The sequence below is a fragment of the Triticum urartu genome, chromosome 6 (genome assembly GCF_003073215.2).
Source record: "Triticum urartu cultivar G1812 chromosome 6, Tu2.1, whole genome shotgun sequence".
Classification (NCBI taxonomy): Eukaryota; Viridiplantae; Streptophyta; class Magnoliopsida; order Poales; family Poaceae; genus Triticum; species Triticum urartu.
Window position 1 is genome coordinate 110435588 of NC_053027.1, and position 72089 is coordinate 110507676.

At 43.3% G+C, this 72089-nt stretch overlaps 3 protein-coding genes across 9 annotated transcripts; all 3 read right to left on the reverse strand.

Moving 5' to 3' along the window:
- Window positions 1-5496: 5496 nt before the first annotated feature.
- LOC125516130 lies at window positions 5497-7995 on the reverse strand. The gene is made up of 2 exons (XM_048681601.1): window positions 7135-7995; window positions 5497-6949 (listed from the first exon to the last, which is right to left on the reverse strand). Exon 2 carries the CDS (start codon window positions 6911-6913, stop codon window positions 5672-5674), a length of 1242 nt encoding a protein of 413 aa, XP_048537558.1. The 5' UTR covers window positions 6914-6949; window positions 7135-7995; the 3' UTR covers window positions 5497-5671.
- Window positions 7996-8137: 142 nt separating this feature from the next.
- Window positions 8138-13598, reverse strand: LOC125516129 (glutathione synthetase, chloroplastic-like). Of its 2 annotated transcripts, none has more exons than XR_007287246.1 (13): window positions 13266-13598; window positions 12308-12477; window positions 11947-12022; window positions 11686-11816; window positions 10609-10731; window positions 10432-10512; window positions 10079-10159; window positions 9932-10001; window positions 9572-9693; window positions 9249-9388; window positions 8977-9169; window positions 8666-8875; window positions 8138-8477 (listed from the first exon to the last, which is right to left on the reverse strand). XR_007287246.1 is itself a non-coding variant. In XM_048681599.1 (13 exons), the coding sequence occupies exons 1-13, from the start codon at window positions 13530-13532 to the stop codon at window positions 8475-8477; spliced, it is 1584 nt and encodes a 527-aa protein (XP_048537556.1). In that variant the 5' UTR covers window positions 13533-13597; the 3' UTR covers window positions 8138-8474. The 2 variants fall into 2 exon arrangements, 1 of the variants encoding a protein (XP_048537556.1); XM_048681599.1 differs by having other exon boundaries at window positions 8749-8875; window positions 13266-13597.
- Window positions 13599-62445: 48847 nt separating this feature from the next.
- On the reverse strand, window positions 62446-68353 carry LOC125516131 (pentatricopeptide repeat-containing protein At4g20770-like). 6 transcript variants are annotated; one of them, XM_048681606.1, is made up of 6 exons: window positions 65589-68353; window positions 64587-64988; window positions 64276-64425; window positions 63433-63925; window positions 63219-63316; window positions 62446-63139 (listed from the first exon to the last, which is right to left on the reverse strand). In XM_048681606.1, the coding sequence occupies exon 1, from the start codon at window positions 68332-68334 to the stop codon at window positions 65917-65919; it is 2418 nt and encodes an 805-aa protein (XP_048537563.1). In that variant the 5' UTR covers window positions 68335-68353; the 3' UTR covers window positions 62446-63139; window positions 63219-63316; window positions 63433-63925; window positions 64276-64425; window positions 64587-64988; window positions 65589-65916. The 6 variants fall into 6 exon arrangements, with proteins under 6 accessions (XP_048537563.1, XP_048537560.1, XP_048537562.1 ...); XM_048681603.1 differs by having other exon boundaries at window positions 63433-63928; window positions 64587-65029; XM_048681605.1 differs by having other exon boundaries at window positions 62447-63139; window positions 63270-63316; window positions 63433-63928.
- Window positions 68354-72089: the final 3736 nt, after the last annotated feature.

Genomic DNA, 72089 nt, shown 5'->3' on the forward strand with positions numbered 1-72089 from the left:
CGTTGAGATGATGCCTTATGAACTGTGGTTTGGCAAGAAACCAAAGTTGTTGTTTCTGAAAGTTTGGGGCTGCGATGCTTATGTGAAAAAGCTTCAACCTGATAAGCTCGAACCCAAATCGGAGAAATGTGTCTTCATAGGATACCCAAAGGAGACTGTTGGGTACACCTTCTATCACAGATCCGAAGGCAAGACATTCGTTGCTAAGAATGGATCCTTTCTAGAGAAGGAGTTTCTCTCGAAAGAAATGAGTGGGAGGAAAGTAGAACTTGATGAGGTAACTGTACCTGCTCCCTTATTGGAAGGTAGTACATCACAGAAACCGGTTTCTGTGACACCTATACCAATTAGTGAGGAAGCTAATGATAATGATCATGAAACTTCAGATCAAGTTACTACTGAACCTCGTAGATCAACCAGAGTAAGATCCGCACCAGAGTGGTACGGTAATCCTGTTCTGGAAGTCAAGCTACTAGATCATGATGAACCTACAAACTATGAAGAAGCGATAGTGAGCCTAGATTCCGCAAAATGGCTAGAAGCCATGAAATCTGAGATGGGATCCATGTATGAGAACAAAGTGTGGACTTTGGTTGACTTGCCCGTTGATCGGCAAGCAATTGAGAATAAATGGATCTTCAAGAAGAAGACTGACGCTGATGGTAATGTTACTGTCTACAAAGCTTGACTTGTTGCGAAAGGTTTTCGACAAGTTCAAGGGATTGACTACGATGATACCTTCTCACCCGTAGCGATGCTTAAGTCTGTCCGAAACATGTTAGCGATTGCCGCATTTTATGATTATGAAATTTGGTAGATGGATGTCAAAACTGCATTCCTGAATGGATTTCTGGAAGAAGAGTTGTATATGATGCAACCGGAAGGTTTTGTCAATCCAAAGGGAGCTAACAAAGTGTGCAAGCTCCAGCGATCCATTTATGGACTGGTGAAAGCCTCTCGGAGTTGGAATAAACGCTTTGATAGTGTGATCAAAGCATTTGGTTTTGTACAGACTTTTGGAGAAGCCTGTATTTACAAGAAAGTGAGTGGGAGCTCTGTAGCATTTCTGATATTATATGTGGATGACATATTACTGATTGGAAATGATATAGAATTTCTGGATAGCATAAAAGGATATTTGAATAAGAGTTTTTCAATGAAAGACCTCGGTGAAGCTGCTTACATATTGGGCATTAAGATCTATAGAGATAGATCAAGACGCTTAATTGGACTTTCACAAAGCACATACCTTGACAAAGTTTTGAAGAAGTTCAAAATGGATCAAGCAAAGAAAGGGTTCTTGCCTATGTTACAAGGTGTGAAGTTGAATAAGACTCAATGTCCGACCACCGCAGAAGATAGAGAGAAAATGAAAGATGTTCCCTATGCTTTAGCCATAGGCTCTATCATGTATGCAATGCTGTGTACCAGACCTGATGTGTGCCTTACTATAAGTCTAGCAGGGAGGTACCAAAGTAATCCAGGAGTGGATCACTGGACAGCGGTCAAGAACATCCTGAAGTACCTGAAAAGGACTAAGGATATGTTTCTCGTATATGGAGGTGACAAAGAGCTCATCGTAAATGGTTACGTAGATGCAAGCTTTGACACTGATCCGGACAATTCTAAATCACAAACCGGATACGTGTTTACATTAAACGGTGGAGCTGTCAGTTGGTGCAGTTCTAAACAAAGCGTCGTGGCGGGATCTACATGTGAAGCGGAGTACATAGCTGCTTCAGAAGCAGCAAATGAAGGAGTCTGGATGAAGGAGTTCATATCCGATCTAGGTGTCATACCTAGTGCATCGGGTCCAATGAAAATCTTTTGTGACAATACTGGTGCAATTGCCTTGGCGAAGGAATCCAGATTTTTCACAAGAGAACCAAGCACATCAAGAGACGCTTCAATTCCATTCGGGATTTAGTCCAAGTGGGAGACATAGAAATTTGCAAGATACATACGGATCTGAATGTTGCAGGCCCGCTGACTAAGCCTCTTCCACGAGCAAAACATGACCAGCACCAAGGCTCCATGGGTGTTAGAATCATTACTGTGTAATCTAGATTATTGACTCTAGTGCAAGTGGGAGACTAAAGGAAATATGCCCTAGAGGCAATAATAAAGTTATTGTTTATTTCCTTATATCATGATAAATGTTTATTATTCATGCTAGAATTGTATTAACCGGAAACATAATACATGTGTGAATACATAGACAAACAGAGTGTCACTAGTATGCCTCTACTTGACTAGCTCGTTAATCAAAGATGGTTATGTTTCCTAACCATAGACATGAGTTGTCATTTGATTAACGGGATCACATCATTAGGAGAATGATGTGATTGACTTGACCCATTCCGTTAGCTTAGCACTTGATCGTTTAGTTTGTTGCTATTGCTTTCTTCATAATTTATACATGTTCCTATTACTATGAGATTATGCAACTCCCATTTACCGGAGGAACACTTTGTGTGCTACCAAACGTCACAACGTAACTGGGTGATTATGAAGGTGCTCTACAGGTGTCTCCGAAGGTACTTGTTGGGTTGGCGTATTTCGAGATTAGGATTTGTCACTCTGATTGTCGGAGAGGTATCTCTAGGCCCTCTCGGTAATACACATCACTCAAGCCTTGCAAGCATTGCAACTAATAAGTTAGTTGTGGGATGATGTATTACGGAACGAGTAAAGAGACTTGCCGGTAACGAGATTGAACTAGGTATTGGAATACCGACGATCGAATCTCGGGCAAGTAACATACCGATGACAAAGGGAACAACGTATGTTGTTATGCGGTTTGACCGATAAAGATCTTCGTAGAATATGTAGGAACCAATATGAGCATCCAGGTTCCGCTATTGGTTATTGACTGGAGACGTGTCTCGGTCATGTCTACATAGTTCTCGAACCCGTAGGGTCCGCACGCTTAAAGTTCGGTGACGATCGTATTTAGGATTTTTTGTGTTTTGATGTACCGAAGGTTGTTCGGAGTCCCGGATGTGATCACGGACATGACGAGGAGTCTCGAAATGGTCGATACATAAAGATTGATATATTGGAAGCCTACATTTGGATAACGGAATCGTTCTGGGTGAAATCGGGATTTTACCGGAGTACCGGGGGGGTTACCGGAACCCCCCCGGGGGTTAATGGGCCTACATGGGCCCTAAGGAAGAAGAGGAGGGCCGGCCAGGGCAGGTCACGCGCCCCTCCCCCCTAGTCCGAATAGGACAAGGAAGGGTGGCGGCGCCCCCTTTCGTCTTTCCCCCTTCCCCTTTCCTTCTCCAACAAGGCAAGAGGGGGGAGTCCTACTCCCGGTGGGAGTAGGACTCCTCCAGGCGCACCCCTAGGGGCCGGCGACACCTCCCCCTCCCTCCTTTATATACGGGGGCAGGGGGCACCCCATGACACACAAGTTGATCTTCGTGATCGTTCCTTAGCCGTATGTGGTGCCCCCTTCCACCATATTCCACCTCGGTCATATCGTAGCGGTGCTTAGGCGAAGCCCTGCGTCGGTAGAACATCATCACCGTCATCACGCCGTCGTGCTGACGAAACTCTCCCTTAACACTCGTCTGGATCGGAGCTCGAGGGACGTCACCGAGTTGAACCTGTGCAGAACTCGGAGGTGCCGTACGTTCGGTACTTGGATCGGTCGGATGGGGAAGACGTATGACTACTTCCTCTACGTTGTGTCAACGCTTCCGTTGCCGGTCTACGAGGTTACGTAGACAACACTCTCCCCTCTCGTTGCTATGCATCACCATGATCTTGCGTGTGCGTAGGAAATTTTTTGGAATTACTACGTTCCCCAACAATATAAGCCGAGGCCAGGCTAGTTAATAGATGATTATGATATTATTCATCACACCCTTAGGTTTTAGACCAGAACATACGATCTCGAGGTAGATCAACTCTGTACTTGATACTCCATCAATATAAACAAGAGCAGGACATAGGGTTTTACCTCCATCAAGAGGGCCCGAACCCGGGTAAACTTCGTGTCCCCTGTCTCCTGTTACCCATCGATCCATGATACACAGCTTTGGACCCCTACCCGAGATCTTCCGGTTTTCACACCAACACTCATTGCCTTGCATAGTGCTCAAGGCAAACATTTGGTGATGGTTGTCGGTTTTCAAGTCCAACAAGAAGTGCAACTGTTGTGACGGTGGAACATTACTCTTCGGTTGCATTCGGTGTCGTGAGATTCCATTCGGCGGCAGTTTCCGACTCTCCAGGTCATGCATGGTGAAGTGTGATCGACTAGCCAGCGATCACGCCAAATGCATACTTTCTGTCCATTAGCTATACGCCAAACCAAACCCTTCTTCAAAAGTTTAAGACCATGGCACACAGCTATGCGCCGAGAAGTGTTCATTTAAAAGTTGAACATTCTATGCTCCATATTTGTCTAGAAAATCAGCTACATGATTTAGCCAGCAATTACGTTTTGGTGTCACAGGCAGAAGGATGGGCCTCTTGAAATCGAAGGATCTTGCCATGTTTTAATTAAGGCACCATCACCAACTCTCCATATAACACCTCGCTTAAGAAGCTCCAACCGATGCTTAATACCTTTCCACACCACCGATGAATTTCTTGTGAACGCCGTATCCAACAAATTACCATTAGGATAGTATTTTGCCCGCATCAACCTTGCACAAGACTATCTGGAGTATCCAACAATCTCCAAGCTTGTTTGACGAGGAGAGCCTGATTGAACGCTCGCATATCACGGAACCCCATACCACCCTTAGATTTTGGTAGCATCATTCTATCCCAACTCAACCACGCCATTTTTCTTTTCCCTTTCTCAACATCCCACCAGGACTTCCTACCATGCTATTAACACATAAGTTATCGTCAATGTGTGTTCAACAATTTTTCCCCAAATAGAAGTTACCATGATGTTTGACCTAAGTTATCAGGTCTGTAGTGCTTATACTACCATGATACTTACACAAAAGTAACTGAGGTTACGTCTTCAACAACCTTTTTTCCTTTGTTCAAAGTTATCACGATGTTTGTACGCAAGTTATCAGGTCTGTTGTGCGTATATTATACCATGGTATTTATACAGAAGTTATAGCGGGTGAGTCTTCAACATTTTTTTTCCAGGTAAAAATTATCGTGGTTTGTGCCTAAGCTACCAGGTAAGCTATGTGCATATTACCATGTTATTTTATCCAGAAGTTGCCAGTGTATGTTTTTGACAATTTTTCCCAAGTCAAAGTTATCGCGTTGTATGTGTCTAAGTTATCTGATCTGTTGTGCGTATATTGCCATGCTATTTATATTGAAGTCACCAAGTTGTGTATTTAACAACTTTTTTCACTGGGCAAAAAGTTATCATGATGTTTGTACCTAAATTATTCGCTAGACAGTGCATATATAACCATACTAACAGAGTAGATGAGTCATCGAGACTAGAAAAGAAAAAAAGAAAATAGAAAATGGTAAGAAAAAATCGGTGTAGAAAAAGGAAAAGAAAGAAGGTTTACTTTTCAATTAGCGTTACATACATGTACAAAACATTACCTAGCCTATTTGTAAACACGAGCTCAGTCTAGGCCATGTGGTTACCTACCACAGTTTTTTATTTTTGAGGAAGGTTACCTACCACAGTTATCTTATTTTGTCGACTAAACAAACTACACTACATTAACTAGCAATCATAGACCAAATGTCCAGGACTGAAAATGCAACCAAGGGCTGGTCCATGCACTCTAACGGCAGCACACCGCAACGTTGCAACACGTCTCAACGGGCACACCTCCGACCGCAGCACCTCCAACGGCGGCTTGCGGCAACGCGTCTCAACGGCGACCAATACAACAGCCGGCGTGACAACCTCCTCGCTCACAAACGCCCTGATTTTGTCGACGTACTTTTTAGCAATGTACCTGGCAGTAAATGTTGTAACTTGCCACTTCTTCTCGCAATTGTGCTCACCATTGAATGTCTTCACCATGATTGCATTTGTCCTATTGTCCCAAGATGCATGCAGGTACCAAGGGCATCCCTTCTCACACTTTGCACCAAGCCTCCCTCTATCGTTCTTTGGAAATGTAATATTCACCCTTTCCTTGCAAGTGTACTCTCTAATAGCCTTCCTCAAGAGCTCAACTGATGAGAACAACTGCCCAACATGGAACTTGGGGTCATGCATGTCTGATGGTGTGAAAGACTTGAAATTGAATTTTATCTCATCTTCATCTAAATCCGGAGCATCCAATGTATCATCTTCAGAGTTGCACTCTTCAATCACTTTCTTCCCTTTCTTGTCTTGCAAAGGGTGCAACTGCTCCTGTGCCAAATCATCATCCCCATCCTCTAAGTCGTAGTCACTGTCAACAATTTCTGGTATGTAATCACTGTCTGAATCACTATCACTATATTCTTCTGGCTCATCTTCTAACTTCTGTCCTCTAGGTCTCAACCTGACATGCACTTGTTCATTGCTCTGAATTTCATTGCTTTCCTCAACAACACTAGAAGATACCATGCTCTGATCTGCATTAATTAGCTTCTTGTTGGGACTGAAAACAACAGGCAAATGACATATTGGATTAGCCGTAACATCACCCCATGCTGATCCACCTCCTGAAATGTGGCCATCCAAATGATCAAGGTAAATCATATGAAATCTATGCTCTTCATTGACCTGTAGATACATCAGATCTATGTCTGCATCATTGGACAAATGCCTTGCACCATCTTCATTAAGTTGATAGCCAGGGGGCAACCAATACATATCAATTCTGCCTTCCTTCTCATAACCAATGTCCTCGATTAAAGCTTCAAACATTTTATAGTACGCAAACTCTAAGTGACAGTAGTCATAGCAGAATTTTTTTGCCATCCAAGTAGGACCTATTCTGCCCACTTCTAGAGAAAAATCCTCCATGGATGATCTCCACAGTGAAGAAATCACTATGAGCCGCTGCAAAACAGAGCACACAGAAAAAATTCAGACTTTTAGCTGGACAGAACCCAAACCCTAGCATAATGCGACCCTAATTCCGTCAAATCAATGTATCACAATGACATAATTCGTCCCAAATGTCCAAATCCAACTAGTAGTACAACAATTTGACCAAAATTGAAGTTTAATGTGACGGCACGTACTGTACGTCGGCGGGCCCCTTCATCACTGCCTCAAACCACCGTCCGGGGTCGCTGGTTCATCCCACTCCCGTCCACCACCAGCTGCACTACGATCGGAACGCTGCCGGGTCCCCGATCATCCGCCGCCACCGCTGGGGTTTCTGCTGAGGTCGGGCTGGGGTTTCTGTTCGTGGAGAATGAAAGGGATGAAGGGCACATACTAAGACTATCCACAGTGGGAGTAACATAAGTGATAACATCACACTTATCTAGGCAAAGATAGGAGATGTGGCATGTAATTAATAAAGAAAGAGAGTCATGTGGTAACATAGCTAGTTACTGTAACATCACACATATTAAAAAAAGATGAGTCTACAACACAATAAATAAAGTCATGCATGACACAACATATATGTTACTACCCACTATAACATATGCATGTTACTACTTTAAATTACTCCCCGTTGTTACTAATCTAATACCAAGTCTTTTCGATGGGGCCGAATACAAAGTTACCAGTCGTTTGACTCAGTCCGTGCTCACGTGGCAGTGGATGCATACTGGGTACGTAAGTGAGGCGTATAGCCAGGACCAATGCCACAATCTCCAGGACCGTATAGACACTGTATTTACATGTACGAGGACTGTATTGAAGCACTTTATGATTATGAGGACTATGTTAGACATCGCCTGCAAGTACCAGGACTAAACATGCAATTGTCTCGTTATCTACCATGAGGTGCGGGAGAAGCGGATCGAGAGATGGGCACCAGAAAAGAAAAACCCAGAGATGGACAGCCCGAGTAAAAAAGGGCATGGCCCACGACCTCACATCATCACGTCACGTCATCCGTGGACTAAACCGCCAACACGCGCACCATGCGATCTCAAAATGAACGGCATCCCCTACGTTCGGGTCTGTTGCGAGTTTCCGATCGTTCGGAAGATACATTTATTGTTCAGCAGTGGCGGAGCTATGTGTGCTTCTGGGGTGCTGTGGCCCCCCCAGCCTAAGCAAAAAGTGTGAAGGAATTTTTTTAGAGGGTTTAGATGAGTATAAATTTAGTATTTGGCCCCCTCAGGTATGCCAGTTTTACCATTTGCCCCCCCTAGACTTTCTTCCTAGCTCCGCCAGTGTTGTTCAGTGAAACAATTATGATGATTTGTCCCCAGACCTAGTTCCCACTTGGTACTACTAAATACATGAACATGACTAATCTATCCTATGCCTGCAGACGGAAGGGACTGGAATGCGGATATGAGAGTTCCAACATTCATCCAACTGTCTGTAACTTCAGTTCCTCATCCGATGTGTGCTGTCACCGGTGACTTGTAAGTTGTTACCCTGCCACCTTCCTATCTCACTGAAAGAAAGGCAACATGGAGGACAGATGAGATTCAAGTTTCGAAAACAAAATAAAACCAAATGCGAAGTAAAACAGTAATCATGCTAGAATGTTCCGGTAAAACAGTAAACAAGTTCAAGTGACTGATGAGGGAACATCATTTTTTTAAAGACGGATTGGATTTGACAAGAGACTACACAAACTACCTTTACTGGAAGGAAACCGGTAGGTTTCGGACACTTGAAAAATTGAGATCAATAGTAAATAGCTTCTACACCACAATAATCACCTCATCTGTGAGGAGAATGCTGTCCAGAACAGCAAATCCTGCAGCAACTCCGCCTTCGTTTGATGAAGAAACTTTGGTGCGCATCAAGTAACCACATTGGTTATTAATGACTACCTTATCTTTGTTCCTGCAGTTAGCCAATGAAAATTGTATGATTTACTCAGAAAAATAAAATGGAAGGTACATATGCAAAGCAAAAGAATTTAGAGCCACCAAAGGATTAACTACCGCAGGTAGGATCCGAATATTCCAAGCTCAGAGATTGAAAGTTCCTCAAAGCAGACACCGCCCTGGACAAGCTGAGTAAGAGAAGCTCTTGGAAAAATCCGCTGCATCAAAATGTAGGCCGCAAGCGCCTCTCCCTGTTCGTTCTTTAGTCTGATCAGTGTTTCTCGCAAATCATGACCATACAAGTTGTTCCCTGGAGAGAGATATCAGGATCAAAACAATTTGTGGGGAACTTTTGTGGAAAGGGTTCTATTAAGTGCCAAAGAAATTACCTCCACCTTCTCGTTGAGGTTTCAGGACAAACAAGTCAGGTTTTTCTATTGCTGATTTCACTATTTCTTCATTGTCCAAGCTCCATAACCCTGCGAAGCATTTACGTAGCTTGGCAATGTCTTCCTCGTTGTCAAGGAACCTACGTATAAATAAGATCAAATAGTGATTAGGAATATGCTTCTGAAAGTTAGAACTGTAGGGGAGTTTAATATGACATACTACCACCGAGTCTTATGACTATATCTGTAATGCAATATGCACATCATAGGAATAATAAAAATACATATAAACGCCCATCTGTAGCGGACAAAACTTTCATCACCTTTCAAGAACACTAGGTTTTGCTAGCTCTTGCTGGATCTTTTTGGTTCCGACTAAATGGTAGGATATTGAAGGGCACTTAATAGCAGATGATTGTTCAATCAAAAGCCTTGCACTCCATTCCTGAAATCAATATAAGAAGAACGTGCCAAGGTGAAAACTTGCACCAACATATAAGAAGAACATCAGCTTTACAAAACCTACAATGAAATACACAAACAAAAGAAGTTTCCTTAAACAAACATATGATTATGAATGAAATGTTCCTCATTGAAACTTTATCTTCAATCAATTTATGAGATAGGAATTAGCTTCAACTGTGAAAGGGTGTTTGCTAAACAAATGTAGTACTAGCACATACCACTTCTGAAGGGTAATCAGTCGGTGCATACCCAGCTCTGAAATACACAACAGCAACAGGTCGTCCATCTCTGCATTTTTGGCAAATTTAAATTTAAGTGATAATAGCAAAAGGTAGGTCTCTCTTCATGTCATACAAGATACATACACCACAAGTGTTCCATCCGGAAGCACTAGTCCTTCGGCCTCCACCTGTGCCAAAGTTTTCCTAATGGTCATCACACCATGCGTTATAGACAGTTAAGAAAAGTCTCATCTTGATGCAGTTTATTGTGGTATCAATCAGATGACTTGTTGATAATTAAAGTGAACAAGCAATTCAACAGCACAATAGGAAGTTTGTATTGTTTACGTGAACTATAATTCATGAGAAACTAAACAAGCGTCAATAGATTAGAAAACTGTATGAGCAAAAACGTTAACTTGAAAGGATATTTTGATGTTTTGTCGTTTCAGAGGTTTGCAACAAAAAGGAAGAGATAGTACATAACAAAAGGATATGATTCTTTCAAATGATTGATGAGCCAGTACTGGTCGTACATATTTCTTTCTTCAGCTTGAACAATCATCATAACTACAGCGCTGGGCAACCAAGAGGGGAAAAACATGTCAGGTCATGTTTGCCTTTCCAAATGTTCTCAATAAAATAAACACAAACTATGTAGGTAAACTGTAGACCTTCCATTATTATACTCAACCCATGCTTTGCCCAATGCTTCAGCAAATTGAATGGCTGCCCAGTTCCGAGGAATCCTTTCAGAATCAAGACCTAAGACTTCACCATATTGATTAAGTAAGGTCCTGTACTTTACAAGATAATAGCACTTATCAGGTATTTAGGTTTACTCTTGGAGATCAAAATGAGGAAACCTTTCGGCCATTTCAAGATAAGATGAATACTGGTACTGATTGAGAATGTCATCGTGCCTGATTTCCCACTCACTGATATAAACATATAGTTAACTCATGCATCAGACATGTTTAAAGAGACCCAGTTTATACCACATACCACATAGATAAAATTGGGGCTTCCAAAATGTTGAATAGGATACTTCTCACGTTCTTGTAGGTACGGGGAAAATATCTGGTGCACCGGAGCTTGTGGTGCTACCGGTGCACCCAACTCACATTGTGCTTTTAAAATATTCAAAAAATTCTGAAAAAATTTAGCACACTCACACAACATCAATGTAGGTTGTCACAAAATTTTAAGTTAAAATTTGAAACATAACTCGAAAAACAAAAATGACAAAATCAACATTAAATAGTACATAACATAACTTGGCCTTTAGATTTGGCCCATTATCACACTGATGTCTAATTTGTCATTTTTGTATCTGAAAAAATATCTAAAATTTTTATACGAAATTTTGTGACATCATACATTGATATTGCATTAACATGCTAGAATTTTTTCAGATTTAAAAAAATATTCTATTGCATCCAGTGCACCGGTAGCACCACAAGTACGGGTGCACCAGATACATTCCCGTTAGGTACATAGCTATGTTAAGCAAGCCAATTGACTTGAGTTTTACTATTTACAGCATTCACCTTGTGCTCCAATATTCTAAAGGGATAACATAATGGTCAACAAGAATGCTATCTACAGTTGGATTCAGAAACATGTGAGCATGCAATATGTTCAATGAGACATCTCATCTTATGTTTCTAAGGGACTACCAAACAGGGACAAAACACAAAATGATTCCGTCAAAGGAGTGCAAGTCTGCAGGATATCACGAAAAAGTTCACCTGTGAAGTTCGCTCACAAGAGAGCCTAGACCAGGAAATGATGTTGAGATGGTGTTGAGCTCAATTTGAAGAAGAGAATTTGTTTCAGAATCAAGCATGTAGTCAGATCGATGCAACCCTAAGCGGATATCCTGATGGTTCATTAAGCACTTGTCAGTACCTTACTAACAGGACTGACAAACATATTGTTAAGAAGCACCACTTAAAAGATGCTTTCTCTGAATTCTGAATAAGAAATTACCAACACACGCAGTTAATTACCTCCTTCTTGTTTACTGCCATCATCTTTGCATGAATTTCTAACAACCTGGCAGTGAAATCGTCAACCTGCTTTGTTCTGAAAAAAAAACGCTATTGATTTGGAAGTTCCTTGCCATCTGAAAACAAAATAAATACCTAACTGGCATTTATTTATTTAAAGTAATAATAAAAATGGACTGGTCATGTCAATGATCAGGCTAACAGACAACAAACTGTTCCAAAAGCTTAAGGTCTCAAGGCAGCAGCCTTCTTATGATATGGACCAGTCAAAACTCTAATCCACTTCATGAAAGTTTAAAACGAAGTTCTAGATCCACACACCAACATACAAAAAAAAAGTCAAATGGAATTTGGAGCTTGCCTAGACAAAGAACCTTGCAAGAACTTCCCATCCAAGCTCACACGATCCACAAGCTCATTGAAAATAGGAGCCAGTTCACATGCTTGCTTCCAAAAAGATGCTGGAAAACGTGTTGGAAGTAGCGAAAATGGAGCATGAACCAAACCAACACCTGGGACTGTTCCAGATCTCTGCAAGGGGTTGATACTATGTTAGCTGCTAATTCCACAAAGATGCTGGTTTACAACTAGAGTTATTTCTCAATTCAAATAGCACTTGAGCAAAGCTAGGCGATGCATGAACGAAGATACCGGCACGTCTTGTGGCATTTGAGCGTGAACAGAATAAGAGCATGTCTCAGTGTTGGGCTTGTCACATAAAAAGGGCTTGCCACAAAAAGGGAGAGGACACAACCAAACGTGATGTTCTGTTCATGACGATCAATTGACTCCAACACGAATTTTCGCGCTTTATATCCCAATATTTCACACAGAGGGTCTTCGGCAGCAACACCTAGTGTCCAATTAATTCAACTTCTGTGATTTAATTTATACTCCACTTTCTCATACAAAGGATCTTCAGACAGAAACACCTAACATCATGGTGATCCTTGGTTGTTTTTCGCTTTCCACATTTCCCTGCCTAATTCTTGGCTCTGCCCCTGATTTTTGTACGCACTTGTTCCATATCGAGGGCAAGTCCTACTGGCCAAACAATGCAAACTTGTTGAAAATGGAGCAGGGGCAGCCCCAAACAAAGGACAGACATTCTAGGAGACTTGCGTATTTGTTCATTCTACGGAGATGTGCAGGTTGAATGAAAAGACTCTAAAAAGTACTAGTTCTTCTATCACGGAATTTATGGTCAAGTATGCGGAGATACGCGTTGCATTCTCAAACCCTGGACTCCTGAAATGAGTCAAAAGAGGCAGCAAACTTTGGGGCGGGGAAGGAACTAGCGGGTGAGAAGCCGGACGTACCGGGTTGCCGCGGTCGCCGACGACGAGTCCGTGCATGGCGCACCACATGGCCGCCGCCTCCACCATCTCCGCCTGCACCGCCGAAGCCTTCCTACCCGCCGCCGGCGCCACGCTCGAGGGCGCCTCGGCTCCCATTGCCCTCAGGGAACCGACGCGTCTGCGGTAAGGGGACGCGCACGAGTCGGCTGCGGCGAGGTGCGCCCGGGGCGGCGGGGCGGGGAGGCGGCGGGCGCAGTGGTGATGGGAGGAGGAGACGCAAGAGGACATGGCGGACCAAAGTTCGGGAGTTGCGGTGGAAGTTTCTGCAATTTGTTCGGATTTGTGTCGTGCTTGGCGTCGTGGTCAGACTTTGGAGCCTCGCGAGCCGTGAGCCGTCACGGTGCTTCCTACTCTCTGCGTCGCACGATCTTTTTTTTTGCGGGGTAAGCGGCGCACGATCTTTATTCCGAAGCTACGCCAACTCCACCGCACGACCTCAAACGGACGTCTGGTTTGACCGGATATTGTTTCTTTGGGGCGGCAATGGATTTACCCATGTTCGTCTCTATCCGTTGGGTCGTGGATGCACACAACGCGCGACCGCACCCGAAATCATGTCTATGTTGGACGTGATAAAAAAACAGAAAACTAAAATAAAATGACTTAAAAAATAAATAAACGCAGTTAAAAAACTTAAAACATAATTTAAAAGGTCATGGCCACAAAATGGCCTAATTTCACGGTTCACTTAACGGCCCGGTAGCATAATTAACATAAAAACGAAAAAAACGCCGTCGGTGCGCTCCTTGCCGCGCCCGTCGATGCCATGGCCGTCGCCGTCTTCAGTGGCCGCCGGTGTCGTCGTCGTCGCTGACGAGGCCGACGTAGTCCGGCGGCGTCCAGAGGTGGGCCGGCAGTTCATGGTGCACGGGGAAGGCGGGCTGGAAGGTGGCAGGTGCCTGCACCACCTCCTCCCGTGGCGAGGCGTCCCGCTCCGATGACCGCGGCAGCGTGGGGCACCAGTTCACGCCCCTCACGGCGGCCGCCATTTGCTCTGCCGTGCACGCCCAGCTCCACCCCTGGCCCACCAGGCCCGGGTGGAACGCGGCCACCGGCGGATCCTCCATCACCTCCTCCTTCACCACCATCTCCAGCTCGAGGATGGCGACGTCGCCGCCCGCGGAGAAGGCCGTCATCTTCTCGAGGCTCTCCCATTGGCACTCGTCGTGCGTGTGCATGGAGTCCTTCATGACACGCGTCATGAGACGGGCCTCCTCCTTCGATGTCATGCGAGGAGGTGGTGATGGCAATGGAGATGGCGGCGGCGTGGGCGTGAGGCCGCGCACCCGCGTACGCCCGCGCGCCTGGGGAGCAGCCGCTCGGTGCTCACGTGGCCAACGCGGCCCCGTCGACGTGCCGGCGAAGAAGGACTCCCGCCGCATGCCGTGCTCATCCCGGAACCAAGTGTCCCACAGGGGCGAGTCAGGGGCGTACCTCTCGTCGTAGTAGAGGTCGTCCGGAAGGAGGCGGCGGCGACGCTTGATCTCCTGGCGGCGCGCACAGCCGCTCAGCGGGACCGGCGGTATCAGCACGCGGTCGGCCGACAAGTGCCAGTTATTGGGGAGGTGGACGTCGCTCCAGGGTAGCGGCGTCCTCGTCTCCCAATAGCGGCGGCATACGACCGTCTCGATGTAGTGCTGGTCGCGCTCGCCGGCGGCCGTGGGCGCGATGGAGAACGCGGGCAGCACGGGGGCCCGACGCGGTGGTGATGCAGGCTCCTTCTTCTTCACAGAGCCACGGCGACGCCCCGACGAGGAGCCAGCCTCGCGGTCGTGCTTCCCCTTCCGGCCGTAGTTCCATAGGCCCATGGCTGCGAGGTGGCCGGCCGGCGAGTTCGAGGCGAGGCTAGGGTTTGGGGTTGTTGGGTTTGGATGAGGCCGCAGGATGGAGTGGGGCAGTGTGGATGACGACCGGTCCATGGGTTCCCATTTAAGAAGGACCGCGACCGTTCGTCTGGGCGGATGACAGGCGGGGCCGCCCGCGCGTGCGCATTGATGTGGGCGGGTGGGAGGTAGGTGGCCGCCTGCCACGCGGCCCCGACGCGGACGAGGCGCGCGTCCGTTTGGTGTCCGCCGCGACCCAAACCCGGCGCATGTTTGCGCTCGAAATGGGTCGGCCCGGACACAAAACGGACCAGATGGGTGCTACCTCTTGAGCACTTGCGTTGGTTTTCCCTTGAAGAGGAAAGGGTGATGCAGCAGAGTATCGTAAGTATTTTCCTCAGTTTTTAAGAACCAAGGTATCAATCCAATAGGAGGCCACGCACGAGTCCCTCGCACCTACACAAACAAATAAATCCTCGCAACCAACACGATAAGGGGTTGTCAATCCCTACACGGTCACTTACGAGAGTGAGATCTAATAGATATGATAAGATGATATTTTTGGTATTTTGTATGATAAAGAGAAATAAAAGATGCAAAGTAAAATAAAAGGCAAAGGAAATAACTAAGTATTGGAAGATTACTATGATGAAAGATAGACCCGGGGCCATAGGTTTCACTAGTGACTTCTCTCAAGAGCATACGTATTCACGGTGGGTAAACAAATTACTATTGAGAAATTGACAGAATTGAGCATAGTTATGAAAATATCTAGGTATGATCATGTATATAGGTAAATCTGAGAACGGTTTTGAAAAAACCGGGTAAATGGTTTGGTTTTTATTCAGGTTTCGATCAGTTCAGGTTTTTTTGGACTGAGTTTTTTCTTAGTTTAGTTTAGTTTGGGTCCACAGAAAAACCAAATTGGGTATAGTTGGTTATGGGTTTAAAAAGTTTGGTCTAATATGGGTGCAAACTATAGGTCTGAACCGGTTCTCGGCCCGGAGTAAGCCCAGTAGAGCCCCACCTCCATCTCCGTCTTGTTCCCGGCTCCCGCACTACGAGCTAGGTCGCAGCACGCCGCCGCCGCAGCGCCGCTCCCCGACGCGGTCGTCGCCTGAGCCGGCACTCCCAGACGCGGCCGTCGCCCGCGAGATGGCCGGCGGGTAGGCCCGCGACCCTCCCATCCCCTTCATGAGCAGGGCTCTCCGCATCCGCGGCGGCTGCTCCTCTCCCTCGATCGGCGCCGCCGGCTGCTCCTCTATGTCGTCCTCGCGGGCAGAAACTTGCCAACTGCTCCTCTACCAGTCAGGGCCTCAGGCGTGGTCACGCCCACCCCGCCCTGTACTTGTCGCTGCCGACTGTGGCTCACCGACGTAGAGCGTCATTCCTGCAGCCACCGCCGCCACCCGCCAGAGCTGCTCCGTGTCCGCCCCTCCACGACCACGAGGCGGCGACTTCCGCGCTGCTCCGGTGAGCTGAAGTCCAACTCTTTTAATTATGTCTTTTTAGTGTAGATTCAGCACTCTTCTGTGCCAAGTCTGAAGCTGCATTATTTTTGAACATGAACATTCAGGCACTTTACTAGTTTTGTAGCCAGTGATTCTTCTTCTTCTTGTAAGCTACAAACGGTTGGGCTGGGGTGTCAAAAAAAATTATGCAGCAGCAGGTAGATTTAGTGTCGATTTAAGGTTTGAGATCATCTTATATTCAACATGAACATACCATTATGCTTCTCAATTCTGAAAAAGTTAAGATCTGATAGAGTGTCCTGCTGTGTGCAGAGTGTCTTCTGTATTGTCTCACTGTTCAACTGAAGTTGTATTGTTTCACTGTTCAACTGAAGTTGTATTGTTTCACTGTTCAACAGAAGTTGAAAACGGTTTTGTATTGGGTTTAAACCCATGGATATGTACTAGTTTTAAACTGGTTTGGGTGAAAAACATATTGGATTTGGGTTTGGTTGGGCTGAAAACAATATTAAATGGTTATGGTTCAAGTTTGGTTTAGAGGGATACACATACAGGTATGGTTTAGTTATGGTTGAGTTATGTAACCATTCTCAGATCTATATATATATGCATCACGTTCGATACAAGTAGACCGACTCATGCTTGCATCTACTACTATTACTCCACACATCGACCGCTATCCAGCATGCATCTAGAATATTAAGTTCATAAGAACAGAGTAACGCTTTAAGCAAGATGACATGATGTAGAGGGATAAACTCATGCAATATGTTATAAACCCCATCTTGTTATCCTCGATGGCAACAATATAATACGTGCCTTGCTGCCTCTATTGTCATTGGGAAGGGACGCCCCAAGATTGAACCCAAAACTAAGCACTTCTCCCATTGCAAGAAAGAACAATCTAGTAGGCCAAACATAACTGATAATTCTAAGAGACTTGCAAAGATAACCAATCATACATAAAAGAATTCATAGAAGATTCAAGTATTGTTCATAGATAAACTTGATCATAAACCCACAATTCATCGGTCTCAACAAACACACCGCAAAAGAAGATTACATCGAATAGATCTCCACAAGAGAGGGGGAGAACTTTGTATTGAGATTCAAAAAGAGAGAAGAAGCCATCTAGCTAATAATTATGGACCCGTAGGTCTAAGGTAAACTACTCACACTTCATCGGAGGGGCTATGGTGTTGATGTAGAAGCCTTCCGTGATCGATGCCCCCTCCGGCGGAGCTCCGGAACAGGCCCCAAGATGGGATCTCGTGAATACAGAAAGTTGCGGCGGTGGAATTAGGTTTTTGGCTCCGTATCTGGTAGTTTGGGGGTACATATGTATATATAGGAGGAAGGAGTACGTCGGTGGAGCAATAGGGGGGCCACGAGGGTGGAGGGTGCGCCTCGGGGGGGGGGGTAGGTGCGCCCCTACCTCGTGGCCTCCTGGTTGATGTCTTGACGTAGGGTCCAAGTCCTCTGGATCATATTCGTTCCGAAAATCACGTTCCCGAAGGTTTCATTCCGTTTGGACTCCATTTGATATTTTTTTTCTGTGAAACCCTAAAATAGGCAAAAAAACTGCAATTCTGGGCTGGGCCTCCGGTTAATAGGTTAGTCCCAAAAATAATATAAAAGTGTATAATTGATACGTCTCCATCGTATCTACTTTTCCAAACACTTTTGCCCTTGTTTTGGACTCTAACTTGTATGATTTGAATGGAACTAACCCGGACTGACGCTGTTTTCAGCAGAATTACCATGGTGTTGTTTTATGTGCAGAAAACAAATATTCTCGGAATGACCTGAAACTCCACGGAACATCTTAGAAAAAACAATAAAAAAATCCTCGCCAAAGATGAAGAACAGGGCGCCCACACCCTTCTCACGAGGGTGGGGGCGCTCCCCCTAGGGCGCGCCCCCCTACCTCGTGGGCCACCTGGAAACCCTCCGACACCAACTCCAACTCTATATATTTGCTTTCAGAGAGAAAAAATCAGAGAGAAGAATTCATCACGTTTTACGATACGGAGCCGCCGCCAAGCCCTAAAACCTCTCGGGAGGGCTGATCTGGAGTCCGTTCGGGGCTCCGGAGAGGGGGATTCGTCACCGTTGTCATCATCAACCATCCTCCATCACCAATTTCATGATGCTCACCGCCTTGCGTGAGTAATTCCATCGTAGGCTTGCTGGACGGTGATGGGTTGGATGAGATTTATCATGTAATCGAGTTAGTTTTGTTAGGGTTTGATCCCTAGTATCCATTATGTTCTGAGATTGATGTTGCTATGACTTTGCTATGCTTAATGCTTGTCACTAGGGCCCGTGTGCCATGATTTCAGATCTGAACCTATTGTGTTTTCATGAATATATGTGAGTTCTTGGTCCTATCTTGCAAGTCTATAGTCACCTACTATGTGTTATGATCCGGCAACCCCGAAGTGACAATAATCGGGACCACTCCCGGTGATGACCATAGTTTGAGGAGTTCATGTATTCACTATGTGCTAATGCTTTGTTCCGGTTCTCTATTAAAAGGAGGCCTTAATATCCTTTAGTTTCCAATAGGACTCCGCTGCCACGGGAGGGTAGGACAAAAGATGTCATGCAAGTTCTTTTCCATAAGCACGTATGACTATATACGGAATACATGCCTACATTACATTGATGAATTGGAGCTAGTTCTGTGTCACCCTATGTTATGACTGTTACATGATGAACTGCATCCGGCATAATTATCCATCACTGATCCAGTGCCTACGAGTTTTCCATATATTGGTTCTCGCTTATTTAATTTTCCGCTGCTATTGTTACAATCACTACAAAATACCAAAAACATTACTTTTGTTGTGTTTACTTTTGATGTTGCTACCACCACTATCATATTACTTTGCTACTAAACACTTTCCTGCAGATACTAAGTTTTCAGGTGTGGTTGAATTGACAACTCAGCTGCTAATACTTGAGAATATTCTTTGGCTCCCCTTGTGTCGAATCAACAAATTTGGGTTGAATACTCTACCCTCGAAAGCTGTTGCGATCCCCTATACTTGTGGGTTATCAAGACCTTTTTCTGGCGCCGTTGCCGGGGAGCATAGCTCTATTCTTTGAGTCACTCGGGATTTATATCTGCTGGACACTATGAAGAACTTGAGAGATCCAAAAACCAAGATCTATCCCTCAACTACGAGGGGAGGTAAGGAACTGGCATCTAGCTCTGCACTTGATTCACCTTTTGTTATGAGTAAGTTTGCGACACCTACATCTGCTTCTGCTATTCGTTCTGATATGTCGCATGTTATTGATGATGCCACTTCTACTATGCATGATACTTATGATGAAACTGCTTCTATGCCTGATACTACTGTGCCCCTTAGTGAATTTCTTGATGAACAAATTGCTAGGGCTAGAGAAAAAGAAATTATTGAATCTGAATACGATGATGATAGTGATGATGAAAATATGCCTGTTATTCCTGAGGGTTATCTTTTTGATATGGAATCTTCTGCCGCTATTTTTGCTTGCAAAGATAGATATGAGCTTAAGAGGTTATTAATTAAATGGAACAAAGAATCACTTAGAGATAGAATGAAACCCGATCCTGCTTTTGCTACTTCACCTATATGTGTTCCTGATAAAGATTATGAATTCTCTGTTGATCCTGATATAATTACTTTGGTTGAATCTGATCCGTTTTATGGCTATGAATCTGAAACTGTTGTGGCACATCTTACTAAGTTAAATGATATAGCTGCCCTGTTCACTAATGATGAGAGATCGTGTTGCCTTTATATACTCAAAATATTTCCGTTCTCATTAAAGGGTGATGCTAAGATATGGTTTAATTCTCTTGAACCTGGTTGTGTGCGTAGTCCCCAGGATATGATTTATTACTTCTCTGCTAAATATTTCCCTGCTCATAAGAAACAAGCTGCTTTGAGGGAAATATACAACTTTGTGCAAATTAAAGAAGAGAGTCTCCCATAAGCTTGGGGGAGGCTTCTCAAGTTACTTAATGCTTCGCCTGATCATCCTCTTAAGAAACCTGAAATACTTGATATCTTTTATAATGGACTAACCGATACTTCCAGAGATTACCTGGATAGTTGTGCTGGTTCTCTTTTCAGGGAAAGAACACCGGATGAAGCTGAAATCTTATTGAATAATATGTTGACAAATGAAAATAATTGGGCACCTCCTGAGCCAGCTCCTGGGCCATCTCCTGCTCCAATTACTAAGCCTATTCCTAAACCAACTCCGAAGAAGAGAGGTGTTCTATTTCTCAGTCCCGAAGATATGCAAGAGGCAAAGAAATCTATGAAAGAAAAAGGTATTAAAGCTGAAGACATTAAGAATTTACCTCCTATTGAAGAAATACATGGTCTTAATATACCGCCTGTTGAAGAAACATATGATCTTAATTATTTATTTACTGAAGAACCTCCTAATCCCGATATTCCGACACAGGTAGTAAAGGTAAATTCTCTCTATAGATATGATAAAGCTGAAATTCCTCCTACTAAAATTGCTAGTCAGTGCTTGGATGAGTTTGATAACTTTATGTATAAGCAAGACGACTTCAATGCTTATTTTGATAGAAAATTAAAAGAAAATGCTTATATGATTAGACGCTTGGGTGATTATATTGCTAATATTAAAGGTGAACTTAAACTTGTTAGCAAACATGCTTCTATGGTTACCACTCAAGTAGAACAAGTACTTAAGGCTCAAAAAGAAGTGCTTGATGAAATGAATAGTAAGAAAAATGATTATGCTGTTAGAGTGGCTACTAGAACTGGTAGAATGACTTAGGAACCTTTGTATTCTGAAGGCCACCCTAAGAGAATCGAGCAAGATTCTCAAAGAAATAATATTGATGTTCCTAGTTCTTCTAAAAAGAAGAAGAAGAAGAAAAATGATAGAACTGTGCAAACTTCTAGTGAACCTATTGCTGAACCACCTGATAATCCAAATGATATATCTATGTCTGATGCTGAAACACAATCTAGTAATGAACATGAACCTAGTAAAAATATTAATGATGATGTTCATGATGATGCTCAACCTAGTAACGATAATGATGTAGAAATTGAACCTGCTGTTGATCTTGATAACCCACAATCAAAGAATCAACGTTATGATAAAAGAGACTTTGTTGCTAGGAAACATGGTAAAGAAAGGGAACCTTGGGTCCAGAAACCCATGCCTTTTCCTCCGAAACCATCCAAGAAAAGGGATGACGAGGATTTTGAGCGCTTTGCTGAAATGATTAGGCCTATCTTTTTGCATATGAGACTAACTGATGTGCTCAAAACGAATCCTTATGCTAAATATATGAAGGATATCATTGCTAATAAAAGAAAGATACCGGAAGCTGAAATTTCCACCATGCTTGCTAATTATACTTTTAAGGGTGGAATACCAAAGAAACTTGGAGGTCCCGGAGTACCTACTATACCTTGCTCCATTAAAAAGAATTATATTAAAACTGCTTTATGTGATCTTGGAGCTGGTGTTAGTGTTATGCCTCTCTCTTTATATCGTAGACTTGACTTGAATAAGTTGACACCTACTGAAATATCTTTGCAAATGGCTGATAAATCAACTGCTATACCTGTCGGTATCTGTGAGGATGTGCCTGTTGTGGTTGCAAACGTTACTATTTTAACGGACTTTGTTATTCTTGATATTCCCGAGGATGATAGTATGTCTATTATTCTTGGAAGACCTTTTCTTAATACTGCAGGGGCTGTTATTGATTGCAACAAAGGCAATGTCACTTTTCATGTTAATGGTAATGAGCATACGGTACACTTTCCGAGGAAACAACCTCAAGTTCATAGTATCAACTCTATTGGAAAAATTCCATCGATTATATTTGGAGGTTTTGAATTTCCTCTTTCCTACTGTCAAGAAGAAATATGATATTCTTATTATTGGGGATGTGCATATCCCCATTGAGGTAACTTAGTGTTATTCGAAATTTCTCCGGTTTCATGATTATCGGAATGAGTTTGTTAACAAGACTTGAGCAACCTTGTTAGTGGATTCTTTTTGATGAGCATGAGATGGATGAAACTAGAAGCACAACCTTCTGTACCCCACTTTTACTTTCTGTTATTTATATTAAATAAAGTAAAAATAGTATTTTTTGTCTGTTTCCTGACTTATCTGTGCAATATAAAAATATCCCGAAAATAAAAGTCCTCAGAATGTCATGCCAATTTAATATAATTTTTTCGGGAATATTTGAGGATTTACTGTGCAAAAATTATCGTGGGAGGAGCTACCACCTGGCCACGAGGGTGGTGGGCGCCCCCCTATAGGGCGCACCCCCTGCCTCGTGGGCCCACGATGGCCCTCCTCCACTTATCCCAGCACCCATCTTCTTCCTCTATCTCACACAAACCCGAAAAACCAACTCAAGCACAAGTTCCAGCCACTTTTGCTGCGATTTTCGATCTCCTTGCTCAAAGCACCTCTCTTAAAACTGCTTGGGGAGATTGTTCCTTGGTATGTGACTCCTCCATTGGTCCAATTAGTTTTTGTTCTAGTGATTTATTCTTTGCAAATTTGTGCTGCATAGGTGACCATGTTCTTAAGCTTGCATGTCAAATTTATATGGTTCCAAGTAGTTCTAATGCTTGATATAGGCTCTAGGCACTTGTAGGAGTAGTTGCTATCAGTTTTATTGAGTTTGGTTTACTTTTATTTTGAAGTTACTAAAAATTTCAGAATTTTTCAGAGAAAAACAATATGTTTAGGAAGATGTTCCAAGGTGGTTTCTCTAAGAAGCAAGGACCCAGAATTGCTATGCGCGATGCTGACGAGGATCCACCAAGAGACGCTCCAGTACGGCCTTGCGAATGGCCGTCGGAAAATTTTATGGACCATGCGGGAATTAAAGAAGAATTCAAATCATATTTGCGCAATGCCGGTCTTGAGGATTTTGAGGCTAACAAATGCCCCCAGTATCATGATCTCACAAGTTCATTTGTGAGGAGGTTTAGTATTCATCTTTGCGTAATTCTCCTTCAGTCATGTTTGATCTTTATGACAAATCTTATACCATGGACCTAGAGGATTTCACTTCTGCTTGCAAACTTCTATCATGGGGCAGTATTAGGGATCCCCCTAAATCTGAATTTAGAAACTTTCTTGCTAGTATAATTGTGGGGGAATCCAGAGATATAACGCAGGCTACCATAGGGAGCATTCACTTTCCTGCTATACATTATTTTGCTCTTTTCATCAGTAGATGCATAAATGCTAAGGATGAAGCATGTCACATGTGTGTCCCTGATCTCAGCATTCTTAGGAGTGTTGTGTTAGGAGACCAATCTTATCATATGGGAGCCATTGTAGCTCGTAGGTTGCATCATAATAGATATAATGCAGATTTCTTTGGAGGAATTTATGCAACCTGCTTAGCTCATTTTCTTGAAATAGACATTCGTGAGGGTGATATGGAGTTGCCTCCTGCATATTTAGATTATAACTCTATGGCTTCACACCAGTTTGTCGAGAGGCCTGAATCACCTCTCTTATATTGCTTAATTTTTTATAAACGACGTGTTTTCCGTATTACTCTCCCTGCCCCTGCCTTCTTTGATTCACAGACAAAAGGAAGATATGTTATTATCATAGAGGAGGCAGAAGAGTACGAGAGGAGAGCGGAGGCAGCCCGACTCCACGCTGCAGCTCAGCAGGCGATAACCGCTGCACATCAGTATGATCCCAACTATCCTTCCTCATCACAGTACGACCCCAACAACTATTATTATGGATATCTTCCAGGCCAGCCGTGGCCATAGACCAACTTAGGCCAAAAGCCTAAGCTTGGGGGAGTACGTATTTCTCACCGACATTACATTTATGTTCACACACACTCATTGCTAGATGTCGGTGCTCATACTTTTTCACTGTAATATCCATGCTAGTTTATTTTCCTTTTCCTGCTTTCTTCTTGTGTGTTTGTTAAACCTTAAGAAAAACCAAAAAAATTAGTAGTAGTTTATTTTTCTACTGTAGTAGTAATAATTAAAAAGAAAACCCAATAATATTTCCCGTTCTTATTTTGCTTGTTGGGAGCTTTCCCGTGTAAATAGTTTTATTTTTTTCTTTTATTTGGGGGTCAGTAGGAGAAGACCATAATTAAATTGTTGAAGTGGCTCTTATATGCATTATTGTTGATTTAACCAAGAGCCCATATTGCCTTATCTTCTCCTATTTATTGAATGCTCGCAGATTCCAGCTTAGTCCAATGCACGTGCACTCTTATTATTGTTCACACCGTTCGGTCGTGCAAGTGAAAGGCAATTATGATGATATATGATGGACTGACTGAGATGAGAAAAGCTGGTATGAACTCGACCTCTTTTGTTTTTGTAAATATGATGAGCCCGTCGTTCTTGATTCAGCTTATTATGAATAAACATGTTTGCAATGACAATTAGAGATCAGAGTTTCTTGTGCCATGCTTGATTAGCTATGAGTTATAATGATTTACCTTGTATGCCGACATGCTATTGAGATGATTATGATGTGGTATGATGGGGTGGTATCCTCTTTTGAATGATTTAAGTGACTTGACTTGGCACATGTTCACGCATGTAGTTGAAACAAAATCAATATAGCCTTCACGATATTTATGTTCATGGTGGACTATATCCTACTCATGCTTGCATCCAATGTTTATCAATTTTAATGCATGTACATGGCTGTTGTCGCTCTCTAGTTGGTCGCTTCCCAGTCTTTTGCTAGCCTTCACTTGTACTAAGCGGGAATACTGCTTGTGCATCCAATCCCTTAAACCCCAAAGTTATTCTAGATGAGTCCACCATACCTTCCTATATGCGGTATCTACTTGCCATTCCAAGTAAATTTGTATGTGCCAAACTCTAAACCTTCAAATAAACATTCTGTTTTGTATGCTCGAATAGCTCATGTATCAACAAAGGTTGTCCTTATCTTCCGTGTTAGGCGGGTTATTCTCAAGAGGAGTGGACTCCGCTCCTCACTCACGAGAAAATGGCTGGTCATCGGGATGCCCAGTCCCATGCTTTATGCAAACTAAATCAAAATTAATTGCAAACAAAACTTCCCCTGGGACCTAATGTATGTTGGAGGCACTCGTTATTTCGAGCAAGCCATGGATTGATGCTTGTTGGTGGAGGGGGAGTATAAACTTTACCATTCTGTTTGGGAACCGCCTATAATGTGTTTAGCATGGAAGATATCGCCATCTCTTAGTTGTTACGTTGATAATGAAAGTATACCGCTTAAAATACAATTTATCTCTATTTCAAAACCGAGCTCTGGCACCTCTACAAATCCCTGCTTCCCTCTGCGAAGGGCCTATCCATTTACTTTTATGTTGAGTCATCACCCTCTTATTAAAAAGCACTAGCTGGAGAGCACAACCGTCATTTGCATTCATCACTGTTAATTTATATTGGGTATGACTATGATTGGATCTCTTTTACCATGAATTACAATGTCTAGTCAGTCCTTGATCTTTAAAGGTGCTCTGCATTTATGTTTTGCGGTCTCGGAAAGGGCTAGCGAGATACCATCTTGTTATATCATATTATGATTGTTTTGAGAAAGTGTTGTCATCCGAGATTTATTATTATGACTTGCTGGTTGATTATGCTATTGATATGAGTAATTATGAGACCTGAGAATTATTGTGAATGTGGTTAGTTATGATCTATGCTGAAAACTTGAATGCTGGCTTGACATAGTTACAACAACAAGAGCAAACAGAGTTTGTAAAAGTATTTCTTTCTTTCTTTTAGTTTGTCAACTGAATTGCTTGAGGACAAGCAAGGGTTTAAGCTTGGGGGAGTTGATACATCTCCGCCGTATCTACTTTTCCAAACACTTTTGCCCTTGTTTTGGACTCTAACTTGTATGATTTGAATGGAACTAACCCGGACTGATGTTGTTTTCAGCAGAATTACCATGGTGTTGTTTTATGTGCAGAAAACAAATATTCTCGGAATGACCTAAAACTCCACGGAACATCTTAGAAAAAACAATAAAAAATCCTCGCCAAAGATGAAGACCAGGGGGGCCCACACCCTTCTCATGAGGGTGGGCCCCCCCTAGGGCACGCCCCCCTACCTCGTGGGCCCCCTGGAAACCCTTCGACGCCAACTCCAACTCTATATATTTGCTTTCGGAGAGAAAAAAATCAGAGAGAAGAATTCATCACGTTTTACGATACGAAGCCGCCGCCAAGCCCTAAAACCTCTCGGGAGGGCTGATCTGGAGTCCGTTCGGGGCTCCGGAGAGGTGGATTGTCGCCGTTGTCATCATCAACCATCCTCCATCACCAATTTCATGATGCTCACCGCCATGCGTGAGTAATTCCATCGTAGGCTTGCTGGACGGTGATGGGTTGGATGAGATTTATCATGTAATCGAGTTAGTTTTGTTAGAGTTTGATCCCTAGTATCCATTATGTTCTGAGATTGATGTTGCTATGACTTTGCTATGCTTAATGCTTGTCACTAGGGCCCAAGTGCCATGATTTCAAATCTGAACCTATTATGTTTTCATGAATATATGTGAGTTCTTGATCCTATCTTGCAAGTCTATAGTCACCTACTATGTGTTATGATCCGGCAACCCCGAAGTGACAATAATCGGGACCACTCCCGGTGATGACCATAGTTTGAGGAGTTCATGTATTCACTATGTGTTAATGCTTTGTTCCGGTTCTCTATTAAAAGGAGGCCTTAATATCCCTTAGTTTCCAATAGGACCCCGCTGCCACGGGAGGGTAGGACAAAAGATGTCATGCAAGTTCTTTTCCATAAGCACGTATGACTATATACGAAATACATGCCTACATTACATTGATGAATTGGAGCTAGTTCTGTGTCATCCTATGTTATGACTGTTACATGATGAACCGCATCCGGCATAATTATACATCACTGATCCGGTGCCTACAAGTTTTCCATATACTGGTTCTCGCTTATTTACTTTTCCGCTGCTACTGTTACAATCACTACAAAATACCAAAAACATTACTTTTGCTGTCTTTACTTTTGTTGCTGCTACCACCACTATCATATTACTTTGCTACTAAACACTTTGCTGCAGATACTAAGTTTCCAGGTGTGGTTGAATTGACAACTCAGCTGCTAATACTTGAGAATATTCTTTGGCTCCCCTTGTGTCGAATCAACAAATTTGGGTTGAATACTCTACCCTTGAAAGCTGTTGCGATCCCCTATACTTGTGGGTTATCAATAATAAAGCTCAATAATGTCCAAAACAGAATATAATATAGCATGGAACAATAAAAAATTATAGATATGTTGGAGACGTATCAAGCATCCCCAAGCTTAATTCATGCTCGTCCTCGAGTAGGTAAATGATAAAAAAACAGAATTTTTGATGTGGAATGCTACTTGGCATAATTTTAATGTAATTCTTCTTAATTGTGGTATGAATATTCAGATTCGAAAGATTCGAGATAAAAGTTCAATATTGACATAAAAATAATAATACTTAAAGCATACTAACTAAGAAATTATGTCCTCTCAAAATAACATGGCCAAAGAAAGTTCATCCCTACAAAATCATATAGTTTAGTCATGCTCCATTTTCATCACACAAGAATGCTCTCATCATGCACAACCCCGATGACAAGCCAAGCAATTGTTTCATACTTTAGTAATCTCAAACTTTTTCAACCTTCACGCAATATATGAGCGTGAGCCATGGATATAACACTATGGGTGGAATAGAATATAATGATGGGAGTTATGTGGAGAAGACAAAAAGGGAGAAAGTCTCACATCAACGAGGCTAATCAATGAGCTATGGAGATGCCCATCAATTGATGTTAATGCAAGGAGTAGGGATTGCCATGCAACGGATGCACTAGAGCTATAAATATATGAAAGCTCAACAAAAGAAACTAAGTGGGTGTGCATCCAACTTGCTTGCTTGCGAAGACCTAGGGCATTTGAGGAAGCCCATTGTTGGAATATACAAGCCAAGTTCTATAATAAAAAATTCCCACTAGTATATGAAAGTGACAAAACAAAAGACTCTCTATCATGAAGATTATGGTGCTACTTTGAAGCACAAGTGTGGTAAAGAGGATAGTAACATTGTCCCTTCTATATTTTTCTCTTATTTTTTTGGGACTTCTCTTTTTTTATGGCCTTTCTCTTTTTTTCCTCACTTGGGACAATGCTCTAGAAAATGATGATCATCACACTTCTATTTATTTACAACTCAATGATTACAACTCGATACTAGAACAAAGTATGACTCTATATGAATGCCTCCGGCGGTGTACCGGGATATGCAATGAACCAAGAGTGACATGTATGAAAGGGTTATGAATGGTGGCTTTGCCACAAATACTATGTCAACTACATGATCATGCAAAGCAATATGACAATGATGAACGTGTCATGATAAACGGAACGGTGGAAAGTTGCATGGCAATATATCTCGGAATGACTATGGAAATTCCATAATAGGTAGGTATGGTGGCTATTTTGAGGAAGATATAAGAAGGTTTATGTGTGAAAGAGTGTATCATATAACGGGGTTTGGATGCATCGGCGAAGTATGCACCAACTCTCAATGTGAGAAAGGACAATGCAGGTACCGAAGAGGCTAGCAATGATGGAAAGGTGAGAGTGCGTATAATCCATGGACTCAACATTAGTCATAAAGGACTCACATACTTATTGCAAGAATCTACAAGTCATCAAAAACCAAGCACTACACGCATGCTCCTAGGGGGATAGATTGGTAGGAAAAGACCATCGCTCGTCCCCGACCGCCACTCATAAGGAGGACACTCAAAGAACATCTCATGTTTCAAATTTGTTACATAACGTTTACCATACATGCATGCTACGGGACTTGCAAACTTCAACACAAGTATTTTTCAAATTCACAACTACTTGGTACGTCCATTTTGCATCATGCTTTTATATCGATATTTATTGTATTATGGGCTGTTATTACACATTATGTCACAATACTTATGCCTATTCTCTCTTATTTTACAAGGTTTACATAAAGAGGGAGAATGCCGGCAGCTGGGATTCTGGGCTAGAAAAGGAGCAAATATTAGAGACCTATTCTGCACAGCTCCAAAAGTCCTGAAACTTCATGGAAGACGTTTTCAGAATATATAAAAAATACTGAGTGCAAGAAGTTCACCAGGGGGGCCACACCCTGCCCACGAGGGTGGGGGCGCGCCCTACCCCGATGGGCGCGCCCCTACCTCGTGGGCCCCCTGGTGGCCCTCCGATGTCCATATTCTGCTATATGGAGTCTTTCGATGAGGAAAAAATCATAAGCCATCTTCTTGGACGAAACTCCGCCGCCACGAGGCGGAACCTTGGCGGATCCAGTCTAGGGCTCCGGCAGAGCTGTTCTGCCAGGGAAACTTCCTCCGGGAGGGGGAAATCATCGCCATCGTCATCATCAACGCTCCTCTCATCGGGAGAGGGCAATCTCCATCAACATCTTCATCAGCACCATCTCCTCTCAAAACCCTAGTTCATCTCTTGTATCCAATTCTTGTCTTCAAGTCCGGGATTGGTGCTAGTAGGTTGCTAGTAGTGTTAATTACTCCTTGTAGTTGATGCTAGTTGGTTTATTTGGTGGAAAATCATATGTTCAGATCCTATATGCATATTAATACCCCTCTGATTATGAACATGAATATGCTTTGTGAGTAGTTACGTTTGTTCCTGAGGACATGGGAGAAGTCTTGCTATTAGTACTCATGTGAACTTGGTATTCGTTCGATATTTTGATGAGATGTATGTTGTCTCTCCTCTAGTGGTGTTATGTGAACGTCGACTACATAACACTTCACCATGATTTGGGCCTAGAGGAAGGCATTGGGAAGTAATAAGTAGATGATGGGTTGCTAGAGTGACAGAAGCTTAAACCCTACTTTATGTGTTGCTTCGTAAGGGGCTGATTTGGATCCATATGTTTCATGCTATGGTTAGGTTTACCTTAATACTTTTGTTGTAGTTGCGGATGCTTGCAATAGAGGTTAATCATAAGTGGGATGCTTGTCCAAGTAAGGACAATACCCAAGCCCCGGTCCACCCACATACCAAATTATCAAAGTACCGAACGTGAATCATATGAACGTGATGAAAACTAGCTTGATGATATTCCCATGTGTCCTCGGGAGCACTTTTCTCTATATAGGAGTTTGTACAGGCTTGTCCTTTTCTACAAAAAGGATTGGGCCACCTTGCTGCACTTTATTTACTTTTGTTACTTGTTGCTCGTTACAAATTATCCTATCACAAAACTATCTGTTACCACTTGTTTCAGTACTTGTAGAGAATACCTTGCTGGAAACCGCTTATCATTTCCTTCCGCTCCTCGTTGGGTTCGACACTCTTACCTATCGAAAGGACTACGTAGATACCCTATACTCGTGGGTCATCACTACTCAACTAGCACAACTTTGATATCACTACCTCCATGTCTCAAAACAATCATCAAGCATCAAACTTCTCTTAGTATTCAACACACTCATAAGAAAGTTTTTACTAGTCTTCAATACCTAGCATATTAGGATTATTTAAGTAAATTACCATGCTATTTAAGACTCTCAAAATAATATAAGTGAAGCATGAGAGAATAATAGTTTCTATAAAACAAAACCACCACCGTGCTCTAAAAGATATAAGTGAAGTACAAGAGCAAAAACTATATAACTCAAAAGATATAAGTGAAGCACATAGAGTATTCTAATAATTTCCGAATCATGTGTGTCTCTCTCAAAAGGTGTGTACAACAAGGATGATTGTGGTAAACTAAAAAGCAAAGACTCAAATCATCCAAGACGCTCCAAGCAAAACACATATCATGTGGTGAATAAAAATATAGCTCCAAGTAAAGTTACCGATGGAAGTAGACGAAAGAGGGGATGCCTTCCGGGGCATCCCCAAGCTTTGGCTTTTAGGTGTCCTTATATTATCTTGGGGTGCCATGGGCATCCCCAAGCTTAGGCTCTTTCCACTCCTTGTTCCATAATCCATCAAATCTTTCACCCAGAACTTGAAAACTTCACAACACAAAACTTAAAGTAGAAAATCTCGTGTGCTCCGTTAGTGAAAGAAAACAAAACACCACTTCAAGGTACTGTAATGAACTCATTATTTATTTATATTGGTGTTAAACCTACTGTATTACAACTTCTCTATGGTTTATAAACTATTTTACTAGCCATAGATTCATTATAATAAGCAAACAACACATGAAAAACAGAATCTGTCAAAAACAGAGCAGTCTGTAGTAATCTATAGCTAACGCAAGATCTGGAACCCCAAAAATTCTAAAATAAATTTCTAGACGTGATTCTGTGAGCGCTAAAGTTTCTGTTTTTTACAGCAAGATTAAAAATACTTTCCCCAAGTCTTCCCAACGGTTCTACTTGGCACAAACACTAATTAAACACAAAAAACACAACCAAAACAGAGGCTAGATAAATTATTTATTACTAAACAGGAGCAAAAAGCAAGGAATAAAAATAAAATTGGGTTGCCTCCCAACAAACGTTATCGTTTAACGCCCCTAGCTAGGCATAAAAAGCAAGGATAGATCCAGGTATTGCCATCTTTGGTAGGCAATCCATAAGTGGCTCTCATGATAGATTCATATGGTAGTTTTATTTTCTTTCTAATTGGAATCTAATATTTCCTTCCTTAGTATCAATAATTGCACCAATCGTTCTAAGGAAAGGTCTACCAAGAATAATAGGACATGAAGGATTGCAATCTATGTCAAGAACAATAAAATCTACGGGCACATAATTCCTATTTGCAATAATAAGAACATCATTAATTATTCCCATAGGTTTCTTAATGGTGGAATCCTCAAGGTGCAAGTTTAAAGAGCAATCATCAAAATCACGAAAACCTAGCAAATCACACAAAGTCTTTGGAATCGTGGAAACACTAGCACCCAAATAACACAAAGCATAGCATTCATGATCTTTAATTTTAATTTTAATAGTAGGTTCCCACTCATCATAAAGTTTTCTAGGGATAGAAACTTCCAACTCAAGTTTTTCTTCATAAGATTGCATCAAAGCATCAAAGATATGTTTAGTAAAAGCTTTATTTTGACTATAAGCATGAGGAGAATTTAGCATGTATTGCAACAAGAAAATACAATCTATCAAAGAGAAATTATCATAATTAAATTCCTTGAAATCCAAAATAGTGGGTTCATTAATATTTAAAGTTTTGACTTCTTCAATCCCACTTTTAACAATTTTAGCATCAAGATATAAAGACTCCGGATTCTTGGAACGCCGTCTAGGTAAAGTTGGATCATATTCAGTCCCATCATTATCAAGATTCATAATACAAAACAAAGATTTAATAGGGGACACATCAATAACTTTTAGATCTTCATCTTTATTATCATGGAAACTAGAAGAACACGCTTTTATAAAGCAATCTTTTTTAGCACGCATCCTAGAGGTTCTTTCTTTGCACTCATCAATGGAAATTCTCATGGCTTTGAGAGACTCATTGATATCATGCTTAGGTGGAATAGATCTAAGTTTCAAAGAATCAACATCAAGAGAAATTCTATCAGCGTTCCTAGCCAACTCATCAATCTTGAGCAATTTTTCTTCAATCAAAGCATTGAAATTCTTTTGCAAAGCAATAAATTCTTTAATATTAGTTTCAAAATCAGAGGGCATCTTATTATAATTTCCATAAGAATTGTTGTAGGAATTACCATAACTATTAGAGGAATTACTAGGATACGGCCTAGGATTAAAGTTTCCTCTATATGCATTGTTACCAAAATTATTCCTACCAACAAAATTCACATCCATAGATTCATTATTATTCTCAATCAAAGTAGACAAAGGCATATCATTAGGATCAGAATAAACACTTTTATTAGCAAATAATTTCATAAGTTCATCCATCTTTCCACTCAAAACATTAATTTCTTCCATCGCAAGCACTTTTTTATTAGTAGATCTTTCAGTGTGCCATTGAGAATAATTAACCATAATATTATCTAGGAGTTTAGTAGATTCTCCTCAAGTGATTTCCATAAAAGTGCCTCCCGTGGCCGAATCCAAAAGATTTGTAGAAGCAAAATTCAATCCGGCATAATTTTTTTGTATAATCATCCACAAATTCAAACCATGCGTAGGGCAATTACGTATCATTAATTTCATCCTCTCCCTAGCTTGTGCAACATGTTCGTGATCAAGTTGCTTAAAATTCATAATATCGTTTCTAAGAGAGATAATCTTAGCGGGAGGAAAATACTTAGAGATAAAAGCATCTTTGCACTTATTCCAAGAATCAATACTATTTTTAGGCAAAGACGAAAACCAAGCTTTAGCACGATCTCTAAGCGAAAAAGGAAATAGCTTCAATTTAACAATATCATTATCCACATCTTTCTTCTTTTGCATATCACATAAATCAACGAAGCTATTCAGATGGGTAGCGGCATCTTCACTAGGAAGGCCGGTGAATTGATGTTTCATGAAAAGATTCAACAAAGCAGCATTGATTTCACAAGATTCAGTATCAGTAAGAGCAGCAATCGGAGTGCTAAGGAAATCATTGTTGTTGGTATTGGTAAAATCACACAATTTAGTATTATCTTGAGCCATCGTGACAAGCAAGCAATCCAACACACAAGCAAACAAGAAATAGACAAAAAGAGGCAAATAGAGAAAGAGAGGGAGGATGGAGAGAGAGGGTGAATAAAACAGCAAGGGTGAAGTGGGGGAGAGGAAAACGAGAGGCAAATGGCAAATAATGTAATGCGGGAGATAAGGGTTTGTGATGGGTACTTGGTATGTTGACTTTTGCGTAGACCTCCCCGGCAACGGCGCCAGAAATCCTTCTTGCTACCTCTTGAGCACTTGCGTTGGTTTTCCCTTGAAGAGAAAAGGGTGATGCAGCAGAGTAGCGTAAGTATTTCCTCAGTTTTTGAGAACCAAGGTATCAATCCAGTAGGAGGCCATGCACGAGTCCCTCACACCTACACAAACAAATAAATCCTCACAACCAACGCGATAAGGGGTTGTCAATCCCTACACGGTCACTTACGAGAGTGAGATCTGATAGATATGATAAGATAATATTTTTGGTATTGTGTATGATAAAGAGAAACAAAAGATGCAAAGTAAAATAAAAGGCAAAGGAAATAACTAAGTATTGGAAGATTAATATGACGAAAGATAGACCCGGGGGCCATAGGTTTCACTAGTGGCTTCTCTCAAGAGCATAAGTATTCACGGTGGGTAAACAAATTACTGTTGAGCAATTGACAGAATTGAGCATAGTTATGAGAATATCTAGGTATGATCATGTACATAGGCATCACGTCCGAGACAAGTAGACCAACTCCTGCCTGCATCTACTACTATTACTCCACACATCGACCGCTATCCAGCATGCATCTAGAGTATTAAGTTCATAAGAACAGAGTAACGTTTTAAGCAAGATGACTGTGACGCCCCCGATTTGACCGTACACTAATCATACACGCAAACGTGTACGATCAAGATCAGGGACTCACGGGAAGATATCACAACACAACTCTACAAATAAAGTAAGTCATACAAGCATCATATTACAAGCCAGGGGCCTCGAGGGCTCGAATACAAGAGCTCGATCATAGACGAGTCAGCGGAAGCAACAATATCTGAGTACAGACATAAGTTAAACAAGTTTGCCTTAAGAAGGCTAGCACAAACTGGGATACAGATCGAAAGAGGCGCAGGCCTCCTGCCTGGGATCCTCCTAACTACTCCTGGTCGTCGTCAGCGGGCATCACGTAGTAGTAGGCACCTCCGGTGTAGTAGGGGTCGTTGTCGACGGTGGCGTCTGGATCCTGGGCTCCAACATCTGGTTGCGACAACCAGGTAGAAGGGATAGGGGAAAAGAGGGAGAAAGCAACCGTGAGTACTCATCCAAAGTACTCGCAAGCAAGGAGCTACACTACATATGCATGGGTATCAAATGGAGTAAGGGTATCATATGTGGACTGAACTGCAGAATGCCGGAATAAGAGGGGGATAGCTAGTCCTTTCGAAGACTACGCTTCTGGTAACCTCCATCTTGCAGCATGTAGAAGGGAGTAGACTGAAGTCCTCCAAGTATCATCGCATAGCATAATCCTAACCGATGATCCTCCCCTCGTCGCCCTGTGAGAGAGCGAACACCGATTGTATCTGGCACTTGGAAGGGTGTGTTTTATTAAGTATCCGGTTCTAGTTGTCATAAGGTCAAGGTACAACTCCAAGTCGTCCTGTTACCGAAGATCACGGCTATTCGAATAGATTAACTTCCCTGCAGGGGTGCACCACATACCCCAACACGCTCGATCCCATTTGGCCGGACACACTTTCCTGGGTCATGCCCGGCCTCGGAAGATCAACACGTCGCAGCCCCACCTAGGCACAACAGAGAGGTCAGCACGCCGGTCTAAACCTAAGCGCACAGGGGTCTGGGCCCATCGCCCTTAGCACACCTGCACGTTGCGTACGCGGCCGGAAGCAGAACTAGCCCCCTTAATACAAGAGCAGGCTTACGTTCCAATCCGGCGCGCGCCACTCAGTCGCTGACATCACGAAGGCTTCGGCTGATACCACGACGCCGGGATACCCATAACTACTCCCGCGTAGATGGTTAGTGCGTATAGACCAAATGGCCAAACTCAGATCAAATACCCAGATCTCGTTAAGCGTGTTAAGTATCCGCGAACGTCGACCAGGGCCAGGCCCACCTCTCTCCTAGGTGGTCGGAACCTGCCCTGTCGCTCCGCCTCAAAGATCCACTCGCGGGTGCTCCTCAAGCCGATCCGTCTTTAGTCACCACATGTATCATGTATTAAGTATGTAGTAATATACCCGTGATCACCTCCCTAGTGATCACGGCCCAGTAGTATAGCATGGCAGACGGACAAGAGTGTAGGGCCACTGATGGAACACTAGCATCCTATACTAAGCAGTAGGATAGCAGGTAAAGGTAACAACAGTAGTAGCAAGGACAGGCTATGCAGCAGTATAGGATTAACTGTAAGCAGTAACATGCTACACTACGCTAATGCAAGCAGTATAGAGGAGAGTAGGCGATATCTGGTGATCAAAGGGGGGGCTTGCCTGGTTGCTCTGGCAAGAGAGAGGGGTCGTCAACTCCGTAGTCGTACTGGGTAGCAGCGGCGTCGGTCTCGGTGTGTAGCGAGAGAAGAGGGGGAAGAAACAATAAATATTTAAGCAAGCATATGCATAGTGATGCATGACATGACAAGTAACGACGTTAGAGGTGCCCTAGCGCGGTATTAGGTGATACCGGTGAAGGGGAATAACATCCAGGAAAGTATCCCCGGTGTTTCGCGTTTTCGGACAGATGAAACAGAGGGGGAAAGTTGCGTGTTCGCTATGCTAGGGATGCGTGGCGGATAAACGGGCTGCGTATCCGAATTCGTCTCGTCGTTCTGAGCAACTTTCATGTACAAAGTTTTTCCATCCGGGCTACGGTTTATTTTATATTGATTTTAAAAGATTTAAATCATTTTCAGGATTTATTTAATTATTTTAATACAACATTATCCAGAACAGTGCTTGCTGACGTCATCATGACATCAGCATGACGTCAGCAGTCAACAGAGGTGTTGACTGGTCAACTGACGTGTGGGTCCCACTGGTCATTGACTGATTAGGCTAATCAAGGGTTAACTAAGTTAACCAGTAATTAGATTAATCTAATCAGGATTAATTAATTTAATTAATTCTTTAGTTAATTAATTAATTAATTAATTATCATTTTAATCAACTTTAATTATTATTTACTAATTCCTTTTTCTTAATAAAAAATAATAATATTATTTAATTAATTAATTAATTATCATTTTAATCAACTTTAATTATTATTTACTAATTCCTTTTTCTTAATTAATTTAAATAGTATTATTATTAATATTATTTTTTTTTGTTCACAGGGGGTGGGCCCCGTTTGTCTGTGGCACAGAGGCCATACAGGGCGCGGGCGACGGTTAACGGGCGCGCCCCGTTCGGGCGCATGCCCAGGGGCATGCGGGCGTGGGCGGCGGACCTGGCAGGTCGCCAGGCCGGCGTGGGCGAGGCCAGCACGGGCCGGCCGGTGAGCGAGCGGCGGCGAGCACGGCCCCGTGTGGGCGGGCGCGCATGAGCGCGCGGCAGGGCTGCAGCAGGGGGGGGCACGAGGCGCGGTGCAGGCGAGCGGCGGAGTAGAGGCCGTGGGCGAGAGGCGGGGCTCACGGCGACGGGCGCGGCAGACGCGAGCCCGTCCGGAGCTCGGGCGCGGGGCGTACGGGGAAAGGGGGGGCGCGGCGCGAGCGCCCGCGGGGTGCGGCCAAGGAGGCGGGGCCAAGCACCGGCGAGAGGGGACGGGGTGCAGGAGGACCGGGGTCCTCACCGGGGTGCGTAGGGAACGGGCAGCGTGCTCGATGGAGGTTGGGGAGGACCGTGGTGGAGGGGGACGGGGACGGCGTCGACGGGGAGGAGACGAGGCCGAGGCGGCGGCGTGCGTCGACGGCGTTGGAGACGAGGAGACGAGGACGACGGGGGCGGCACCGTGGCGCTGGGGAGGCGGTTAGGCGACGGAGAGGAGGGGCGAGGACGGCCGGGCGACGGGGAGACGAGCGGCGTCGGCGCTGAGCGGCGGGGGCGCGTCGGGCTCGCCGCGGCCGTGGGTGCGTCGGGGCGACGGGGTCGAGGGCGCGGCGCCGGAGTGGCGGCCTCGGCTCGGGACGAGGAGGAGGTGAGGAGGCGAGACGACGGCGTAGAGGAGGCAGGCCGGGGAGGGAGGAAGCAGTCCGGCGGGGGGGGAGCTCCGGGCGTGGAATCCGGGCGGCGGCGGCGAACGCCCCCGATCCGATCTGGATCGGGGAGGGGGCAGGGGGGAGTGGAGCGAGTGGGGGGGGAGTGGGGCGGCTGGGGGCGACGGGGTGGGGTTAGGGTTTCGGGGGGGTAGGGTTATGGGGGAGTGGGGGCCGGTCTGGGCCAGTGGGCTGGTCCAGTTGGGCCACGGCCCAGGGAGAGGGTTCTTTCATATATTTTTTTTTTGTGTTAGCTTTAGGTTTTAGCTTTTCTGTTTTGTATTTTCTTTTTTTTCTTTTTTTTTCCTTTCTGTTTTAATTCAATTTAAAATATTTATGCATTTTATAAAACTGTATCTTCGACACCATAATTATCTATGTAATATTTAGTGCAAACCGAACATTTTTATTTTAATGTTTGAAAACTTTTATTGTTTTCCTATAATTAAATTTTGAATTTGTTTCGGTTTTGAATTATCTAGGGTTTATCAACAGTAACCGAGGTGACGTGGCATCATTAGCGGGGGATCACTGTAGCTTGATTATCCGGGCGCCACAATGACATGATGTAGAGGGATAAACTCATGCAATATGATATAAACCCCATCTTGTTATCCTTGATGGCAACAATACAGTACGTGCCTTGCTGCCCCTACTGTCACTGGGAAAGGACACCGCAAGATTGAACCCAAAGCTAAGCACTTCTCCCATTGCAAGAAAGATCAATCTAGTAGGCCAAACCAAACTGATAATTCGAAGAGACTTGCAAAGATAAGCAATCATACATAAAAGAATTTAGAGAAGATTCAAATATTGTTCATAGATAAACTTGATCATAAACCCACAATTCATCGGTCTCAGCAAACATACCGCAAAAGAAGATTACATCGAATAGATCTCCACAAGAGAGGGGGAGAACTTTGTATTGAGATCCAAAAAGAGAGAAGAAGCCATCTAGCTAATAACTATGGACCCATAGGTATGAGGTAAACTACTCAGACTTCATCGGAGGGGCTATGGTGTTGATGTAGAAGCCCTCCGTGATCGATGCCCCCTCCGGCGGAGCTCCGGAATAGGCCCCAAGATAGGATCTCGTGGATATAGAAATTTGCAGCGGTGAAATTAGGGTTTTGGCTCCGTATCTGGTAGTTTGGGGGTACGTAGGTATATATAGGAGGAAGGAGTACGTCGGTGGAGCAACAGGGGGCCCACGAGGGTGGAGGGCGCGCCTTGGGGGGGGGGGGGGGGGGGGGGGGGGGGGGGGGGGGGGGGGGGGGGGGGGGGGGGGGGGGGGGGGGGGGGGGGGGGGTAGGCGCGCCCCTACCTCGTGGCCTCCTGGTTGATGTCTTGACGTAGGGTCCAAGTCCTCTGGATTATATTCGTTCCAAAAATCACGTTCCCGAAGGTTTCATTCCGTTTGGACTCCGTTTGATATTCTTTTTCTGTGAAACCCTAAAATAGGCAAAAAAAATAACAATTCTGGGTTGGGCCTCCGGTTAATAGGTTAGTCCCAAAAATAATATAAAAGTGTATAATAAATCCTAATAATGTCCAAAACAGAATATAATATAGCATGGAACAATCAAAAATTATAGATACATTGGAGACGTATCAATGGGTCCGGGCCATCGCGCGCTGGGCCGATCGGTTTGTCCTTTTTACCCCAAATGGACGGGGCCGGACAGAATGGGGTTGCGCAATGGAGTTGGGCTTAGTCTTAATCTTAACTAAAAGGATTGGACACGCTTCGTTGCGTCGTTGGAGTTGTTAGTTTTTTAAAAAAACACTTTGTTTCAAAATATAAGGTGTATTACTTTTTTCAAAAGTCAAACATGACCTTGAGTACGTAGTTTGAAACTTGAATTTGGGGTTCCTCAGGAAACCTTATCCCCTCCCTCGTCGCCCCCGCACGCGACGGGGATGGCAACCTCATCCACCTCCACCGGAACCCCTCCCTCCCTCCTCCTACTCCCTCGTCGCCGCCAGATTTGTTGTTCACGGGCGCAGCGGGCATTCTTGTTGCTGCGTTCACGGGGGATGGCGCGGCCCGTCGCTCCCGAACCTGGTCATGGTGTTGTCATAGGGCGCCGCGGCGCGTCGGCGCGAGTGATGGCGCGCGGGCTGCTACCTCTTGAGCACTGCGTTGGTTTTCCCTTGAAGAGGAAAGGGTGATGCAGCAAAGTAGCGTAAGTATTTCCCTCAGTTTTTGAGAACCAAGGTATCAATCCAGTAGGAGGCTACGAGCGAGTCCCTCGCACCTACACAAAACAAATAAATCCTCGCAACCAACGCGATAAGGGGTTGTCAATCCCTACACGGTCACTTACGAGAGTGAGATCTGATAGATATGATAAGATAATATTTTTGGTGTTTTTATGATAAAGATGCAAAGTAAAATAAAAGGCAATGATAATAACCAAGTGTTGGAAGATTAATATGATGAAGATAGACCCGGGGGCCATAGGTTTCACTAGTGGCTTCTCTCAAGAGCATAAGTATTTTACGGTGGGTGAACAAATTACTGTTGAGCAATTGACAGAATTGAGCATAGTCATGAGAATATCTAGGTATGATCATGTATATAGGCATCACGTCCGAGACAAGTAGACTGACTCCTGCCTGCATCTACTACTATTACTCCACACATCGACCGCTATCCAGCATGCATCTAGAGTATTAAGTTCATAAGAACAGAGTAACGCCTTAAGCAAGATGACATGATGTAGAGGGATAAATTCATGCAATATGATAAAAACCCCATCTTGTTATCCTCGATGGCAACAATACAATACGTGTCTTGCTGCCCCTACTGTCACTGGGAAAGGACACCGCAAGATTGAACCCAAAGTAAAGCACTTCTCCCATTGCAAGAAAGATCAATCTAGTAGGCCAAACCAAACAGATAATTCGAAGAGACTTGCAAAGATAAGCAATCATACATAAAAGAATCCAGAGAAGATTCAAATGTTGTTCATAGATAAACTTGATCATAAACCCACAATTCATCGGTCTCAACAAACACACCGCAAAAGAAGATTACGTCGAATAGATCTCCACAAGAGAGGGGGAGAACTTTGTATTGATATCCAAAAAGAGAGAAGAAGGCATCTAGCTAATAACTATGGACCCGAAGGTCTGAGATAAACTACTCACACATCATCGGAAGGGCTATGGTGTTGATGTAGAAGCCCTCCGTGACCGATGCCCCCTCCGGCGGAGCTCCGGAACAGGCCCCAAGATGGGATCTCGTGGATACAGAAAGTTACGGCGGTGGAATTAGGGTTTTGGCTCCCTTTCTGATCGTTTGGGGATACGTAGGTATATATAGGAGGAAGGAGTACGTCGGTGGAGCAACAGGGGTCCCACGAGGGTGGAGGGCGCGCCTAGGGGGGGTAGGCGCGCCCCCTACCTCGTGGCTTCCCTGTTGGTTGCTTGACGTAGGGTCCAAGTCTCCTGGATCTTGTTTGTTCCAAAAATCACGTTCCCGAAGGTTTCATTCCGTTTGGACTCCGTTTGATATTCCTTTTCTTCGAAACCCTAAAATAGGCAAAAAAACAGCAATTCTGGGCTGGGCCTCCGGTTAATAGGTTAGTCCCAAAAATAATATAAAAGTGAATAATAAAGCCCAATAATGTCCAAAACAGAAGATAATATAGCATGGAGCAATCAAAAATTATAGATACGTTGGAGACGTATCACGGGCGCGGGTGCGGCACGTCAGGCTGCGAGGTGCTGGTGCTTGCCCGGGCTGGTGACGGCGGTTCTGGTTGGCGCGACCAGAACCGGCCCTGGGCGGCGCGGGCGGTGGCGGCTGGCCCTCTGACGGGGTGGCGGCTGCGGGTGCGGCTGGGGGTCTGGGCGCCTCAGTTGGTCTCCGGTCAGATCCTCGCGAGTCTGGCCTTGGTCGATGACGGGTGGCTCGGGGGGATGGCAGCGACCTTCTAGGTTGCTACATCGATGTGGTCCGCGATGGCGTGGTGGCGGTCCATGATGACCCACAAGTATAGGGGATCTATCATAGTCCTTTCGATAAGTAAGAGTGTCGAACCCAACGAGGAGCAGAAGGAAATGATAAGCGGTTTTCAGCAAGGTATTCTCTGCAAGTACTGAAATAAGTGGTAACAGATAGTTTTGTGATAGGATAAATTGTAACGAGCAACAAGTAACAAAAGTAAATAAAGTGCAGCAAGGTGGCCCAATCCTTTTTGTAGCAAAGGACAGGCCAGAACAAACTCTTATAATAGGAAAAGCGCTCCCGAGGACACATGGGAATATCGTCAAGCTAGTTTTCATCACGTTCATATGATTCACGTTCGATACTTTGATAATTTGATATGTGGGTGGACCGGTGCTTGGGTGTTGTTCTTACTTGAACAAGCATCCCACTTATGATTAACCACTATTGCAAGCATCCGCAACTACAACAAAAGTATTAAGGTAAACCTAACCATAGCATGAAACATATGGATCCAAATCAGCCCCTTACGAAGCAACGCATAAAGTATGGTTTAAGCTTCTGTCACTCTAGCAACCCATCATCTACTTATTACTTCCCAATGCCTTCCTCTAGGCCCAAATAATGGTGAAGTGTTATGTAGTCGACGTTCAAATAACACCACTAGAGGCTAGACAACATACATCTTATCAAAATATCAAACGAATACCAAATTCACATGACTACTCATAGCAAGACTTCTCCCTTGTCCTCAGGAACGAACGTAATTACTCACAAAGCATGTTCATGTTCATAATCAGAGGGGTAATAATATGCATATAGGATCTGAACATATGATCTTCCACCAAATAAACCAACTAGCATCAACTACAAGGAGTAATCAACACTACTAGCAACCTACTAGCACCAATCCCGGACTTTGAGACAAGAATTGGATACAAGAGATGAACTAGGGTTTGGAGATGAGATGGTGCTGGTGAAGATGTTGATGAGAGGAGCGTTGGTGATGACGATGGTGATGATTTCCCCCTCTGGGAGGGAAGTATCCCCGGCAGAACAGCTCTGCCGGAGCTCTAGATTGGATCCGCCAAGGTTCCGCCTCGTGGCGGCGGAGTCTCGTCCCGAAGAGTTCCTCCTTATTTTTTTCTCATCGAAAGACCTCATATAGGAGAAGATGGGCATCGGAGAGCCACCAGGGGGCCCACGAGGTAGGGGGCGCGCCCTAGGGGGGGGCGCCCCCACCCTCGTGAGAAGGGTGTGGGCCCCCTGGCCTTCATCTTTGGCGAGGATTTTTCTTTATTTCTTTTAAGATGTCTCATGAAGTTTCAGGACTTTTGGAGTTGTGCAGAATAGGCCTCTAATATTTGCTCCTTTTCCAGCCCAGAATTCTAGCTGTCGGCATTCTCCCTCTTTATGTAAACCTTGTAAAATAAGATAGAATAGCCATAAGTATTGTGACATAAAGTGAAATAACAGTCCATAATGCGATAAATATCGATATAAAAGCATGATGCAAAATGGACATATCAACTCCCCCAAGCTTAGACCTCGCTTGTCCTCAAGAGAAAAGCCGATAACAATAAATATGTCCTCATGTTTAGAGGTAGAGGCGTCGATAAAAATAAAATATGGACATGAAGGCATCATGATTATTCTCATAACAGCAACATATATAGATTTTGCCATATGATTACTTATGTTCAAGTGATGATCTACTCACAATGCAAAAGTATAAATCATAAACTTTATTGGGCTCCAACAAACTATAATCTCAGTCATTGAAGCAATTGCAATTTATCATAACATCGGAAAGAGTCTATGTCAGAGCTAAAAAGCAAGTCCACATACTCAACTATCATTTAGTCCTCCATAATTTCTAACACTCACACAATACTTGTGGTTACGGAGTTTTAATCGGACACAGAGAAATATAGGGGCTTATAGTTTTGCCCCACAACTTTTTACCTCAAGGGTAATGTCAACAATAATGGTTCATGCTCCCCTACATCCAATTATATATATATATATATCATGTTCTTTCCAACATGCTGAGCTTGCCAAAGGATAAAATGAAAAAGGAAAGGTGAAGATCACCGTGACTCTTGCATAAGGTAGAAGATAATAATAAAGGATAGGCCCTTCACAGAGGGAAGCAGAGGTTGCCATGCGCTTTTATGGTTGGATATATAAAATCTCAATGCGAAAGAACGTCACTTTATATTGCCCCTTGTGATATGAACCTTTATTATGCAGTCCGTCGCTTCTATTACTTCCACATCACAAGATCATATAAAGCTTATTTCTCCCACACCAATCAATCATACATATTTAGAGCAATTTTTATTGCTTTGCACTGATGACAACTTACTTGAAGGATCTTACTCAATCCATAGGTAGATATGGTGGACTCTCATGGCAAAACTGGTTTAGAGATATTTGGAAGCACAAGTAGTATTTCTACTTGGTGCTGAGAATTTGGCTAGCATGAGGGGGAAAGGCAAGCTCAACAAGTTAGAGGAACCATGACAACATACTTTATCTCACATATAAGAAAGACATAACTCATTATGTTGTCTTCCTTGTCCAACATCAACTCTTTAGCATGTCATATTTTAATGAGTGCTCCCAATCATAAAAGATGACAATGATAATGTATCTATATGTGAAAACCTCTCTTTCCTTATTACTTCCTATTAATTGCAACAATGACCAAAGCTATGTCTGCCAATTCCCAACAACTTTTAATCATCATACTCTTTCTATTTGAAGTCATTACTCTCAATAAGATCAATATGAACTTTTTGTTTCTTTTTATTCTTTTTCTCTTTTATTTTATTCACCCAAGATCATGGCAAAATAATCAAGCCCTTGACTCAACACTAATCTTTATTATATATAACTCACGGACTCGATTACATAGAGAGATCATAAAGCAAAACTCAAAACTAGATCATGCCATAAACTTTATTCTACTAGATCAAGATACTACTAATAGGATCGAACTAAGAAAAAATGGTAAAGGTAGGAGTTGTGATGGTGATATGATACCGGGGCACCTCCCCCAAGCTTGGCAGTTGCCAAGGGGAGTGCCCATACCCATGTGATTATGTCTCCTTCTTTGTTGTCGGTGTAATATTCTTGGCGATGATTCCCCTCAGGATGCGGTTCTCCTCCTCGAGCTTATTGACTTGTTGTTTGAGATCCATTATTTCCTTACGAAGCTTTCCTGTGACAGCTAAAGCTCCTTGCACCCAAGGGTGTTGCATAGCTGCGGGAGAACAAGTGACACTTCTCTTCATATTTTCATAAGAAAGAAATCTAACATTAGAAGGGATAACAGAGTTTGGAATAGCTGAGCTCTGCAGTTCCCCCATCGTGAACCCAGCTCGGAGGCGAGAGGTGACTTCTTGATCCTCCATGGCATCTACTCTCATTAAGTCAGCCTCCATCTCTTCCTCCGTTGCTGGCCCAAAGTGGTCAGCGTCGCTGTTTGCCCTTGGTTCCGGAGTCGGATTAGATACCCGGCTCTCCCCGATTGACTCTTGAGAAGACATCTTGCTCTAATCTGCAGCAGCAACAGCTCGAAAGCAAAAACAGAGGAAATTTGCGTGATACGGGAGTCAAAACCTTCGGGAGGTTATATAATGATTTTTTACCGACCAAAATACGTAACATGCAAGAAAACGGAGTCCAGAAGGCACACGAGGCGCTCACGAGGTAGGGGGCACGCCCAGGGGGGTAGGGCGCGCCCACCACCCTCGTGGGGCCCTCGTGTCCTTCCCAGACTGCTACTTATTTTTCTATTTTTCTAAATATTCCAAAACGGAGAAATATTGCCTTAAAAATTGTTTTGGAGTCGGTTTACTTAGCGTACCACATACCTATTCCTTTTCGGAGTCTGAAACGTTCCGGAAAGTATCCCTTATGTATTCCTCCGGGGTTACGGTTTCAATAATATTGGTTTCAACATTTATGGGATTACCTGAGATATAATGTTTAATTCTTTGACCATTTACCACCTTCGGATTTGTGCCCTCGAAGTTGTTGATTTTTATGGCACCGGAACAATAGACCTCTTCGATAACATAGGGGCCTTCCCATTTAGAGAGAAGTTTTCCTGCAAAAAATCTTAAACGAGAGTTGTATAGTAATACATAACCACCTACATTAAACTCACGCTTTTGTATCCTTTTGTCATGCCATCTTTTAACTTTTTCTTTAAGCAACTTGGCATTTTCATAAGCTTGGGTTCTCCATTCATCAAGTGAGCTAATATCAAATAACCTCTTCTCACCGGCAAGTTTAAAATCATAGTTGAGTTCTTTAATAGCCCAGTATGCCTTATGTTCTAGTTCGAGAGGTAAGTGACATGCTTTTCCATAAACCATTTTATACGGAGACATACCCATAGGATTTTTATATGCAGTTCTATAAGCCCATAATGCATCATCAAGTTTCTTGGACCAATTCTTTCTAGACCTATTAACAGTCTTTTGCAATATTAATTTGAGCTCTCTATTGCTCAACTCTACTTGACCACTAGACTGAGGGTGATAAGGAGATGCAATTCTATGATTAACATCATATTTAGCAAGCATTTTACGGAAAGCACCATGAATAAAGTGTGAACCACCATCAGTCATTAAATATCTAGGGACTCCAAACCTCGGGAAAATAACTTCCTTAAGCATTTTAATAGAAGTGTTATGATCAGCACTACTAGTTGGAATAGCTTCTACCCACTTAGTAACATAATCAACAACAACTAGAATATGTGTGTATCCATTAGAGGCAGGGAAAGGTCCCATATAATCAAAGCCCCAAACATCAAATGGTTCAATTACAAGAGAATAATTCATAGGCATTTCTTGACGTCTACTAATATTACCAATTCTTTGACATTCATCACAAGACAAGACAAACTTACGGGCATCCTTGAAGAGAGTAGGCCAATAAAAACCAGATTGCAATACCTTATGTGCCGTTTTATCTCCAGCGTGGTGTCCTCCATAAGACTCAGAATGACACTTGCATAGGATCTGTTCCTGTTCATGCTCGGGTACACAACGTCTAATAACACCATCTACTCCTTCTTTATAAAGATGTGGGTCATCCCAAAAGTAATGTCTTAAATCATAGAAAACCTTTTTCTTTTGTTGGTATGTGAAGCTAGGTGGTATAAACTTAGCAACAATATAATTAGCATAATCAGCATACCATGGAGTACTACGAGAAGTACTTATAAAATTTAATTGTTCATCAGGAAAGTTATCATTAATAGGTAGTGGGTCATCAAGAATATTTTCTAACCTAGACAAGTTGTCTGCAACGGGGTTCTCAGCTCCCTTTCTATCAACAATATTCAAATCAAATTCTTGTAGCAAGAGAACCCATCTAATAAGTCTAGGTTTAGCATCTTTCTTTTCCATAAGATATTTAATAGCAGCATGATCAGTGTGAATAATTACTTTAGAATCAACAATATAAGATCTGAACTTATCACAAGCAAATACAACTGCTAAAAGCTCTTTTTCAGTAGTAGCATAATTTCTTTGAACATTGTCTAGAGTCTTACTAGCATAATGAATAACATTTAATTTCTTATCAACTCTTTGTCCTAGAACAGCACCTGCAGCATAATCACTAGCATCACACATAATTTTAAAGGGTAAATTCCAATCAGGTGGCTGAACAACAGGTGCAGAGACTAATGCTTTCTTAAGTATTTCAAATGCTTCTACACAATCATCATCAAAGACAAATGGTATATCTTTTTGCAATAAATTAGTCAGAGACCGAGAAATTTTTGAGAAGTCCTTAATGAACCTCCTGTAAAATCCGGCGTGACCAAGGAAACTTCTTATACCTTTGATGTCCTTGGGACATGGCATCTTTTCAATAGCATCAACCTTGGCTTTATCAACTTCAATACCTCTTTCAGAAACTTTGTGCCCCCAGACAATACCTTCATTAACCATAAAGTGGCACTTTTCCCAATTCAAGACAAGATTAGTTTCTTCACATCTCTGCAAAACTCGATCAAGATTGCTCAAGCAATCATCAAAAGAGGAACCATAGACGGAAAAGTCGTCCATGAAAACCTCACAAATCTTTTCACAAAAGTCAGAGAATATAGCCATCATGCATCTTTGAAAGGTAGCAGGTGCATTACATAAACCAAAAGGCATACGTCTATAAGCAAAAGTACCAAAAGGGCATGTAAAAGTGGTCTTTGATTGATCTCTAGCCGACACAGGTATTTGAGAGAAACCAGAATAACCATCTAGAAAGCAATAGTGTGTGTGTTTGCATAATCTTTCTAGCATTTGATCAATAAAAGGTAAGGGGTAATGATCTTTCTTAGTAGCTTTATTTAATTTACGAAAATCAATTACCATCCTATAACCTGTGATAATTCTTTGTGGAATCAATTCATCTTTATCATTAGGAACAACAGTGATACCTCCCTTCTTAGGGACACAATGGACAAGACTTACCCACTCACTATCAGCAACGGGATACATTATACCTGCCTCCAGAAGCTTGAGTATTTCTTTTCTTACCACTTCTTTCATTTTAGGATTCAAACGTCGTTGAGGATCACGAACTAGTTTGGCATCTGCTTCCAAATTTATTTTATGTTGACATAGAGTGGGATTAATGCCCTTAAGATCATCAAGAGTATATCCAATAGCAGCACGATGCTTCTTCAGAGTTTTCAATAATCTTTCTTCTTCATGCTCTGAAAGGTTAGCACTAATAATAACAGGATATATCTTCTTTTCATCAAGATAAGCATATTTAAGATTATCAGGCAAAGATTTAAGCTCAAACACGGGATCACCCTTGGGTGGAGGAGGATCCCCTAGGATTTCAACAGGCAAATTGTGTTTCAGAACAGGTTCATGTTTAAAGAATACTTCATCTATTTCCCTTCTTTCATTCATGAACATATCATTTTCATGGTCTAGCAAATAGTGTTCTAAAGGATCAGTAGGAGGTACGGCAATAGAAGCAAGACCAATAATTTTATCCTTACTAGGCAATTCTTCCTCACGATGTTGTTTACTAAATTTAGAGAAATTAAACTCATGAACCATATCATCCAAACCAACAGTAACAATATTCTTAGTGCAGTCTATGGTAGCATTGACATTATTTAAGAAGGGTCTACCAAATATAATTGGACAAAAGCTATCTTGCGGAGAAGTAAGAACAAGAAAATCAGCAGGATATTTAGTTTTCCCACACAAGACTTCAACATCTCTAACAATTCCAATTGGTGCAATAGTATCTCTATTAGCGAGTTTAATAGTAACATCAATATCTTCTAACTCAACAAGTGCAATTTCATTCTTAATTTCTTTGTATAAGTCATGAGGTATAACACTAGCACTAGCACCCATATCACATAAGCCATGATAACAGTGATCTCCTATTTTAACAGAAATAACAGGCACGCCTACCACAAGTCTATGTTTATCCTTATCACAAGGTTTAGCAATTCTAGCAGTTTCACCTTCGAACTGAATAACATGCCCATCAATATTATCAGACAAGAGATCTTTAACAATAGCAATATTAGGTTCTATTTTAACTTGCTCAGGAGGTGTATAGGTTTTAATATTGCTTTTACGAACAACAGTTGAAGCTTTAGCATGATCCTTTACTCTAACAGGGAAAGGTGGTTTCTCAACATAAGAAGTAGGAACAATAGGATCATTATAAGCGACAGTCTTTTCTTCAACTTTAATAGGTGCAGCTACTTTTACTTCTATGGGAGGATGATATTTAAACCACTTCTCCTTAGGGAGATCAACATAAGTAGCAAAAGATTCACAGAAAGAAGCTACTATCTCAGAGTCAAGACCATATTTAGTGCTAAACTTACGGAAAATATCGGTATCCATAAAAGATTTAACACAATCAAACTTAGGTGTCATACCTGACTCCTTACCTTCGTAGAGGTCCCAATCTTCAGAGTTGCGTTTAATTCTATCCAATAAATTTCATCTGAATTCAATAGTCTTCATCATAAAAGAGCCAGCACAAGAAGTATCGAGCATGTTGCGATTGTTTTCAGAAAGCCGAGCATAAAAACTTTGCATAATTATTTCTCTCTGGAGCTCATGATTGGGGCATGAATATAACATTGATTTAAGCCTCCCCCAAGCTTGAGCGATTCTTTCTCCTTCGCGAGGCCAGAAATTATATATATATAATTGCGATCACAATGGACAAGATGCATAGGGTAATACTTTTGATGAAATTCCAGCTTCAATCTTTTATAGTCCCATGATCTCATATCATCACATTGCCTATATCATACCAATGCGTCTCCCTTCAAAGATAAAGGGAAGACCTTCTTCTTAGCAACATCATCGGGTATACCTGCAAGCTTAAATAATCCACAAACTTCATCCACATATATTAAGTGCTCATCAGGATGTTTTGTTCCATCTCCTGTAAAAGGATTAACTAGCAGTTTTTCCATCATAGCCGCAGGAAATTCAAAAGGAGTTTCATTTTCAATAGGTTCAGTAGGTTGAGGAGCAACTCTTTGCTCTACTGGACAGGGTGAAGATACCCCGAACAAGCCCCTCGGAGTATTACTTTCCATAGTAACAAGTGACAGTAAATTTCAGCACACTATATAAATTTTTCCTTACCAAATTCCACCTACCAAAGGCGCTACACTCCCCGGCAACGGCGCCAGAAAAGAGTCTTGATGACCCACAAGTATAGGGGATCTATCGTAGTCCTTTCAATAAGTAAGAGTGTCGAACCCAACGAGGAGCAGAAGGAAATGATAAGCGGTTTTCAGCAAGGTATTCTCTGCAAGTACTGAAATAAGTGGTAACAGATAGTTTTGTGATAGGATAAATTGTAACGAGCAACAAGTAACAAAAGTAAATAAAGTGCAACAAGGTGGCCCAATCCTTTTTGTAGCAAAGGACAAGCCAGAACAAACTCTTATAATAGGAAAAGCGCTCCCGAGGACACATGGGAATATCGTCAAGCTAGTTTTCATCACGTTCATATGATTCGCGTTTGATACTTTTATAATTTGATATGTGGGTGGAACGGTGCTTGGGTGCTGTTCTTACTTGAACAAGCATCCCACTTATGATTAACCTCTACTGCAAGCATCCGCAACTACAACAAAAGTATTAAGGTAAACCTAACCATAGCATGAAACATATGGATCCAAATCAGCCCCTTACGAAGCAACGCATAAACTAGGGTTTAAGCTTCTGTCACTCTAGCAACCCATCATCTACTTATTACTTCCCAATGCCTTCCTCTAGGCCCAAATAATGGTGAAGTGTTATGTAGTCGACGTTCACATAACACCACTAGAGGCTAGACAACATACATCTTATCAAAATATCAAACGAATACCAAATTCACATGACTACTCATAGCAAGACTTCTCCCTTGTCCTCAGGAACGAATGTAATTACTCACAAAGCATGTTCATGTTCATAATCAGAGGGGTAATAATATGCATATAGGATCTGAACATATGATCTTCCACCAAATAAACCAACTAGCATCAACTACAAGGAGTAATCAACACTACTAGCAACCTACTAGCACCAATCCCGGACTTTGAGACAAGAATTGGATACAAGAGATGAACTAGGGTTTGGAGATGAGATGGTGCTGGTGAAGATGTTGATGGAGATTGCCCTCTCCGATGAGAGGAGCGTTGGTGATGACGATGGTGATGATTTCCCCCTCCGGGAGGGAAGTATCCCCGGCAGAACAGCTCTGCCGGAGCTCTAGATTGGATCTGCCAAGGTTCCGCCTCGTGGCGGCGGGGTCTCGTCCCGAAAAGTTCCTCCTTATTTTTTTCTCATCGAAAGACCTCATATAGGAGAAGATGGGCATCGGAGAGCCACCAGGGGGCCCACGAGGTAGGGGGCGCGCCCTAGGGGGGGGGCGCCTCCCACCCTTGTGAGAAGGGTGTGGGCCCCCTGGCCTTCATCTTTGGCGAGGATTTTTCTTTATTTCTTTTAAGATGTCCCGTGAAGTTTTAGGACTTTTGGAGTTGCGCAGAATAGGCCTCTAATATTTGCTCCTTTTCCAGCCCAGAATTCCAGCTGCCGGCATTCTCCCTCTTTATGTAAACCTTGTAAAATAAGAGAAAATAGCCATAAGTATTGTGACATAAAGTGAAATTACAGTCCATAATGCGATAAATATCGATATAAAAGCATGATGCAAAATGGACGTATCAGTCCACGATGGTGGTGCGAGGCGGTTCGCGGCGGCGACAGGACAGGCTCCGGCGTCTGGCCGTTGGCGAGCTGCTCGTGTGGATGCCCCTGGTGATGGGTTTCGCAGTAATTTCAAAAATTTCCTACGCACACGCAAGATCATGGTGATGCATAGCAACGAGAGGGGAGAGTGTGATCTACGTACCTTGTAGATCGACAACGGAAGCGTTTGGTTGATCTACGAAGATCTTTATCGGTCAGACCGCATAACAACATACGTTGTTCCCTTTGTCATCGGTATGTTACTTGCCCGAGATTCGATCGTCGGTATCTCAATACCTAGTTCAATCTCGTTACCAGCAAGTCTCTTTACTCGTTCCGTGATACATCATCCCGCAACTAACTCATTAGTTGCAATGCTTGCAAGGCTTCAGTGATGTGTATTACCGAGAGGGACCAGAGATACCTCTCCGACAATCAGAGTGACAAATGCTAATCTCGAAATATGCCAACCCAACATGTACCTTTGGAGACACCTGTAAAGCACCTTTATAATCACCCAGTTACGTTGTGAGACAGTTGGTAGCACACAAAGTGTTCCTTCGGCAAATGGGAGTTGCATAATCTCATAGTCATAGGAACATGTATAAGTCATGAAGAAAGCAATAGCAACATACTAAACGATCGGGTGCTAAGCTAATGAATGGGGTCATTGTCAATCAGATCATTCAACTAATGATGTGATCCCGTTAATCAAATAACAACTCTTTCCTGGTTTAGGAACATAACCATCTTTGATTAACGAGCTAGTCAAGTAGAGGCATACTAGTGACACTCTGTTTGTCTATGTATTCAACACATGTATTATGTTTCCGGTTAATACAATTCTAGCATGAATAATAAACATTTATCATGATATAAGGAAATAAATAATAACTTTATTATTGCCTCTAGGGCATATTTCCTTCAGTCTCCCACTTGCACTAGAGTCAATAATCTAGATCACATCGCCATGTGATTTAACATCAATAGTTCACATCTTTATGTGATTGGTTCACATCTCCATGTGACTAACACCCAAAGGGTTTACTAGATTCAATAATCTAGTTCACATCACTATGTGATTAAGACCCAAAAAGTGATCATGTTTTGCTTGTGAGAGAAGTTTAGTCAAGGGTTCTGCCACATTCAGATCCGCATGTATTTTGCAAATTTCTATGTCAACAATGCTCTGCATGGAGCTACTCTAGCTAATTGCTCCCACTTTCAATATGTATCCAGATTGAGACTTAGAGTCATCTGGATCAGTGTCAAAACTTGCATCGACGTAACCCTTTACGACGAAACTTTTGTCACCTCCATAATCGAGAAACATATCCTTATTCCGGTAAGGATAATTTTGACCGCTGTCCATTGATCTACTCCTAGATCACTATTGTACTCCCTCTCTTAACACAGTGTATGGTATACAATAGATCTGGTACACAGCATGGCATACTTTATAGAACCTATGATTGAGGCATAGGGAATGACTTTCATTCTCTTTCTATCTTCTGCCGTGGTCGGGCTTTGAGTCTTACTCAACTTCACACCTTGTAACACAGGCAAGAACTCTTTCTTTGACTGCTCCATTTTGAACTACTTCAAAATCTTGTCAAGGTTTGTACTTATTGAAAAAACTTATCAAGCGTCTTGATCTATCTCTATAGATCTTGATGCTCAATATGTAAGCAGCTTCACCAAGGTCTTTCTTTGAAAAACTCCTTTCAAACACTCCTTTATGCTTTGCAGAATAATTCTACATTATTTCCGATCAACAATATGTCATTCACATATACTTATCAGAAATGTTGTAGTGCTCCCACTAACTTTCTTGTAAATACAGGCTTTACTGTAAGTCTGTATAAAACTATATGCTTTGATCAACTTATCAAAGCGTATATTCCAACTCCGAGATGCTTGCATCAGTTCATAAATGGATCGCTGGAGCTTGCATATTTTGTTACCACCTTTAGGATTGACAAAACCTTCTTGTTGCATCACATACAACTCTTATTTAATAAATCCATTAAGGAATGCAGTTTTGTTTATCCATTTGCCAGATTTCATAAAATGCGGCAATTGCTAACATGATTCGGATAGACTTAAGCATAGATACGAGTGAGAAACTCTCATCGTAGTCAACACCTTGAACTTGTCGAAAACCTTTTGCGACAATTCTAGCTTTGTAGATAGTAACACTACTATCAGTGTCCGTCTTCCTCTTGAAGATCCATTTATTATCAATGGCTTGCCGATCATCGGGCAAGTCCACCAAAGTCCACACTTTGTTCTCATACATGGATCCTATCTCAGATTTCACGGCCTCAAGCCATTTATCAGAATCTGGGCTCATCATCGCTTCCTCATAGTTCGTAGGTTCATCATCGTCAAGTAACATGACCTCCAGAATAGGATTACCGTACTACTCTGGTGCGGATCTCACTCTGGTTGACCTACGAGGTTTGGTAGTAACTTGATCCGAAGTTACATGATCATCATCATTATCTTCCTCACTAATTGGTGCAGGAGTCATAGGAACAGATTTCTGTGATGAACTACTTTCCAATTATGGAGCAGGTATAGTTACCTCATCAAGTTCTACTTTCCTCCCACTCACTTCTTTCGAGAGAAACTCCTTCTCTAGAAAGGATCCATTCTTAGCAACGAATGTCTTGCCTTCGGATCTGTGATAGAAGGTGTACCCAACTGTCTCCTTTGGGTATCCTATGAAGACACATTTCTTCGAATTGGGTTTGAGCTTATCAGGATGAAACTTTTTCATATAAGCATCGCAACCCCAAACTTTAAGAAACGACAACTTTGGTTTCTTGCCAAACCACAGTTCATAAGGCGTCGTCTCAACGGATTTTGATGGTGCCCTATTTAACGTGAATGCAGCTGTCTCTAATGCATGACCCCAAAACGATAGTGGTAAATCAGTAAGAAACATCATAGATTGTAGTATATCCAATAAAGTACGGTTATGATGTTCGGACACACCATTATGCTGTGGTGTTCCAGGTGGCATGAATTTGTGAAACTATTCCACATTGTTTTAATTGAAGACCAAACTCGTAACTCAAATATTCGTCTCCGCGATCAGATCGTGGAAACCTTATCTTCTTGTCACGATGATTTTCCACTTCACTCTGAAATTCTTTGAACTGTTCAAATGTTTCAGACTTATGTTTCATCAAGTAGATATCCCCATATCTGCTCAAATCATCTGTGAAGGTCAGAAAATAATGATACCTGCTGCAAGCCTTAATATTCATCGGACCACATACATCAGTATGTATGATTTCCAACAAATCTGTTGCTTGCTTCATTGTTCCGGAGAACGGCGTTTTAGTCATCTTGCCCATAAGGCATGGTTCGCAAGCATCAAGTGATTCATAATCAAGTGATTTCAAAAGCCCATCAGCATGGAGTTTCTTCATGCGCTTTACACCAATATGACCTAAACGGCAGTGCCACAAATAAGTTGCACTATCATTATTAACTTTGCATCCTTTTGGTTTCAATATTATGAATATGTGTATCACTACGGTCGAGATCCAACGAACTTGTTTCATTGGGTGTATGACCATCGAAGGTTTTATTCATGTAAACAGAACAACAATTATTCTCTGACTTTAATGAATAACCGTATTGCAATAAACATGATCAAATCATATTCATGCTCAATGCAAAAAACCAAATAACACTTATTTAGGTTCAACACTAATCCCGAAAGTATAGGGGAGTGTGTGATGATGATCATATCAATCTTGGAACTACTTCCAACACACATCGTCACTTCACCCTTAACTAGTATCTGTTTATTCTGCAACTCCTGTTTCGAGTTACTACTCTTAGCAACTGAACCAGTATCAAATACTGAGGGGTTGCTATAAACACTAGTAAAGTACACATCAATAACATGTATATCAAATATACTTTTGTTCACTTTGCCATCCTTCTTATTCGCCAAATACTTGGGGCAGTTCCGCTTACCAGTCCCTTTGCAGTAGAAGCACTTAGTCTCAGGCTTAGGACCAGACTTGGGCTTCTTCACTTGAGCAGCAACTTGCTTGCCGTTCTTCTTGAAGTTCCCCTTCTTCCCTTTTGCCCTTTTCTTGAAACTAGTGGTCTTGTCAACCATCAACACTTGATGTTCTTTCTTGATTTCTACCTTCGTCAATTTCAGTATCGCGAAGAGCTCGGGACTTTACTTTCATCATCCCTTGCATATTATAGTTCATCACGAAGTTCTACTAACTTGATTCAAGTGATTGTAGTACCCAGACAATCTGAGCACATGCTCACTGCTTGAGCTATTCTCCTCCATCTTTTAGCTATAGAACTTGTTGGAGACTTCATATTTCTCAACTCGGGTATTTGCTTAAAATATTAAATTCAACTCCTGGAACATCTCATATGGTCCATGACGTTCAAAACGTCTTTGAAGTCCCGATTCTAAGCCGTTAAGCATGGTGCACTAAACTATCAAGTAGTCATCATATTGAGCTAGCCAAAAGTTCATAACGTCTGCATCTGCTCCTGCAATAGGTCTGTCACCTAGCGGTGCATCAAGGACATAATTCTTCTGTGCAGCAATGAGGATAAACCTCAGATCACGGATCCAATCCGCATCATTGCTACTAACATCTTTCAACACAATTTTTCTCTAGGAACATATCAAAATAAACATATGAAAGCAACAACGCGAGCTATTGATCTACAACATAGATATGCTAATACTACCAGGACTAAGCTCATGATAAATTAAAGTTCAATTAATCATATTACTTAAGAACTCCCACTTAGATAGACATCCCTCTAATCCTCTAAGTGATTACGTGATCCAAGTCAACTAAACCATGTCCGATCATCACGTGAGATGGAGTAGTTTCATTGGTGAACATCACTATGTTGATCATATCTACTATCTGATTCACGCTCGACCTTTCGATCTCCGTGTTCCGAGGCCATATCTGTATATGCTTGGCTCGTCAAGTATAACCTGAGTATTCTGCGTGTGCAACTGTTTGCACCCGTTGTATTTGAACGTAGAGCCTATCACACCCGATCATCACGTGGTGTCTCAGCACGAAGAACTTTCGCAACGGTGCATACTCAGGGAGAACACTTCTTGATAATTTAGTGAGAGATCACCTTATAATGCTACCGTCAATCAAAGCAAGATAAGATGCATAAAAGATAAACATCACATGCAATCAAAGTATGTGACATGATATGGCCATCATCATCTTGTGCCTTTGATCTCTAACTCCAAAGTATCGTCATGATTTCCATCGTCACTAGCATGACACCATGATCTCCATCATCTTGATCTATATCAATGTGTCGTCACATGGTCATCTCGCCAACTACTGCTCTTGCAACTATTGCTATCACATAGCAATAAAGTAAAGCAATTATTTGGCGCTTGCATCTTATGCAATAAAGAGACGACCATAAGGCTTCTGCTAGTTGCCGATAACTTCAACAAAACATGATCATCTTATACAACAACTTATATCTCATCATGTCTTGAACATATCACATCACAACATGCCCTGCAAAAACAAGTTAGACGTCCTCTACTTTGTTGTTGCATGTTTTACGTGGCTGCTACGGGCTTAAGCAAGAACCAATCTTACCTACGCATCAAAACCACAACGATAGTTTGTCAAGTTGGTGCTGTTTTAACCTTCGCAAGGACCGGGCGTAGCCACACTCGGTTCAACTAAAGTTGGAGAAACTGTCACCCGCAAGCCACCTATGTGCAAAGCACGTCGGGAGAACCGGTCTCGCGTAAGCGTACGCGTAATGTCAGTCCGGGCCGCTTCGTTCAACAATACCGCCGAACCAAAGTATGACATGCTGGTAAGCAGTATGACTTATATCGCCCACAACTCACTTGTGTTCTACTCGTGCATATAACATCAACATATAAAACCTAGGCTCGGATGCCACTGATGGGTTTCGCAGTAATTTCAAAAATTTCCTACGCACACGCAAGATCATGGTGATGCATAGCAACGAGAGGGGAGAGTGTGATCTACGTACCTTGTAGATCGACAACGGAAGCGTTTGGTTGATGCAGTCGTACGTCTCCACGGCCCGACCGATCAAGCACCGAAACTACGGCACCTCCGAGTTCTAGCACACGTTCAGCTCGATGACGATCCCCAGACTCCGATCCAGCAAACTGTCGGGGAAGAGTTCCGTCAGCACGACGGCGTGGTGACGATCTTGATGTACTACCGTCGCAGGGCTTCGCCTAAGCACCGCTACAATATTATCGAGGACTATGGTGGAAGGGGGCACCGCACACGGCTAAGAATATGATCACGTGGATCAACTTGTGTTCATGGGGTGCCCCTTGCCTCAGTATATAAAGGATGGAGGAGGAGGAGGCCGGCCAAGGCAATTGGTGCGGCCAGGATGTGGAGTCCTACTAGGACTCCAAGTCCTAGTAGGAGTCCACCAAGAGGGAAAGGAAGGGAGAAGGAAGTAGAGGAGAAGGAAAGGTGGCCGGCCCCCTTTTCCCTAGTCCAATTCGGACTAGAGGGGAGGGGGGGCGCAGCAGCCACTTGGCCCTTTTTCCTCTTCCCACTAAAGCCCATCAAGGCCCATTGCTTCTCCCGTAACTACCCGGTACTCCAAAAAATACCCGAATCACTCGGAACTTTCCGATGTCCGAATATAGTCGTCCAATATATCGATCTTCACATCTCGACCATTTCGAGACTCCTCGTCATGTCCCCGATCTCATCCGAGACTCCGAACTCCTTCGGTACATCAAAACTCATAAACTCATAATATAACTGTCATCGAAACCTTAAGCGTGCGGACCCTACGGGTTCGAGAACAATGTAGACATGACCGAGACACGTCTTCGGTCAATAACCAATAGCGGGACCTGGATGCCCATATTGGCTCCTACATATTCTACGAAGATCTTTATCGGTCAGACCGCATAACAACATACGTTGTTCCCTTTGTCATCGGTATGTTACTTGCCCGAGATTCGATCGTCGGTATCTCAATACCTAGTTCAATCTCGTTACCGGCAAGTCTCTTTACTCGTTCCGTAATACATCATCCCGCAACTAACTCATTAGTTGCAATGCTTGCAAGGCTTCAGTGATGTGTATTACCGAGAGGGCCCAGAGATACCTCTCCGACAATCGGAGTGACAAATCCTAATCTCGAAATACGCCAACCCAACATGTACCTTTGGAGACACCTGTAGAGCACCTTTATAATCACCCAGTTACGTTGTGACGTTTGGTAGCACACAAAGTGTTCCTTCGGCAAATGGGAGTTGCATAATCTCATAGTCATAGGAACATGTATAAGTCATGAAGAAAGCAATAGCAACATACTAAACGATCGGGTGCTAAGCTAATGGAATGGGTCATGTCAATCAGATCATTCAACTAATGATGTGATCCCGTTAATCAAATAACAACTCTTTGTCCATGGTTAGGAAACATAACCATCTTTGATTAACGAGCTAGTCAAGTAGAGGCATACTAGTGACACTCTGTTTGTCTATGTATTCACACATGTATTATGTTTCCGGTTAATACAATTCTAGCATGAATAATAAATATTTATCATGATATAAGGAAATAAATAATAACTTTATTATTGCCTCTAGGGCATATTTCCTTCACCTGGGTCCTCTAGCGACGGCAAGATGTGGTCTTTCCGGCGCCTCGTGCCATTGGCCGAGTGTACGGTTCCTATCAGATGCCGATGTAGTCCGGGAGCCAAGGTTGGGCGTTGCAGGGGCGACGTTGGAGAGGTGACGGGAGTGATGGGTGGTGCCGATGTAGTTGGGCCGCCCGTCACCGGCAGGGGTGCCGGACATCGACTTGGTTCGCTTCCGCTTCACCTCTTCTCCGACCTGCTGGCTCCCCGATCGATCTGGTCGGTTCAGTCGCTGCAGCCTTCTTGGCGGTTGGAGCTTGTCGGTTGGTACATATCTTGCAGCCATGGAGGGCATGTGGTGCGTCTTGTTTCCTAGGCGGCGGCCCGGTGGTGGGAGCTGTGGTGCTTGTGGGCTGAGCTTGCTGCTTAGGTGCGGGCGGTTAGCGACCATGGCTGTGTGGGCGGCGTGGTGGCTGGCGTTGTGGCGATCTGTGCTGGGGAAGTTGGAGTTTGTTGCCGGGGCGAAAACCTTGTCTAGCTTGGCCAGGCCGACGGAGGCGGCGCCCGCGGACGTCGTTATCTTCCTGAAGTCTTCGTTGTGGTCACCCCTTTCTCCTCGTCGTGCTCCGGATGAAAATCTAGATCTTTGGATCGGGCGGTGGCGGCGCTTTAGTGTCGTGTCCTTCTTGAAGGCACTGTCTTGGAGCTCTCAGTTCGTCGTCATTCAACTTCACCTTTCACGTGTTCTTCGGGAAGAGCTCCGATGGCTCTTTAGTGTCTACCTCATGTTGTTCGGGGTGTTGTTGTTGTAGGCCTTTGGCACCTATGCACCCGGCCTTGGGTGAGTGTGTTGATGTGTTGTGTTGTGGGTTGTCTCGATCAGTTGTGGATTGGTGCTTTATATATAAAGCGGGGCGAAAGCCTTTTTTGATAAAAGTCAAACATTTTACATTTGATCAAATTTGTAGGGAGATATATCAAAATCCATAATATTAGATCGGTATGATTAGATTCATCATGAAATGAATTTCCATAATTTTTTTGTTTAACATTGTGGATGTTGATAGTTTTGCTCTCAACTTGGTCAAAATTAAAGAAATTCAACTTTTTAAGAAACTAATACCCTTATAGTTTGGAAATGATGAAATATTTAGTTTGACGGGTGGGGGAGATGATGGATTGTGTTTATTTTTATTTATAATGCAATGATTTAGTGGGCCTTTCATGGTTGATTATATGTTATCCACTAACCGACTTATATTTTTGAGGGGAAATTTCTGTGTCGGTGGCTCTCTATATATTAGTGCTACAGTATCACATGATTTTTTCTAGAAGGTGAGAGAGTGCGTGGGATTGATATGTTTTTATAGGCTGGTCGTTGTTGATTGATTTTATAAATTGTTGGCACAGTCAAAATCGTAAGTCAAATCCAAAATTGAATAGCTCAATGGATAAAAAAAAAGCTCAATTGAATGAAAGAAGATTCAAAAATTAAGGATGAGAGAACTTGAGAAGACCCGGTCAAAATTGGATACCCCAATTCTAAATTCAATACCTCAATTAATTATGAGGCGTTAAAAATTAGGAAGTATAGTGTATGGTATAAAAGAATTAAATGGAAAAGCTTTGAGAAATTGTTTACCGGATCAAAATCGGGTGACCCTATTTTAATTGAAGACCTCAGTTGATTGTGGGCTCTTTAAAATTAAGGAACATAGTGTTATAGAGGATGTTATAGATCAGCAAGCGATCAGTGACTTAAACGATTTCTCATGCCCATACGTTTGTGAAGTGTCTTTTTGGTTTTGTGCATATAATTGATCAGCCTGAAATGTTTTATGGCTTAATATTGTAAAATTAGCGACGATACCTTTCTACTGTGCCATGCAAGTTCCTGACTTTATTAATTGGTCACATTTCAGCATGCATATGTAACTTTTTTTACACGGAAAATCTATTTGTGCATTTTAGTTTGTATTGGCTACTTTAGTTTTGCATTAAAAAAATGCTTTAGAGTCTGCCACACCTCAATTTTCTTTCGTCCTCCGCCACTGTCCTTAGCACTGACATTAATAAGTATAGCTGATGTTGTTCCCCCTCATGAATGGCCTTTTATATCACCTTTCTAACTCAGCCCATTGAAATCTCCATTCTCTGATACTCCCTCCGTCCCAAAATTTTACATCCGTATCTAGACAAATCTAAGACAAGAACTTTGGGACAGGGGGAGTACATTGAAACAGCGACGATGTTGAATTTGCTCGGATCAACACTTCTATGCCTCATGTAGTCATTTCAGCCTTAACTTTGAGAGCATTAGATGTGTACTTAATTCAGATTGTATCACATGAAACTGACATACAACAGAGCATCATGCTTTTATCCGCGGCCATTGCTGCCATTGAGGTGTTAAAAACATATACAGAGTATGAGACTGTGTTGTTTCATGGAAGTACTTACTGATATCAGCTTCCTTCGCATGATTAATTGATGTTGTTTCACATTCTTATATTTCAGTGTTTCTCTTGAGAGGTCTGTGCTCTTGCAATGCGCTGAGAAGGGCACTGCACATGACAACAGGCTTCATTGCAGGTCTGTGCCAAGATCTTGAGACAGCATATATAGCAGACCAGAGGTGATTTGGCTGGAGTCACAGTTAATGGAACTCATATTCCATCTTCTGAATGAAAAGAACAACTGTGCGTCGCTGCCCCCAGTCGCCTCATTGTGGTATTAATCCTCTGCTGAGCATCGACATCGACTGCAGGTGCACTGACATGGCTGTGCATCTGGATGTTCATATCTGAAAAGCAAAGGGAGATTCGTTTAAACAAGAGATGACTTGCTTACTAATCTGTATAGTGAGTTGAGATGACAAAAACCTTTTCTAAGTAAAGCATGGATCAAATATACAGTATAGTTGACTTGCTTACTAATCTTGTTTCAAAGATGTTGCAGTCCACTGGCTTTATCTACAGTCCTGAAACGAATCGTAACACAAGCGCAATATTACTTTTACTTTTGAGAAACCCTGTGCATTTGCTTGCATCTTGTATTATCGTGTTTGACAAAAGCACAGTGTCGGAGATTGCTAACCAAGACGTTCCAAAGACGATTCATGCAACTTCATGAAACCCCAGTTCACACAAAATTTCACATACTGAAATTCGTTAGCACACCTTGCACCGTAACCAGAGCCTCTGGTAACCTTCAGTTCTCAGATTTCCACACAAGTCTTAATTCAGAAAGATGTAGACAACAAACACAAGTATTACAAAAGGAACCGACCCACACTTGTGAATATGATAATCCTACGGGAAAACAAAATAGATGGTATAGACAGGAACAACAAATCCGACTTAACCATCTTCAGACTCGAACACTGTCGCGGAAGGAACAACAGCGGTCTTCGTCATGGCAACACAAAACACACACGGAGGATGCCAAAGACCATCGCCGGTTCTTTTCCCACCTAGGGGCGCATCGGCCTTGTTATCATCCCGCCAATGAGGATTTCGCTACAGAGTTCCACATTGCAGCATACCAAAGTCATATACCTAGAAGTTCCTTTCCCCCTCTATTGTTGCATCTACTGCAAAAAGGATGTTAAAAAGACACAATTACGTTGAATGGTTTGATATAAAAGGTTATTGTCGTGTATACATCTCATTTTCAAAACTTAATGCAACTGTCCCTCAAAAATAAAAACTTAATGTAACTAAACATGATGCCAGACCTTTATAAAATGTTGTCTTTTATCTATGTCTAAATTTTCAGAGCAAATGAACTGAACATGATGCCATTTATTGTTGTTGATCTTCCCCCAGTGTTATCTACAGTTTTTTAATTATTGTTGTCACGAAAGCCACTTAAAGTTCATTCACAGATTTGACGGTGTAGCACGAGAACCAAGTGAAGGAGCAAGAAGCGGGCACATACCTGGAGCTAAATGTCTTCCATTCCCTGAGGTGGGTATAGTGCCGATATCATTATAAGATAATATATATATACTTGGATAACCATAAAAGGCTAAGAATATGACAATGCTAGTCTTCTCCCAAATGATTGATGGTGCACCAATGCTTCTCCCTGCATAAAGAGCTATGTAAGAAATTTGAGCAAGCACGTGTGAATTCTGTTTCATCTCACTGTTCTAGTCTGAAACTCATAGTTTATTATGGCCTTTGCTATGAAAGGAAACAAGAAAATTTTCAATGTGTACAGTACAGAAAACAGAAGTACATTCTGACCTAAGAGGCAATCATTTCTTGGGCCTATCAGATGTGTACATGAGTACAAAAGTTTCACCAAGCAACAGTAATAATAGCACCCGGTTTGATGTCTCTTCAGGGACTTCACTTTGATCAACCGATAGTCATCACATGCGGATCTGGTGTAACTGCCTGCATACTTTGCTCTGGTCTAGAAATCTGGCATGTTCTTGGATATTATCACTGAGACATCGACTCTGCCAAGCAGGTGTCTAACAATATTTCTTTACAGGGACTCTATAGAATTGGGAAGCATGACATTCCAGTTTACGACGGATCTTGGACAGAGTGAGAAGCGAAGCCAGATAATGATTATCCAAAAGTTATATCCACTGGCTCTTAAATCAACCATTCCGAAGCTATGAATGCAGTCATTGCATCCTGCAGCATTCAGCTCAGATTTTCAGCACAATGGCATTTCTCTGTGGCAAGATTTGCAAAGGTTATGAAACAGAAATACCTATTGTACTATGGTCAATGGCTATAGGCCGATAATGAAGAAACCCTATGTCAAACTTTTGAGACATCAACATTAATTTATAATTGTGTTGTATTAATGTTACTATTGTAATGTTACTATTGAAGAGATCTTAAACTGAAAACAACATTAATATCAATTGATTTTGTTTCAGAGTTGTGACTGTTGATTGTGATGCTTGCACAGCCTCCCTTGTCTGCAACAGTGCAACCAAATGAGTTGTGTGCAGCAAGTGCAGAGCAACTGATCAAAATTTCATCTTATGCAAATTTCTTTTCTAGCACAAGGAAGTTAAACGTAAAATAGAAGTGACTGCTTAAACTTGAGCAATTGCTACTAAAATTACAACCAGGTACAGAAAGGGCACCACTCTGTCCTCCAGACTCCAGTGCATGTGGAGTGGTAATCAAAATCATGTCACAGTTGATCTATTCAATACACTTACGGATACTGACTGAAAAGTAAATGGAAGGTTATTGTGTTTATCCAAAGATTTAACTTACCCTCGTATAACCGGGCAACAATTGCTTTTGCGCTCTCAAATGCACAACTCATCGTAGTGCATGCTCATTAAGATGAAGCTCTGCACCACGTAATGACATGAACCGAGCATATAATTTCATTAGCACCTAATCTGCAACACAACCCATTCCTGTCTTGCATATTCTTTCTACTGAACATTCAGACTGTGTTTCCCATCTTCCAGATACATGAAGCTACATACAACAGTAAAGCTTGAGGCTCTCAAGCAAATTGCACAGAAGTGGCACTACTGAATTCAGCTATCACTGAAACAGATTCACCAGTGCATCTGATATCAAAAAGCCCAAATCAACCAGCACATGTCTCTTTCTGGTGTACTTCTGTAACCCCAGCAGCACTCTCTTGATTGCTGAACATTTTAGATTCTCCACTGTCCTTCTGAAGATCATCAGCAACCATAAAGGCACGAACATCATCCTTGTGATCTATCCAGCTGTATCCACGACCTTTGACAACTCCACGGCTAATCATCAATGCCCTAATGCCTGATGCATCCCCATGTCGGCCTAAGGAAGCATATATGTTTGACAAGAGAACATAGGGTGATGGGTTCTTTGGATCAAGGTGGAACAGGTGCTGCGCGGCACATTCCCCCAATTCAGCATTGTGATGTACAGCACATGCAGCAAGTAGAACTTCCCACACTATAGGATCATCTTTGCATGGCATCTGTTCTATTAGTGCCTCCACTTCAACAAGCCGACCCGCTCGCCCCAATCCATCTATGAGACAAGTGTAATGCTCAGCCAGTGGTGTAATTCTGTAAGTACTCTTCATGGAATTAAAGAATGCAATGGCTTCATCTACGAGCCCGGAGTGACTACATCCTGTTAGGACGGCAATGAAAGTGACACTATCTGGCCGCTGTTCTGTAGTTAACATATACTCAAATAGTTCAACGGCCTTTTCTCCAAAACCATTCTGAGCATATCCATGTATCATCTCATTCCATGCAACTATATTCTTAGTCACCATGCTGTCGAAGGAAAGACGTGCATCGTCCATGTTGCCACATTTAGCATACATATCAATCAGGGCACTACCCACATAGACATTCTGATCATAACCATCTTTCGCAACTTGTGCATGTATCTGCCTACCTTGAGGTACGGAAGGAAGTCTTGCACATGAATTAATCATGGTAGCATAGGAGGAGGATGTGGGCATCATTCCATTTTGTCGCATCTGCTTGAAGAAATCAAAGGCCTCTTTGTTGAAAGAATGGATAGCCAAACCTGAGATCATGGAATTCCAACACACCACATCTCTCTCTGTCATCCTGTTGAAAATGCTCCTGGCAATACTAATCTGTCCACATTTTGCATACATATCGACCAAACCACTAGCGACGAACATGTCATTATGCAACAGGAGTCTTATTGAAGCAGAATGAACTTGTGCTCCAAGGTTCAAATTCCCCAATCTTGAGCATGAACTGAGGATCACGGCCAGAGTTGTTCGGTCAGGCTGCACATTTTGATGCTGCATTTTCCTAAACAACTCGATTGTTTCTTGATGCAGTTCCTCCTGGCAGTAACCAGACAAAAGTGTGTTCCACGTAGTCAAAGTCGGCCTTGATATATTGTCAAACATTGCACGAGCAGATGGAACATCCCTCGCCTTAATACAGGACGCGAGCATGTTACTGTAAGTGACCTCATTGGGCTCAGAGCCCGACTCTACCATCATGTTCAATACTTCCAAAGCCTTCTCATAACTGCCCGCCTGGCCAAATCCAGTTATAAGGATGTTCCAAGAAACAATACTGACGCTGGGCAATGAGTCGAACACCTTGACAGCCTCGTCCATTTGCATGCACTTGGTGTACATATCGATCAAGGAGTTCCCCACATGCTGGTCTGCCCCAAAGCCTTTTCTGACGATCAAGGCGTGAATGCACTGCCCAAGCTGGAACGCGCGAAGAACATTGAACTCGCTGGCGCCAGCTTGTGCGCACGAGCCCAGAACACTTGACACGGCCACGGGATCAACTCGTACCCCACTCCTGCACATCCTGGCGAACAACCTGAGCGCATCGTCCACGGACCCAGTCTGTGCCAGCCCTCCCATCATCGCCGTGAACGACACCTCGTTCGGGCGAGCCATCCGGTCGAACAGCCGCACAGCATCCCCGACGCTGCCGCACTTGGTGTACATGCCAAGGAGCGCGTTCTCCACGAACAGATTCTCTTCAAGCCCGACCTTGACTACGAGCCCATGGCAGCGCCTCCCGTCCTCGAGCGCGGCCATGGAGCCGCAAGCGCTGAGCACGCTGGCGAGCGTGAAGTGCGTCGGGACGAGGCCCTCCCGCAGCATCCCTTCGTAGAGGCCCAGCGCCTCGCCCGCGCGCTCGGACCGCGCGAGCGCGGAGATGACGGTGTTCCAGGAGACGACGTTCGGCTCGGGCATTTCGTCGAGCAGCGTCCGGGCCGCGTCGAGGTCGCCCGCGCGGCTGGCCGCCGAGAGCGCCGCATTGTAGGAGTAGGCGTTGGGGTGGGGCAGGGTGCGGAAGGCGCGGAGGGCGTCGCGCGGGAGGCCGGAGAGCGAGTAGAGCTCGACCAGGCGGTTGAGGAGGAAGGTGTCGGCGGCGAGGCCGCCGGCGAGGACGCGCGCGTGTGCAGCCTTGGCGTGGGCGCGGCTGGGCTTTGGGTTCCGCTTGATGCAGGCTTGGAGCACGCCCGCGAGCTGGGCCGCCCGGTTCGCCATCTGCGGCGCGGGAGCTAGGGCCACGTCTTCTATACCCCCCCTCCTTCCCAAAATACCTAATACTCCCTCTGTAAAAAATACTACGTATAAAAGTATTTAAATCACTTACTCTCTGTTCACTTTTACTCCCTCTGTTCCTAAATATAAGTCTTTTTAGACATTTCAAATGGAATACAATATATGAATGTATGTGGACATATTTTAGAATATAGATTCATTCATTTTGCTCCGTATGTAGTTACTTGTTGCAATCTCTAGAAAAACTTATATTTGAGAACAAAGGAAGTATACCCAAGCCTCTATATCTGGGAGCTTTTTCGATCCAAGATTCATCCACTTGGAAGAAAAAGACTTTTGGGTAAATTCCTATGGGGCACGTGTATTATTTTGGTAGCTGGTTGTGTACAAACGCGTTGTGGATTCAGGTTTTCATTTGAAATTTTTTGAACTGGCGTGATGGTTCTTTTGATTTGTTTAGCATTTTTGATTGCATGTGGGGCAAGCTGGCGTGGTTGTTCTTCTTATATGCTTTCTTTCTTCCAATTTTACTGGCCGTTGGATTTCGTTTGTGTCCCTGTCGGGTCAGTTTTCGCGTCGCTATCTGCGCTGATTTTGTTGAGCCGCTGTTAGTCCAATTGTGCCGTCTCTTTCTACTGTTCGGCCGCTGTTGGTCTATTTGTGTTGTCGCTATCCCCACCCTTTTCGAGATTTGTCAGGATTTGCAAATACGCGGTGCCATCGTTCTTTGTCAGGGAGCAGTGCCGCTTTCCATACCTCGGTGACTCTGTCTATGCTGTGCTAGCGGTGCCGCTGTCGACGTTGCTTTCGGACGTTGCTGATCGATGCACACTCTCTCGTGTCTTCCGGTGATTTTCGTGGTCGCTTAGTGATAGTGATGGTTCGTCCTACTTCCATCCGTGCTGGTCCGCGTCGCCGGGTCGCCAAGCAGCACCGGCTGCTCATGCCGTGCAAGAGCCAAGAGACGGCGACGCGGCTAGCTGTTCTTACGTGCAAGTCCAGGCCTACGACGCGACCGCCGCGACAGGCCCGTGCTCGGCTGCAAGAAGCTAGGCTGTGACGAGGCCTACCGCTTCATCGCCGGCTGGGGAAGATTCTTGATGCAGAATGGCTCGGACGTGGATAGCGACGTGATGGCCGAGGACCTAGAGTCAGCCATGGTGGACCTGTGGGCGTTCCGGTTGCCGGCGCTGGAGGTGGGCGTCACCGGTAGCAGGCCAAACACAAGTGGTGGCTGGCTACGGAGGTTGACGTGCGCGGCGACGGTCGTGCACCCATATAGTCTGCCTGCTACGTCGCCATCGTTGGGACGCCGGGCCGGATGTGACGCCCCCGATTCAATCGTACACTAATCATACATGCAAACGTGTACGATCAAGATCAGGGACTCACGGGAAGATATCACAACACAACTCTACAAATAAAATAAGTCATACAAGCATCATATTACAAGCCAGGGGCCTCGAGGGCTCGAATACAAGAGCTCGATCATAGACGAGTCAGCCGAAGCAACAATATCTGAGTACAGACATAAGTTAAACAAGTTTGCCTTAAGAAGGCTAGCACAAACTGGGATACAGATCGGAAGAGGCGCAGGCCTCCTGCCTGGGATCCTCCTAACTACTCCTGGTCGTCGTCAGCGGGCAGCACGTAGTAGTAGGCACCTCCGGTGTAGTAGGAGTCGTCGTCGACGGTGGCGTCTGGATCCTGGGCTCCAACATCTGGTTGCGACAACCAGGTAGAAGGGATAGAAGGAAAAGAAGGAGAAGCAACCATGAGTACTCATCCAAAGTACTCGCAAGCAAGGAGCTACACTACATATGCATGGGTATATGTGTAAAGGCCATATCGGTGGACTGAACTGTAGAATGCCAGAATAAGAGGGGGATAGCTAATCCTGTCGAAGACTACGCTTCTGGCAGCCTCCGTCTTGCAGCATGTAGAAGAGAGTAGACTGAAGTCCTCCAAGTAGCATCGCATAGCATAACCCTAACCGATGATCCTCCCCTCGTCGCCCTGTGAGAGAACGACCACCGGTTGTATCTGGCACTTGGAAGGGTGTGTTTTATTAAGTATCCAGTTCTAGTTGTCATAAGGTCAAGGTACAACTCCAAGTCGTCCTGTTACCGAAGATCACGGCTATTCGAATAGATTAACTTCCCTGCAGGGGTGCACCACATATCCCAACACGCTCTATCCCATTTGGCCGGACACACTTTCCTGGGTCATGCCCGGCCTCGTAAGATCAACACGTCGCAGCCCTACCTAGGCACAACAGAGAGGTCAGCACGCCGGTCTAAATCCTATGGCGCAGGGGTCTGGGCCCATCGCCCTTTGCACACCTGCACGTTGCGAACGCGGCCGGAAGCAGAACTAGCCCCCTTAATACAAGAGCAGGCTTACGGTCCAATACGGCGCGCGCCACTCAGTCGCTGACGTCACGAAGGCTTCGACTGATACCACGACGTCGAGTGCCCATAACTGTCCCCGCGTAGATGGTTAGTGCGTATAGGCCAGTAGCCAGACTCAGATCAAATACCAAGATCTCGTTAAACGTGTTAAGTATCCGTGAACACCGACCAGGGCCAGGACCACCTCTCTCCTAGGTGGTCACAACCTGCCCTGTCGCTTCGCCACAAAGATCCACACAGAGGGCCGTTGGGACAAAGGTCCTTTCAGCCCCCAATCCGTGAATCACTCGCGGGTGCTCCACAAGCCGACCCGACTTTAGTCACCACATGTATCATGTATAAAGTATATAGAATATACCCGTGATCACCTCCCGAGTGATCACGGCCCAATAATATAGCATGGCAGACGGACAAGAATGTATGGCCACTGATGATAATCTAGCATCCTATACTAAGCATTAGGATTGCAGGTAAAGGTAACAACAGTAGTAGCAAGGACAGGCTATGCATCAGAATAGGATTAACGGAAAGCAGTAACATGCTATACTACTCTAATGCAAGCAGTAGAGAAAAGAGTAGGCGATATCTGGTGATCAAGGGGGGGGGGCTTGCCTGGTTGCTCTGGCAAGAGAGAGGGGTCGTCAACACCGTAGTCGTACTGGGTAGCAGCGGCGTCGATCTCGATGTCTAGCGAGAGAAGAGGGGGAAGAAGCAATAAATATAATGGAAACAAATGCATGACGATGCATGACATGACAAAGCGCGATGCTAGGTGTGCCCTAACGGGGTACGAGGTGGTACCGGTGAAGGGGGAAAACATCCGGGAAATTATCCCCGGTGTTTCGCATTTTCGGACTGATGAACCGGAGGGGAAAAGTTGCGTGTTTCCTATGCTAGGGATGCGTGGCGGACGAACGGGCTGTGTATCCGGATTCGTCTCGTCGTTCTGAGCAACTTTCATGTACAAAGTTTTTCCATCTGAGTTACAATTTATTTTATATGATTTTTTAAAAGTTTTATTGATTTCTGGATTTTCTGGATTAATATTAATTTCGAAATGTAAAAGGAAAAGGGCTACGTGCACTCGGTCCAGTACACACAATAGTGAACCAAAGGCTGACAGTGGTCCCAGTTGACTGCCCAGTCAGCAGTCAACTATGGACGTTGACTAGTCAAACTGACCAGGGGGCCACCTGTCATAGACAGAGCCTGTTTTACCAGAGTTTAACCTTTTAAATTAACTCAAACAAGTGGTGGGGCCCGACTGTCAATGAGAGGTAAATTAAAAGAGGTTTATTTAGCCAACTAATTAATTAGCGGGGTGGC

What these genes read in the sequence shown, in the direction of transcription:
- LOC125516130 (XM_048681601.1), bottom strand. Translation starts at nt 6,913, where the DNA reads ATGGAGGATTTTTCTCTAGAAGTGGGCAGAATAGGTCCTACTTGGATG.
- LOC125516129 (XM_048681599.1), bottom strand. Translation starts at nt 13,532, where the DNA reads ATGTCCTCTTGCGTCTCCTCCTCCCATCACCACTGCGCCCGCCGCCTC. An exon ending in CTGATTACCCTTCAGAAGTG is followed by an intron (nt 9,694 to 9,931) that starts GTATGTGCTAGT and finishes TATTGATTTCAG; the next exon opens with GAATGGAGTGCAAGGCTTTT. An exon ending in ATATTCGGATCCTACCTGCG is followed by an intron (nt 8,876 to 8,976) that starts GTAGTTAATCCT and finishes GGCTAACTGCAG; the next exon opens with GAACAAAGATAAGGTAGTCA.
- LOC125516131 (XM_048681606.1), bottom strand. Translation starts at nt 68,334, where the DNA reads ATGGCGAACCGGGCGGCCCAGCTCGCGGGCGTGCTCCAAGCCTGCATC.